The sequence below is a fragment of the Meleagris gallopavo genome, chromosome 8, assembly GCF_000146605.3.
Source record: "Meleagris gallopavo isolate NT-WF06-2002-E0010 breed Aviagen turkey brand Nicholas breeding stock chromosome 8, Turkey_5.1, whole genome shotgun sequence".
NCBI lineage: Eukaryota > Metazoa > Chordata > Aves > Galliformes > Phasianidae > Meleagris > Meleagris gallopavo.
In genome coordinates this window covers 32,567,885-32,634,154 of record NC_015018.2, presented here as the reverse complement: position 1 = coordinate 32,634,154, position 66,270 = coordinate 32,567,885, and the positions used below count along the sequence as shown (strand labels likewise).

At 41.9% G+C, this 66,270-nt stretch overlaps 1 long non-coding RNA gene across 1 annotated transcript; it reads right to left on the bottom strand.

Annotated features, from left to right (window-relative positions):
* Positions 1 to 17,541: 17,541 nt before the first annotated feature.
* LOC109368906 lies at positions 17,542 to 21,140 on the bottom strand. Its single transcript, XR_002117374.2, has 3 exons — positions 20,966 to 21,140; positions 20,727 to 20,828; positions 17,542 to 18,943 (listed from the first exon to the last, which is right to left on the bottom strand). It is a non-coding gene; the product is annotated as an uncharacterized LOC109368906 (long non-coding RNA).
* Between the last annotated feature and the right edge of the window lie 45,130 nt (positions 21,141 to 66,270).

The window sequence follows — 66,270 nt, the reverse complement described above, 5'->3', positions numbered from 1 at the left end:
TGCCAAGTGATGGGGTTTTTTATTGCTTTTCTCTTAAGAAAAGTTTCCAGATACTTATGGCAAAGCACAGTTATAGTGTGGTCTGGCAGAACCACTGAGCAGGCAGATCCTGGGGCTGTGCTCCCTATGGAACTGAACCCCAGGGCTACACCCCTGGCATGCAGCCTGTGCTTGAGGGGGAAGCTGGATGAACCTAAGAGAAGATCAAAGGAGTGAGTTGTGAGACATGGTGTAGCCTTAGGCAAGGTGTTTACAGCTCAGAACATGAAGTTTGCCTCCAAAAAGCCCTAGCCTTCAAATACTGCTGGTATAAGTCACTAAGTTTGGAAAGCAGGAAGAGTCCAGTCCTGACTGTTGTACATAAATTAGAGCATGGAAGTCTCAGGAGGCTCTCTGTCACCTGCTAGGGATAAGAGTGAGGAAATACCTTGTCAGAAATCTTGGTATTATTTTTTATTTTTTTTCCCCACACCGTCTGCTTTTCTTCCTCTTAAAGACTGAAGCTGCTTGAAAACACCCTGCATCATCTGCAATATTTCACTGTCACAGCTGGCATGCCAGGTTGGCCAAGTACCTTCTCTCTAGCCTTTGGTATCTATGAAATTTACTCTAACAACCAGCTCTACTTTGCCACCAGGAATTTTCCTATATCATTTTGCAATAATTTTGGACACTAGAAGCAATATTTACCAAATGTTTGTATAATCTCCAAAAGCCCAACGGCTATTGCACAGCCTCTCTGGGCAGCTGGAGCCTCAGTTCTTCCCCTGCCCTTCCAGCAACTCACAGTGTCTCCGGGTCAGCTAAAGGAGGTAAAGAAACCCGTACTCTTGTGCTCAGCGTCATGTGTGCCCGGAATTATCTGCTGGCAGAAATTTAATTTTGTTTCCAGTAATTTGAGGTTATAGATAGGATTACATCTCCCAGTCTGAGAGAGACATTAATCAAGAAATAGGCCTCTTAATCCTCCTTTCAATGTTAATGAAACACTGTAAAAATGCCTTTCACCAGGGGATGTCAAGTATCAGTTGTGCTTTGATTAACATGCTTTTGTGACAGGTTTACTGTTGTACTATGTAGCAAGTTATTCAGCAACCTAATTTAAGCTGTCTGTCAAGAGAAAACAAGTACAAAGAGAGCATTATTTTCTCATTGGAGTTGCAATAACAGGCTTGTGTATCTACAAACACTTTTTAACTGCTGGTTACTCTGCACCTGTTGTGACATTTTAACCTTCAGAGTAAATGGGGAAAGGCTAGACGTGAACACAACTCTGCTGTCTCGTGAATGGCAATTAGGAACGAGATAAGAAATCGGAAATGTTGTTGCAGCTGATGGAAGCTAAGCACTTGCCTTTTTCACAGTGAAGCAGAATTTGGGCCAACTCTGCTGTAGTGCAATGGATTTAAATCTGAGGCGGTAGAGAGAACCCTGGGTCTGTAATCCTCTCTTCTTTTCCTCTCCCTGAAATCAAAGCATGTTTTCAATGGAGGCTTTGTGGTTTGGGTTGCATGTGGCTTCTTATCTGTTCAGTTCTTTCTAATGTGGCTTGATTATATTAGATATGAACTTCCTTGTGGAGGAAAGCCAACACCAGGCAGACTGTTCCCTCTCTTGTTTGCCAAAACCCAATGGTGGGTGCCAAACGCTCCAGAGGAGCTGCGTTATTTGTAGAGAAGGATTTTTCTGCTGCTTTTTTAAAACTGACCTTTAAAAAAAAAATCTCTAAGTTACCTTAAAGCACAAAATAGCTGTAGCTTGGAGTCTCCCACGCAAAAGCAGCCTCTTCCAACCAATGTGGCACAAAACCACTAAGGCTGCCCTCACCAACCTGGCACCCACCAAGATTTAGTGGTGTGGTTTTGTACGTGACTGGGTATAATTACACTATCTTGCCATGTAATATGGATTAAAAGCTCCACATTGCGCTGTCTTTTGTGTTGGAATGGTCTTTTTCCCTTAGCCAGGTTTACAAATAATTCAGTTCTGTTTTGAACCGTGCCCAGGAGCTGGAGCACCACACTCCATGGCTTGCTGGAGAGACTGCTGTGGAAGCTGCAGCTTCTCAAGATGGGCTCTGTCAAAGTATCCAGTCCTCTTTGAACAAGGGTGTTTTTCCCTGTAGGGAAAGGCCAGCCTGCTGGTGGACACCTGGGTCTCCCTTCAGCATCCTCAGCCAGTGAGGATTTTGCAGGAAGGCTGTGGCGTATCCTTGCCTGTGGAACTTCCCATGGCACCTGGCCTGTGCAGGTCTCCAGCCTCCTCCTCCCTCTGCTAATCAGTTAAGAGGGTCCTGTATGTTGTGGTGATCTGAGAGGATGCTCAGGAGCCATTTCTAATATCTTAATGACCATATTAGCACCTATAATTGTAAGTGACAGGGTAATTAGTCTCAGTATAGCAACTCGAACAATTATGCTTGCCCTACTAAAGCAGCAGAATATTCATTACTGTAATAAGGAAAAAAAAAAATCATCTCCTTGGGATTTGTCCCTCTAGGAGAGGGTTGGCTATTTGCTTTCTGTGGAAGTTATTTTGATGTACTGCCATGTCTCTGCTTTCAATTTCTTTAAAAATAAAAGGTACAAGATTCTGTGCAGCTCTTGCCAGAAATGGTTAGCTGTCAAACCTATTTATTCCATGAAGTACACTTATGGCAAGTGTGCATCTATTCTGCCTCTGACATGATTCACAAGGAAGATCTCTAAGGGTGACGAAGTGACTCAATCAGTACTTTCTCACCAAGCTGAGGAGTCTTCAGGCTCTTTCACTGAGTCCCAAGATGAAGAACCTACTGAAGTAATCAATATACATGCATTCAAGGTCAGAAACTGGTCTGGAAATTGTGTGAGGTCTGAAAGCTTATCACTTTTGATGCTACAGTTATGCTTGTGGAAAAAAAAAATTAGCAGAGCTAATTTTCTGGAGGAGAGCCAGTCCTCACCAAGACTGCCAAAACCTAAGACAGCAGTGGTAATGACCAGAGACCTGAACCATTGATGTGGCACACTTCTGTATCTTTCCTTTGACTTTCACTGCTATAATGCAAGCAAAGGCACAGGAAGATTAATTTTGGCCTTAAGATCATTAGTCCTTTGAGTGGTGTTTGGGTTTTCCATCAGTCACTTGCAAGAACTGGGTTTGCAATCCTGAAGCAAGCTTTCTTTAGTGCATGGGTTCCATTACCTGCTCACTGTCTGCCTCATTCCTAGCTGACATGGGGTAAGAAGTAATTCTCCAGGTATGTGTCACCTGACATTTCTGAGATACATTTAAGAGACGTGGGACCATTCTGGAGCTGAGGGCTGCTCCGGAGATTGCAGTAGGACTGAGGGTGAAGGATGGTCCTAGAAGCAGTCTTGTTTGACAGCCACCTTTGTGGCTTCCAAACAAGGTGTGTGATGAAGGTAGGGATCTCTTTATACAAGCTTTCTTTTTTTACATTGTTAACCAATGAATATCCTGATACCCTGGATGTGTTGAGTTTGTTGCTGTTACAAAAATAGCTTTACTCATACAAGAAAGCTGTCATTGCAGATGTGTTTTAGCTCAGTGGAAACATCAGGACTGTGTTTGGGACTGCAGGATCATGACATCTTTTTAAGCACAGTGGGAGACAGATGGGTGAGCTGCCAACTTGATGCAAAAACAATAAGAGCAAATGAGCTTGTTTAAAAATAGAACAATTGCATTTGGAAGGAGGGGCTAGAGGGGGTGAAGTTTAAAGGGAAATAATTCTCCCATGATCCTAATCCTGATTTACTTTTTTTTATATTAAACAAAGCATGTTGTAACATTGCCTTCATTAGCAATGCTGTGACAAACTGGAGTGTTTCCAAAATGGCTGGCTCCAAACTGCTTTCATATTGACCTGAAATGTCAACTGCTATTATGTTCTGCTGACCACTGATTACTTCCAGAGTAACATTTTCTTCTGCAAAATGAAAGAAGTATCATTTCAGTGTCTCCTGGTGTTTGGGAAGTATGATACTCACGGGAAATGATAGTGCTTTTTATTTCAAACTTCTCCTTAGTTCAAGTGAAATGAATTGTTAGTCTTGATGTTTATTTATTTATTTATTTTTTAATGCTATGATGGTGTGTTTTGTGTAAGCATTGTTCTCACTTGGAAGATCCATACTTCACCTTCCTAAAGCCAGCAAATCCTACTAGTATGTATGTACCTCTAGTTTATTTCCCTGCCTTTGCATGTATGTATGCAGAGTTGGGCTTTGATATAATACCGCCATCAAACTCTGCAGTCAAACTGTACATCTTTTCTATGTAGCTGTGCTTTCATGCTACATACACAAATGTGGAGATGTAGTACTTCTGGCAGCACTAATCAGAAGTTCTGTAATCGAATCCCTAATGATCTGATGGAAAGAGGTTGGGTTTTTTATGCTCTGTACAAGACTGGAAAATATTCAAGTAAACTTTTATTTCATGTAACGTGAGTTTATATTACATGACAATCTCTGTCTTTTATCATCAGGAAAACGAACTGGGTGATCTGTAAAGTTCTTTCAATTTTGTTTTGAAAACCTGTGTAATTTAATCATATTTCTATACTATATTTTTCTGTAATTATGATTTGAAAGGGATTCTTCCAGGGAAAAGTGAAGGAAGTAAGTTTATCTTTGTAAAAAGATAAGCAGCCTTGTTACATGCTAAGAATCAGAATAAAACATACTGATCAAATAAGCCTACTGGATCTACTCATGTAAACAGCAACTAAAAGGTCTGTAAAATGTAGGAAACTGTATTATTATTTTTTCAGATACAGGTATTTTATCTGATGGGAAATCCCTGCTGTTAGGGAAGAATTTGATTGCTTTACTTAGTTTCTGTGATAATTGAGTTCCAGGAGGAAATGGGTTTGAAAGTGTTGGAAAGGTGCAACCTTAGGAAGGTATCGAACAAATGAGAAACCAGCCCTTACATCTTTTTTTAATCAGCATCCCTGTGTTTTTTTTTCCCATTTCTTTTCTGAAAACTTTTCTTCCAAGAGAGTGACCATGAGCTAAGTGCAGCCAAGTCAGTCTGCATGCTTTCCCAGTATCTTGGTGGCAGACAAATGGGCTCCAAGAACATGGCTTGCTTTGGGTCTATGCCAGCACCTAGTCATGTTCCATTTTAATTCTTCTCTGTCAAGTCCTATTCAACAAAGCTAGGAGGTAGAAACAGCAGCTTTCCTAAAAGGAGGAGGAAGAAAAGTGTAAAGGAGAATGGTCATATTTTTGTACAAGGCTTTGGATAAGCTCTATTTTGTATCTCTTAATTTGAACTAAAAAACAAAGCTGTACCACTCTATGATATTGTTCATTGAAGTCTAACAGCTTTGTCCATTGAGACCCATTCTCTTTTTCCCTGCTGCCTCACAATTTAAAGTAAACTCAACTTGTGGAAGGACCAACAGCTTTCATGGGCATTGGGCTGCTGTTTTATTATCATTATTATTATTTATTTTAGGGCCAGTTCCACTCTACTTAATCAGTTACCAAGAAGGGAGTAAAATCGCTTGTTTTCTGCAGTATTGCTATCAGCTTCTAGAAGAATGCTGAAATATCCCAAGGAAAGGAAAAAAAAAAAAAACAAACACCAAAATCTTTCTGGAGGAGTAGCTGAAGAGCTGAATAGCAGCAGAACAAGAAAAAGTGTAGATCTATACTTGCTCTGTGTGATATTCCTGAATGCTGGGTGGGGAGTAAGAAATTAGTTGAGGTGAATGCTTTGAAGATGAAATCCATAATATGAAGCACAAAAGCGAATCATCCTTTGATAGCACTGGTAGTGATCTGTATGGAGAAGTAATGCCTGAACCATGAGGAAGTTTCAGCAAAAAGGCTGAGAGGGTCTTATGATGGGGACACTCAAATGAGAATTTTAAGGAGTATTCTTTTTTTTTCTGGTTAACTTTCCTTTTACAATTACTTATGGGCATGCCTTTATTACTACTATAATATTTTGGCTCAGAAAGCAGCATTTGAGATATTTTTGCTATTTCGAATCCCTTTGGAACAAAATGGGTGCAACTTTATTTGTCTCTTGCCAAATTTGGATGGCAGGGAGGGCTCAGCTATTTATCACCACCATGTTGTGAAGAAATCTCTCTCAGGAGTAGCTGCTTTTATTATTGTCATAATGCATGGAGAGCGCAAGCAGTGCTGTGCTTGGGGCTGGTCCTTGTGTGCCGAGTTTCACAAGCGTTTTGCTGCATCTCCTAGGGTAGCAGCTGAAGCAGCCCTACAGAGATCCCATAGCATTGTGTGTTGGGGAGTAGCAAGGCATGATGCTTCCCAAGGGGAAGGGAGTCCTGATGGGTGAAGCCAGGACTGTTTGGAGGAGACGGGCTTCCAAGGGATCTCAGAACAGCTTTGTTTACAAAATGTGCAAGTAACTGAAATACTAACAACACAACTGAGTCATAGAGAGATGAAAGGGTTTTACAGCTGCTGTGATGATTCTTGTGAATCCACAGGAGTCTGCTTGCTGGGAATTTAATTTCTAACAGCAGAAGAAGCAACTCTGACTACAAGTTGCATTCTGCTAAATGTGAGCTGTAAGTAGAGCTGTGGTAGTTTTAGTACGTGGTGCAATGGCAGAAGTAGATCCCAGGGCAGAGCTCAGCCTGTGCTCTACCTTGGTCTGAGCACATGCAAGCTTGTGAGATGCTGTTTCCCTTTCAGTTGGATTCTGCAGGACTCCAAACAGCCATCTTAAACATATTCCCAAGAGAAGGTAGTTGCTCAGCTGTCTCTACTGATGCTCTCCTGATAGATCTGCCCTACAAAAAACACAGGAAGGGCACTAGGAAGAATCATGCCAAGGAGCAAGGAAGGCTTTGTAGGTGTTTTCTGCTCCCTATTCAGTTTAAGATAGAAGCCTTTTTGTTTAAATGCAATACAGGTGAATAGAGTCCCCAGGGTGACTGTCCTATTCTGGGTTTTACCACAGTCTGTAGATCTGGCAGCAATTTTGTTGGGTTCCCATGTTAAAATATTGGCTGTACTTCACTGAAAAGCCTAATGCTTCAAATTCTGCTTTGATGGCCTCCCACCCCCTGCGACTGTAGGGAGAAATATTCGGGCCAAATAAAGGATCTGTGAAAGGAAACTTTTTTTTATGACACTGTTAGCCCTAAAGACAGTTTTCTCTCTGTAAGTGCAGTGAAGTATGGAAATATTGCTGTGCTCCGTGGTGCAATTTTCTGACTGTGATTTTCGTTGATAAAAGCCTTTGGAGAGCGCATTTCCCTTCCCACTTATCTGCCATCAAAAGACAACAAGTATATGAAAAATTCAGCTGTCATTCTAAACAAAATATACAATTACTTTGGCTTGATGTTTTAAGCAGCCATAATTTCCACAGCAAAAAAGCTGGAGCTGTTTTCTAAATGCTGTGATGTTTATCTCTAGCTTATTGCATTATGCACGGATCACCTGCTTTAGATTTTTCAGTGCAAAGAGGAGATCTCGTGAGTTATAACCTAACACTTGTCAAATTAAATATTTGTTGAGCTGAGCCCGAAGTTCATTACTTGAATGCTATTTTGCATCGAAGAATGAAGGATTCTTTCTAACCTGCCAAAGGTAGTTATTTTAACAAGCTGATGAAGGCAGGTGTTATTCAATTGGTTGGATAAGAAATGGAAATAGTACATCCAAACTCTTCTGGTATAACCAGATAGATGAAAGAAGGTGGAAGTGATCCTGAAATGTGGTAATTTGTTTGGGCAAAACTAAGCAGAAGAAATAGGATGGAAACTTGATATTCCACTTTATCTTTCCCAAACAGAAATATGAGATTGGGATTCTTAGGTCCCATGTTACTGGGAATGAATTTCTCTTAGGGGTATTTCTGAATTCTGAAAACACCCAATATCTGGAACAGTGTTCCTGTGGTTTTGTTCTATTTTTTTTTAAATATGACTGACATTAGAGGTCAAGAGAATTATAACTTAAGTCTTTTCTCTGTTCTAAATACAGCTATATTAGTGGTTTTTTTGTTTTTTTTCAAGAGCTGAGCTGACAAAAAAAAGCAGGTCAAAAGCATGTCATATCTTGGCAAAACAAATCTTTTTCCTTTTGAATCAAACTGAAAGATCTGTTACCTTGTAAGTTGCCTTAGTCTTTCCTCTTTCCCTCTCCACCTTTTTAAAAAAAATATAACTTATCTTGCCAATCTGAAATGTCAATTCAAAGACAAACTTCAAATATATTTTAGCGTTCCTAAATTAGAATTGTCGAGTTTGGAAGGGAAATCTGAGATTTCAGTTGCTCAAAGAAAAACTGAAACTCTCACTTTGAAAACATTAAACAAACAAACTACTGGCAAGCTACTTTGTGTCTCACCCTCACAGAGTCCTCATGTTGGAAGGGACGTCTTGAGGTCATTTAACATATGGCTTAGGCAGGCTCAGCTGGAGAAGCTTGCCGGGAACTGTGTCCAGTTGGGTTCTGATTGTCTCCATGGACAGAGATGACCTTTCATTTTTTCCTGAAAGTATTATCTAGCTTTAATATTAATGCAGTAGTAGTTTGTTTTCTCCTATATAACATCTCTGCAAAAGAGGGGAAAAAAAACAAAACAACAAAACCCAACCTCTTAACTCACTGTGTTACTCATTTCCCAAAAGATACTGCTATTTGCACAAGCTTCATTTTTTATTTTTTTATTGTTGATGACGTATACAACATTCTCCTGAGAAGCCTCATAGCATCTTCTGGTTTCATACAAAGAAGTCTAACTTACTCTTGTAGATTGAAAGAAACAGCAAGTCCAGAATCCAGGTACATGACATTGAATTAAATGATTCTAATTCAGTTGAGAAAGTGAATATTCAGCATTCCACTGTGTATAAAGATATTCTTGTTTCATAGTGGCAGAGATTATTGACCTTCATATGCATGTGACATAGCTAGTTACTCTGCTCTGCTCTCTCATTGACAGTGCTGAGTTCTCACTGCTGGAAGGACCATGGGTTTCAGTTTCTCTTGAGCTTGGGTTGGAGGTGTTTATTGTGCTCGATCAACAAGCACATCAAGTTTGTAGGTGCCCATTCTGAAAGACAAGCTCCCTCTCATCTGTTGGATCTTGTTCCTCGCTTCCCTTTGGCCACTTGGGTTTCCAGACCATTTTCACCTCAATGTCTACATGGTTGTGGCAGTGTTGGTGTCTTAGTTGTATCACACATGGTAATGCAGCGAAGGAAATTTTATAAAGAAGAGTTAATCTTCTTTTCCTGGAGGGCAAGAGCGGGAGAAGCAGGGAAGACCATGATACCTCCAATGCCATTTCATTCCGGTCATCTCAATTGCAGGTTCATGAATGATCTATTATGTGGCCTCAGAAGGTTTTTCATGCTGGCTTAAGGCCTGAAGCTTGTTTCATGCTGCCTGGGTGGAGCTTTCCCATTAGTAGTAACATGGAAATATGCTGAAGCATGTGAAGTTTCGGGTACAGAAAGTTCCCTGCTAACTTCAGTGAGTTTGAGGAATTACCAGAAAGTAGACTTCATTAAGAGTTGCTTTTTAATGCGTATGACAGAGAGAAATTGCAGCCAGTCATGTCTTTGCTGAAAAGACTCCATTAGATTACCATTAGATGCTAATAATATATCATAATTATTTTTATAGGGTTAAGCTTGTCTCTTTTTTCATCCACCTGCCTTGCAGAGATAACCTCTAAGAATACCCTGAAGGACTGCCAGACTGCAATTCAAATGCTTTTTCCCTACCTAAATTTTCAAAACAATTCATTACCTATAAAAGACTGTTGAGAATGCAGAGATAGGGCTCTTTTCTCTCCAATTTACATTCTCATATAACTCCACTCAATGCTTAACCAGATTCTGGAATAATTTGATTTTTCTTTCGTTATTACTATGCAAAGATATTTTGCGTATTAGTGAAAACCCATTCATTCTTCCGAACACATCTCATTTGCTGTTAGCAACACAAACACTTGACTGTACTTAAAGAACTGCTATTCATGGTTGTGTCACATTTCATTTAAAATATCAATTTTATTTAGTGCATATGGCATGGGTTTCAAAAGTTTGAGCCTTAGTAGTGCATATTTTTACTAAAAATGAATACATAATCGTACTGCTAAGATGTATGTTTATGTAGGTGCATGCGTTGTTGGAAGTACTAAAGGCTGATGCTTTGTACTTTTCTCATAAGCTTTGCCTGGAAGTGAAGCCTATCAGTGAATCTGTCAGGTCTAGTGGCAGCAGCTGCTGCCTGACCTTTACTGCAAGTGTTAGATGATTTTAATTGTAGAGTTGAGCACCGCTGCTATATTAAATACGAACAGCGCTGTAGCTGACTTGACTAAGCCTCACCAAGTCTTGATTTATTTTTATTTCCCCTTTCCTTCAAATCCTGCCTCTGTAAGCTAAGTGCTCCCATGTAGTCCAGTTCTCTGATGAAGTGTTCTGCAATGCCAAAGGCAGATTCATGCCCAAGAATTTTATACAAACATCTAAAAAACCCCAACTGTTCATTAAAAAAAATTATCCACAATTTTCTTCATTTCTGGTGTTTATTTTTGATATGAAGCAAGCTGGCATAGCCTTATTGATGGTACGGGAACCTGCTGGATGGTTTTACTTCATAAAAGCACAAAAAGTGCTCAAGATAATTGTTTGCCTAAAGGGTCTTTGAAAGAGACATCCAGGCAGAGGGAAGAAACCCCATAAATACCCCCAATAAAATCAACCAGAAGGAAAAATCACTAGAAGAATAAAGTTGAGCAACTGACATCAGCAAACAAAGTACCTCATGTGTGCCAGTCTCATTCCACAGTCCATTGCCAATTGCTTAAAAATTCTTAGCTAACAGTTGGAGAACAGACAAAAAGGGGGAGAAAAGAACAAGGACAGTATTAGCAAATGCTAGGGTACATTATGTAGTCAATCAGTAATTGCTGCAATTGGAGCTCATTGTCTGCTTAGCACTTAATGTCTCGGCCTTTTCAGGGTGAGGTTTTATTAATACTACTGTTTATACCTTGTGTTTTAAGAGAACCTCAGCAGTTGTTATCTTTGTTGAATCTTGTGATGTCCCAAAGTGATGTTGTTCTTCTCTTGCTGTTGATTACTAGTTTGGACAGGAGGCAAAAGTGCAGACCATGGGTGGCCAACTTGATTGAAGCTGTAAATCCTATTCCAAACTCTTCATGTCACCAAGGGCTGTCAGATACTTATAACATGCCTCTGGGCTCCCCAAGAAGAAGCAGTGCCAAGAATAACTCTGAAGCTCAATTGCCTTGTGTCAGATTGGGCATGGGCTGAATGTTACATGAATTCCAAGCAATCCAGCTATGCTGGCCTCAATGCCTGCCGTGTCCCTGTTCTGGCTGTCCTGCAGGTTCTTCAACAACACAGACTTCTGCTGTATAGACAGGGGTGTGCTCAGGCTGAGAGCTGTGTGTGATTTGCATTGGATGTGACTAGACATAGAATGGCTGAGGCTGCGAAGCTCCTCTGGAGATCACCTAGCCAATAGGCAATTGCTCACAGTGATAAGATTTCCCTCAGCCTTTTCTTCTCTAGGCTGAAGAGCATCTATCTTCCTTGTACGATAGATGCACCAATTCCTTCATCTTCTTCATGGCTCTTGCACTGTAGGTCCATGTCCCTCTGATAATGAGGAACCTAGCGCCACAGACACCGTGCTACATGTGTCCCAGCAGTGATGAACAGAGGAGAAAAATCTTCTCTTCACCTGCTGGCAATGTGCTGCCTAATGCAGCTTAGGATGCTGTTGATCTTTGCCATGAGGGCATATTGCTATGCTTTTGGTGGCTGCATTCTGATGAACTGCTAACACGTTCCCTGATGCCACCAACATTGAACTGGAAAACTTGCTAGATAAAATGCCCCACTTGAAGGAGACTGAAAGTCTAAATGCTTTCAGCAGCCCCAATCTCACATGCATTAGCTCAAAGTTTCAGGATACGGAGCTGCTATTAGATCTGCTTGCAGGGGAGACTTGTTACAATCTATGGTCTCTCTGGTAGAGTTTTCATAGGTGTCGCTGAGAATGTCTCACTGATAAAGGATGACTTGTATCTAGACTGCATTAGAAAGTAGCGTTCTTTCTGCTGATGTTTTCCTTTTATTTCTATTCTATTTCTCTGTTTCCTTCCATCAGTTTCCCCAATTAAGAGCAACAAATTGAGCTGCACTGAGCCTTTGCAGTGGGAGCAATAATATTTGCAGTCCTGCAGAAAGAAATGTTTTCCCACATTTCCTTTAAAATCGCTAGGCAAAAATGATTTGTGTGCTCTAAAAGTAAGAATAGAGCAGAGACCTTGGAGTGATAATGCTACAAAGACCTTATTCTTTGTCTTTTTCAAAACATCGATTTCTTGAGGAAAGGAGATCGTCAGCAAAAGAAAACAAAAACCTCACATGCTGGGGTGGGCCCATTAGAGGAATGCAGGCTCATTAGTCCTGCTAAATATGATACTGCATGTAAAGTCAAAAAAGCAAAGTGAGGTCTGGCAAACTTGGCAGGGAATCAGCCAAGATCTGTTATATTATCTTTCACATGCCTTGTTAGCGATGACACTAATGGAAGGCTGGGCTGTCTTTTTTTTTTGCTGACTGTCTCAGAGAGGGCCATTTTAATTTCACTCGATTACGTTGTCTTATTGTGAGAAGCAAGATTTGTGGAAACTCTCATCAGTGAGCCCTTGGCTGCCTGAAAGTTCACTTAGCAGCTAGATAGTTTCTGTTAATAACTGGACTGACCCATTTTTCATTTCTAAGTAACCTAAATAAATGGGCTACTGTGCTGCTACACCTCAGTTATGGATGACCAAATTTCTTTATCTTATAAATCTCTGTTTACTGGGCGTGTTAAACTCATTTAAACATTAGAAGTGCTACAACTTCTACTGTCCCCTGAAAAAAAGTGATTAGAGCAAGCATGTCCACACTTGAGGTTTGCTGAAGAGTGGGAGAAAGTGAATTATGTGCTGAAGGGGCAAGATTGTACTATAGTAGACTTGTATGGGCAGAACACTTGGATAAGAAGAGTGATTTTTTTTTTTTTCATTGCTTTTATCAACATTATCTGTAATTTTCTTGCTCTATCTCTGTACTTCCCTTGGCAAACACTCAGCTGTACAATAAGGAACTGAGTTTTGGTTCCCAGATGGAAGTGGAAAGATCTGATGTTAGTTAGGGGACAAATGGTCCCGCTAAAGACCTTGCTAAAGAGAAAAAAAATCTCTCTCCAATTGTGAAACAAATTAACTATTAGAAACAGCCAGCTGGATGCACCTCTCTGGGGCTGATGACCAGAGAGACTTAAAAGTCCATTAAGCTAATGTTTAAATGCATTCTCTGCACGTAGTGTGCACAGAGGAACTGTCCTCACAAGCTGAGCTGTGGCAAGGTCCTCAGTTTCCATCAGAAAAGGGATTTACATCACCAAGAAAACATTTGGTGATTATGACTACCAACCATGTTAATCTTCAGCTTGAATTAAAAGTCACTGACAAGTTGCTTTGGGATTTGTGTGGCTATGCAAGGGAAAAGAGCCAGAATGAGAATTTCTGAGCTGAGTATGTGTGCCAGTGAGGGACTGTCCTTTTCCTCCCTTTCTGTCCCTTTCCCGTTGACTGCTGATGCATCATACAGAACTGGGTCTTTGCAAGAACAGTGCAGGCCCTTCGTGAAGCAAAATCTGCCCTTTTGTTTCATGAGAAGTGCAGTGTGGCTGAGAATCTGCTTTTGTGTGCTCAACAGAGAGAACGAGGCGGGTTGCTGCTGATTTGCCCACGTGGCATAGCAGGCAGTGCTGTCTGCAGGTGCAAGGGCCTCCACAGTTCTCATGGGAACGTGTTTGCAAATGACTGCTGCCTGTGGAGATGCCTCTTTCATCTAAAGGTCACTAGCTGACTTGCTCTGAGCCGGGTGCCTGCCTCCCCATCACTGCTGGGATACCCACCCCAACAGGACCAGGCTGGGTGCTGCCTTCTGCTGCCTGAATGTCTCCTCCATGGCCACAGCTGGCTGTGCTGTGCCCAGCACCATGCCCAGAGGTGTGCAGAAGCAGAGGCAGCCAGCTTCTCCCTTGAGCCATCTAGTGATGCTTTCCTTAGCTGTTGACTGTAATGTCTCACTGAAAAACAATTAACGGCTTCTGGGTAAACCAAAAAGAGTAATGAGTTATTAGTGCAGGAAGCATACAATGAAAATAAGGTGTTGCTTTGACAAGTTACCAAAGCAACAGAAATTCCTACCTGGAAATGGCAGACAACGTAGAAGTAAATGCCAACATAGGATGTTCAAAGCTAAGGAGATAAGTCTGCAGTGGTCTGTCTTCTGTTTTGTCCTGGTGTTTGCAGCACGTTATGGATATTGAATCAAGCTGGGATTTTAAAAGTAAAGTTGAACCTTCTAACCTGAAACCTCAAATCCTTTTCTGATGATTTTTGTAACTGAAAAGCAGAAATAGTCTTCAATAATTCAAAAAACATTTAATGATCAAAGCTGCAATTAAAAGCATGGTGAGTCATCTTGCAGTTGTCCATGTGTTAAAAAGTACAGGCTGTGCAAGGCGTGTCTTTGTCATTGTTGTGATCATGATGGCTGGTTTTGCTCAAAGAGGTTATGGGAGTTGCTATTACTTCCAGCTTTGTAAGGAGTCTGTGTCTGCAGAACTGTGTTTACAGAGCAGAAGAAAAGGCAATAGCAGCAGCTCCCCCATTTTTGTATCTTATTTAGTAGCTTTGTCTGCAGCATCTGAATTGATTATGGTGCTTTTTATTACTTTTTGTCTTCTTCCAAAGTCTCAGTAGGAGCCTTGATATCTTTTTTCCCCAGTTTCCACTAACAAATATAGAACTGAACTTCAGTAATAAATTTTTTTTTTTGCTTCCTGCAGCATGCACTAACAATGAAATATTTAACTAAACATCTCACAGTGTACACATTCTCCCAAATTAAAATTGCAAAAGACAAGGAAATGAAGATAAAAATATCTGACCATGCTATTTCACAGAAACTCTCAGCAGCAATCTGCTTTTCCCTTTAAAATCCTGTTGCTTTATACTGCTTGATTAAAAAAAAAAAAAAAAAAAGTGATAAATACAATTTGGTTTTGGTATAAGAGAAAACTCCTACGGAGAAATGTTCCTAAAAACGTTTAGCCTGTCATACAGAAAAACAGCTGAAAGAAAGCAAGAGAATTTGTAACTCTCTACCACAAAAATACAGTAAGTTTTGTTGTTCTGCTACAAGTCTTGCTGTCCTGGTTCCCCAGTTCTCTTCCTATTATTAGTGAGGTATCTTCACCCTTTATTTTCTGATTCTCATAACAGCTGCAGTCAGCATTGACACCGCAGCATAAAAAGAAATCATTGTTTTAATCCTCTCTTAAGGATTTATTGGTAAAACAAACTTTTTTTGGTTTGCTGTTTTTGACATCAAATGCTTTGAGTCATTGACAGGTAGTTGTAAATCAACACCAGCTTCTACAAGATTCCCAAAAATATAATCTAATGTAACATATTCCAAACAATTCAATTGGTACTTTTTTTCCAGCTTTATGTCAGGAGACCTGCTCTGTATTCAGGGAGACAAATCACATTACCTGACCTACCAAGCCTTGCAAACAAGCAAATTCAGGTATCTTATGAGTCAAATCCACTGCAGTCACTTAATCCATTTAGTTCACACAATGCACCTATGGAAAATGCTCTTAAATTCTTCCAGTTCTCTTCTACAAAAAGGAGAGTAAAGCAATTGACCGATGTTAAAGGAGTTCATGAGGAGTTCTGAGAATTCTTAATGTGCCTTTGTTTTTTCCGTGAATCTCTGCCATGCTCTGTGTTGTTGGTCTCTTCTCTAAATTTAGCTACCTCAGACATTCCAAAACCTCTTCACAAATTTCCTGTGATAGCTGTGTCTGAGCCACTCATCCATGCAAGTGGAGGTGGCTTCATTACTAGATATCATTTTCAGAGGATAACTTCAGTGTTGATGAACTGAATATGTGACAATGAGGAGGAGGAGGACCATTCAAGCCTCAAATGCCAAAAGCTGTGGCTAAAAATTGGCTCCATTGTATTTGCTTTTTATGTGCATTCAAAAGAGAAAGAACATATCCTTTAATATCAAATCGAGCAATCTAAGTTGAGAGGGAAGTAATTATACATGAAAGAAATATAGTCTTTTGTAATAATGTTTTTAAAGTATCAGTTTCATTCTACCATAATATTCTTATGGTTAGATTTACCTTTTAATATTTTAATGAGTTTAGTATGAAGTAAGGAAGTTCTTTGTAGCTTATCTTATAAGCCTGTCTAGGACATTGCACCTAATGAGGTTTATAATTCAGTTTATAATTCAGTATATCCACATCTGCATCTTTAATAACGCCTAACATTCAATCTTTATTGTGCCACTTGAATAAAAAGTACTAAAATTAAACCTGCTGCAGCTTAATCTAATAATAAACAGACATGACATTTTGTACAAAAGGTATGCCTGATCAGCACAGTACACTCTTACAGTGGTATCAGATGTAGCAAAACAGAATTTATTCAGCCAAAGGTAGATGGTGACATTCACATACCAGTGATACACTTTGAAGAGCCACAGAGATCATTCCCCTGGAAGAAAGAAGTGGCAAGCTCAGGTCCAGATCCTTGCAGTCAGAGCAGCATGTACACAGACCTTTACTGGTGTGGGGTAGTCCAGACCCTCTTACTTCAGAAAAGTAATTTTGGTGCCTTCTATGGGAGCATCAGCAGCCAGAATAAGGGGGCTGCTCCTGCAGAGCCCTTTGTAAATTCAGAGTTTTGCTTCTTATCTATGGATTACTGGTGGTTCATTTCAAAGGTAGAAATAATGTTTTGTAATTAGGTGCGATGCTTTCTGGGCTATGACAGTTCTGTCGTGAAATCAAGATTTCTCTATGATGAAAGTGAGATAAAGCAGGGAAGAGGATATAACATGCAGAGATAATGTTTTGGAGAAGACTCAGTTTTAAAAAGTCATTAACTCATTTGGGTGAAATGATGGTTTTATGAAAACTGCACAGTTATTTAATAATAATCTTAATCTGACAATTTATCCTCGGGCCAGCTACGCTCAAAATTATTGTTTTGATTTCTTACAGGTGCAGAAATTAGCAACAAAGCAAAAAACTGGAGCCTATGCTAGACCTTGATTCAAGATGTACGACAACCTCCCTGCATTTAAAGGACTCTGGTTCTGGTCCTTACTTGCAGAGTGGCTAAGGTCTGTTTCCTTTTAAATGCATTTTGAAGCTGATATGGCAAGCAATAGTGCATCATGTCCATGTGAGATGCCTTTGTGATATTCACAGGAAGTCCCACTCACAAGTAAAAAGACTGTTCTTCACTAGGATCAAATTAGAATTATTTGACATCAGCTGGGTCAGGATGGGGAGCTTTGATCGGAGGAGATGAAAGACGGGTGAAAACTCTGCTGGGCCATAGAGTCGCCTGCTGAAACTGAAACTTCATGCTACAACTGGGCCTCATCTGACTTTAATTAAATAAGGGAAGATCAAAGCCTACAAATCTCCCTGATCTATATCAGCACAGCAAATTAAAGGTAAAATTTCTCTGTATCTTTCTATTCCTTTGAAGTCAATAGTGAACTTCGTGCTAAGCACGAGAACACAATGAGTGCTGTTCGGGTAGCTGCAGATTTACAATAATTTTGATGTCATGTTTGTGCAAGAGGAGAAAGGAAAGCCACTTCTTGAAATGGTGCCCTCACAGCTGTTGGGCCCCACTCCTCCCCCAGGTTGATTTTATCTTTGGGATTTGCTTTGCCTTACAATGATGCTAGGGGCACAATTACATCTAATAAGTCAGGATAACTATGGTCTTTCTTTTCCTTCAGCTATAAATCACAAAATATTCCACTTTTGTATGATTGCTTCCCCTCCTGCCTCCCTTGCATACTGGTGATATGAGCTGGAGACTTGGTTGATAAAAACATCCTGACCTGAAGCAGCTGGAAATAGCAGTATAATCATGCAAGCCCACTGTCAGCCCTCATCTATTTTTGTTTGATTGGTATCTGATTGTGATTGAAAAGCTCACTCCCCTGGTTAGCTACCTTGAGGCCAACCTTGAAAATGTGTCACATTTGGATACTTGATAGCATCTCAAGCGGAAGGTTAGATCCAGAGTGCACACAGGGCAAAAAATAGAAAGCTGGCATCTTGCTACATTGCACAGCAAAGGAAAAGCAACATGGAAGGAATCTGACAGACATGCAAAGAAATGGTAGTGCTGCAAGGCAGAGATAGGAGTCAGTGCACATGCATTAGCGGCTCTGGGCAGGACAAAAGAGCAACTTCCCAGGGTTTCAGGCTGGTTCCATGTCTAGCTGTTGTTGCAAGTTACAACATCCCTTGTCTGCAGTACGATGTGCGTAAGGATGGTTTAGGAGGGCAGAAATCAGAGTAATTCCTGGAGTTATCAGGATTTTATTTGCTGGGATTATTGTAAGGTTATGGAGGGGCTGGAGAGCATGTTTGCGATGCAGCCATAACATGGCTACACAGGATTCTTATATAAGATAGGAGAAATAAAATAACTAGTGATTAAGTTGAATAAAAGTCAAAAGAAGTGAGTGACAGTGATGGGTCTGGGAAGGGGGAGAGCATTGGTTATATAGATTTCCGTTTCTGTTATCTAACTGACAGCTACAAATAACAACTTTGAGGCCAAAAGATGTAGATCTCCAAGTCCTACCTCCCTGAAATGAAGGGAGGGGTACCTACAGAGGTTGAGTAGCTGAGGTAAATAGCAACAAACTGTGGCGATGCCTCTAGAAGACAGAGATAGGGAAGGCAACATGCCTGCTGAACAAAGCGATGCTCCAGTATGGAGAATGGCAATGGAAAATTGGTGAGAGAGCAGTCTTCTTTCATCCACACTGAAAATACAGATAAGAAATAGATTGTGTCATCGAAGGAATAAGAGATACTATTGGTACTACACAAATTGTTTTTTGACTTTGAGTCAATGTGCAGTATTTGATGCTGGCTTGCCTGTTAGTTGCCCTCAAAATAGAATGATAAAGAATATAACGTATTGAGGAGATTGTGAGGAGATAATCACAAAGGCTTAAGTACAGCTCTCACAACAGATAAAAAAATTAGTAAAACAGAAATTGATATTTAAATTGCTTGCTTTTTCAAAAAAAATTTAACGTAATTCATCTATCAGCTCCTTCTCTGGGTTTATTCCAGCACAGCTCCCCTTGGACACTTGGGGAGACCCTGGTACTGCACACATTCTTTCTGGCTGACTATGCACATGGTCTGAGTTTTGCAGCAAAGGACCAATTTTTACCAGTGGATACACTGGAATCATTGCACTGAGTGAGCAGGTGGAGCTGGAGGAAGGAGATCTGTGTTAAATACATAGGAGAGATCAGGTTCTGGAAGGCAGGTGGGACTTGCCATTCATTTGTCTCTGGAGCATCTATCAGCTCAAATGTGACCTTTCTTCTTGGTGGTACAGGCAGCCAGCAAAGTGATGGGAAAGAGGAACCTGGATCGAAACTGAAATGTATTTTTTCTATGACTATAAATGGTTAAAGTCAATACAAAGGCACTCTGTGCAAAACAGGAGCAAGGTTGTTGGAAGCACTCAGTGCGTGCGTAGTTTGAGTGGCAGAACAAGGCCACTTCAGATTGCTCTGAGAACCATACCAATTCTTCAGGATACTATGGAAGCAAAGTTCATTACTTGCTCAAACTATTTGAGTACGTTCTGGGTAAAGTAGTACCTACAGCCCAGAGCAGTTCCCTATCTGCCCACAAGAAGTGTCCCAGGCTGCTGCGGTCCCACCCCACAAAGCACTGGCTGTTCATTTTTAGTGGTCGTTTTTAGCTAATAGGTGCAGAAAAAGGAACAATGAACTAAAGGTTCCAAATGGCTGTCAGTAAATTTATTTTGCAGTTAACAGCCTTTGTAATGCACGGACTAACTTTATCTCATTTCTCTGTGGGTGTGCTGGGATAATTGCTCGAGTACTTTGTTAAAAAGAAAAGCTCTCCACATTTCCATTAACTCCCTACATGGTGTCTGTTTCACTTGACTGCACTAGGTACCATTTACAGTTCAATTTCACAGTCATGATGGACTGAAACGTATCAACCTGCTTTCTCTCCACTCCGCTAATCACATGCATTAATAAACAGGGAGATTCATAAGATCTGTTACTCTCGCTTTTCTTTCCTAAGTCCATTTTTGTGAATTAAATCATGGGCACTTTTTCCTACAAAGTCCAAACTGCCAGAGGAATAAATAAGCACTATCTTATTCAGTAGGGTGCAATAAGTTACTATTTTAGGGAAGCAAGCCAGGCGTACAGAAGTTACTGCATATTAGAAGACAAAAAAATCCGTCAACAAAGAAAAGCATTGTGTGATGTCAATCTACAGTATGCATGTGTTTATATAATCACATTGGAATTTTCTTTGAACTTTAGCCTGGAAAATTTACTTACAGGGGGAGGGGGAAGGGGAAAGGATTTGAGTGTCTAAGCACCAAAATAGCTAGGACAAAGTAGTGAAACTGTGGTTGGTTGTACGGCAGAACCACATGAAAATGCAAAGAATCCCTTTTGTAACGGGTAGAGACAAGTAAGCCACTTGGTCATTACAGTACGAAATAAGTACACAAGCCACAGGAAATGCTGTGTTACTCACATTCCTCTCTCGTTGTTTTTCCAGGGTGGTTAATTTTTGCCTTTTAAAGGAATTTCTTTTGGATGTGACTTGTTCTTGCTCTGGTTTAATCAGACCAGTTCTCTGTAGGAAAAAGAAAGGGCAGTGCTAAGTACTGTTACGTGAGATAAAACACGGGTAAGAGATTAGAACACCAAAGACTGTCTTTTTTCCTCTGGCTTCTTTGGTGAAGTAGAAAGAATAAAGCCCACGTATCTGACCTGTTGCAGAATTTGCTAGCTCTCATTCATGCTGGCTGAGTCCCAACTTCTGTGCTGCTCCCCACTTAACTCATGCTCTCATGCCTAACAGCATTTTTAAATGTTCTCTGTTCTCAGCAATGTTTTTGGGGTTAACTTGGCTAGAATAACAAAAGGTCTTAACACTCTGGTCACTGAACTGCGTATTTAGAAAATCATGCTTTTTTTTTTTTTTTGTTCTGATGACCTGAAAGTGGATCGCTCTTCAAAATCTCACCCAGAAATATTTGATGAAGTTGAATGCCTAGTTTTGCATCATACCTATCCATCTTAGGACATGTTAGATGACAGTGGCCATATCTTTGATCATATATGATGTATTCTTCAGTCTTTCAGCTCTAGAAAAATCTTTCTATAAACAACAAAGGGTCTGCCTTTAAAAGATATCTGTGATGGACTGCTGAGTTTTTCATCTCTTTTTGTAAAGCAAAACATACTTTAACCTTCAGGATTTAATCACTGGTGTCAGACAGCTTTGCAGCCTCTCTTTCTCTTCCTTTTAAGTGTTGACTTCCCAGTGTATTTTTTTTTAGAACAGATAATAGTTGGGGTTATATCTTCTGCTTAGATAAACATTACAAAATTATTTTTTTCTCTTAGTAACCACCTTGTCCTAAAAGGCAATTGGGTTATTTCTCTTATGAACCACCTGCAGTGTGGAACGGCAGTGTGATTCATCTTCCGTCTTAGCTACTGCAATAATAAAACCTTTTCCAGTCAGTCACTAAGGTAGTTTAATTACAGTATTTGAGCTGAAAATCACGAGGATGTAGAAACATCCTCTGTAAGTGACTCACGTAGTTTGGAAATTCACAATAGCAGTGGGCCTTTGCTGTAAAGTTTACTCTTCTCTTCCTCCATGATTTATCTGTTTTTTTTATCAAGTGTTGTTAGAAAGGAGATTGCAGCAAGGAGGTGTTGGTCTCTTTACTATGGTGACAAGAGATAGGACACAAAGAAATGTTCTCAAGTTGTGGCAGGGGAGGTTTAGACTGGACATGAGGAAGAATTTCTTCATGGTAAGGAATTGGAGTGAGCAGCTCAGGGCAGTAACGGAGTTGCCATCCCTAGAGGTATGTAAGAGATGTGCGTATGTGGCTCTAAGGGACATGCTTAAGTGACAGGACTTGGTAGGTCAGGCTGGTGGCTGGACTTGATGATCTTGAAGATTTTTTCCCACCTAGATTATTCTTTCTTCCTTTGTGATATGAAGATCAAAGAGAAAGATACAGCAGGAAGGCATTAGGTCACTCCTGTCTATGAGGCCTGCAAAATGCGTGATGGGATGAAGTGGCTGAGAGAAACATGCTGTCTACTGATTGTTTCCCTAGCAAGAAGATCTCCTGTCTGTCTGTGAATGCTCTCTGTCAACACTGCAAAGACACACTGAGAATAGGAAGCTGATCGTTGAAAAACTGTATCCACATTTCTAGCAGCTGCAGAGGTCTATATTGAATGCCTCAGTCTCTTGCTGTCAGGAGAATTTACTGAAATTCTCTTGACCCACTACATAAGGTGATCAAATATAAGATGGGAAATGATGAAAAGACTGTGTAAATGCACAGTGGCTGTTTTCCTTCTGGGCGATAGTCTGAATCCATGAATGATTAATGTATTCAGCTCTCTCAGAACAGCAGATTCTCTGTGCTCCTCTTTGGAGCCTGGGTTTTGCAGAGACCTGCAGGAGTGAGCTGAGCCTTCCTGGCCCCAGGGTGCACTGGCTCAAGTCCATGGCTCCGTGACACTGCATTTTATTTTATACACTGGCAAGCTCAGGGCAGATGCTGCTGAGCTGGTTTGTGTACCTCTACTCCACAGATTTGGATATGAAGCGTGTCTGTTAACACAATAGCAACAACAGAAATGAAGTAAGGCATCTGCGTTATCAGCCCTTTTTATTCCATACGATACACTATCATTTAGTTGAAGACATTTCTGCAGTCTGACTTTTCTTTACTTGCTTCTCTCATAATTCCAACCTGCTGAGTTTCTTCAATTATAATTTTTAATAGATCTAACCTGAAATATTTCTGATTCACCTGCAGGCGGTAGCAATGGCTATAATCCTTCTCTTTCCTTCATAATTCCCACTCTTGACCTGGAGTCCTCAGAGCCTGCAGGGTTTTGGGATACCTGCACCTACAGCTTTTATTGACCTCTAAAAATTCCCAGATTGAGTTTCATGTTCTCCTTATCTCCTTTTTCAGTTGCTTCTACAATCCATGCTATGTCGTCAATTTTACTTATCTATCAACGCAACTCATACAGCTCATTTATTCTTTTATCTTCCTTCCAAACTACAGCCTTTATTAGGCTAAAGCCAAGCAGTTCCAGGGAAAAGGAGAAATAAATCTGGGCATAGCATGTCTCCTTGTCTGATTTCAGTAGTCATCCTTAACCACTTCATCATCACCTTGCTTGCTGTCGCCACGTGCACTGACTTGCTGTAGATGTTTTCTGTCAGTCTGATCGAAGCAGGTGTTTCATTCATTTTTCCCCAGTACCTGTCTTAACTTCTCATTCTTAACTCTGCTTTTATTTACATTTATTGATGGATTACTTCGTACAGCACCTTTGCTGCAGATTCCTTACTAGCAGCATATCTTTCCACTGCCATTTTATCCACCTGTTTCTCTTTCAAACTTTCTTCTAAGACTTTTAGGCTTTGACTTCTTTGTCTGGAGAGAAAGGAAAAACCAACACAACAAGGAACATAACAAACAAAGCCCAAAGAACTTTGCACCTGTTCTGGTATTTGTGCCAGGAGGCTTCTCCAGGGCTCTTTCATCTGCTGTGCTCTGGGTTTTTGAGATACTCCTTCCAATGTCTTTTTTTGCTTGCTCACCTTGTGCTGTTACAAAAAGCCTTTTCATCTCAAGCCTCCTGTTCATCTGCATAAACTCATCTTGCTGGGAAGTTCCTTGAATACTGGCCTAGCCTAGCGACTGGTCAAAAACTATGTTGGAACAAATAAAAATTATTATTTAAAATTTAATGTTGATATGAGAAAGAATTGGCCATGGACACAAAGGAATTCTTTAGTGTATTCTTCTGCTGATAGTGCCTCTTAAAGTGCTCTAGGAAGAGAACTGCTGACTATCCAAAGATTTTTTTTTAATCTGGGTTTCACTGGCTTCCGCCTTTCTGCTAATAAAGATGACTTTTGTCAGGAAACAATAGGGTCTGTGTGTAACCACCTCTGTTTCTGGTCCGGATTCCTTGCCAAAATAGCTGCACTTAGCACTTGCACAGCTCTTTTCATCTTCAAAGCCTTTCACAGATCTGATGTAAACAGCCGGAGTTCCACTGATTTTGGTGGCAAAGAGCTTAGTAGCCTTCAGAACAGGATTATGTGTTTGCATGGAAAATAGCAATATCATCTGCCACTTTGCTTGCTAGAATTTTATGAAGATGCCAGGCCTCAAGCTAGAGAGCAATCAGCTGCATGGGGCTAAGAACCTCTCCTCTTATTCAACATACATCTTTCTGGCTGTGACTTCATGCTATGAATTGTTAAGCAATTGAGATTGATTACTGAATCAGTTCTTAAAAGTGTGCACAAGAAATGTAAATAGCTGAGACAAACAGTATTTTTGAGTGTAATTGGTTCTGATGTTTGCTCAAGCTATGCATTTGCTCCAAACCAGTGCTAGCCTCCTTGCATTTGATGTGTTTTATTTTGCATGTGAAAAAAGAAGCACAGGTGAGCTGACTTGTGTTTGCTGCTCTGGAAAAAGCGTTCAGCAGTGCTGGAATTTGAGAACACCACAGCAAAATTAGGAGCTAAATCATCTCTGGAATGAGAAGGATTGTGTATCAAACCAAGCACCCATCACTCCTATGGAGTCACTCACTTTTTACTTTCAGAGTAGAACAGTTTTGTCCTCCCTCTTTGATGAAGAAGTTCAGAATAATTGCCTTTTAATTTGTCATGGTGTACTCTGCCATCTCCCTAATCAAATCTTTTCCTCAGAGACCAGCCCCAGAGTCAGCAGTACAAGTGCTGCTTGCAGGGGAGTGTAGTTATGGCTTCTGCTGCACAGTATGAAGAGCAGACTTGTGAGAGAGCGATAGGAATGCCTTCGGCTGGCTCCACAGGCTGGCATTCCTGCTGCTTCTGATGGGAGGTGAGCTGCCGGTATCAAAGGGAGATTTTCTGACAACTATCACTGAGAACACAAGCCTGTTGGTGTCATGCATGTAAGCCACATTGTTTACAGCCAAGTATTTGATTGCTACCTTAAAATCACAGATTACAGGCAGTTTCAACAATCCTGTCCCCTCTGCAGCACAGATGCATGCCTTCAACTCCATGTCTGCTTCTAAAAGAGCTTCTGAAGACTTTTTTCCTTTTCCATCTATCAGGGATCTCCTTCAGTCTATTATTCCCATTCTTAATCATTTGACAGTGGCTTCCCCTGGGCTTGCTCTTTTTGCCTTCAGAGCTCCTTTCATAACACCAGATTCCTGTCTCTCCATCCTTCAGTGAGGTTTTAGAATATATCTTTTCCCTCGTGCCTCTCTTCCCGTCCTTTCTTTATTCGCTTTCTGATGTCTGTTCTCTGTGCAGGTCAATGGTTCGTCCCTGAATCCTTAGAAAGCTTTGTGAATAACATTTTTCTTCCTTTTCATTCAAATGTATTTTTCTCCTGAATAGCTTCAGACTGTCACAACAACTATTTCCTGGTAAGAATGAAAAAGATGCTTGAAAGTATTTTCAAATTACTGCATTCATCATTCCTAGCTTTCCATATTATGGCCCTTCTCTTATTATCCCAGGCAGGCAGCAAGATGAATAAAGGCTGTGAATAACCCTGCCTTCTGCCCCTGAGCTATTCTCTCTGGAGTAGAATTCTCCCTCTTCTCTCAGCTTTAATTTTCACAAGCTGCACTTGCTGCTACACTTCACTCTAGGACACTGCCAGAACTACTTCTAACTCCATTTTACTGTAGATATTCTGATGAGTGGATTTGTTTCTTGTATCCTAATGCAACAAGCAGTGCTGACAATCTTGGTGTCCCCTCTGATGTTAGGCTGGGCCAGATCCTTTGTGCCATCCCTGCTGGGATGTGCAGGGCTGTGTCCCATGGGGCAGGGAGTCCTGCAGGCAGCTCTTGCTGCCTATTGCATTACCATGGCCAGCAGATCATGCCCATCCTCTGCGATTGCCTTTTGTCTCTCCAGCTGCTATAGACCTTTCCTCTGGTTGCCACTAAATCTGTCCTAGCAACAGCGAAGTTGCTACCGTGGAAAAGCTAATCAGAGAGATGAGAATAAAATATGTTAATGACACTTAAACCTGTGGTACTTGTACCTAAGAAGTGTCTAGCTTTGCTTGTTCTGAAAAGCCCTACCTTTTTAGCATGGGGAAACCTGGTGTGAACCAATCCCGTAATCTGCAGTTAATGCTTATCTATGAAATGCAAACCTGATAAAAATAGCAGCCCTTCAGACTCTGCTTGATGTATAAAGAAATGCTCTGTGGTATGTTTAGGATTAAAACCTTTAATATCAGTAATTCTTCTATTATAGCACAAAGCATTTTATTTTATATCGGAACACATCCAAAAAGACTGTTTAGTAGATTTGATTAAAGACTTGCATAATAGTTTAAATATTTAGATTATCTTTCAGAATCCCAGATCCAAGCTTGGAAATGAACAAAGGAAAATACATTTTCTTTCCCAGATCCAGAAGAATAAACTACTGAATGTAGAAATTCATCTGCATGAAAACAATACAATGTACCAGAAATCAGTCAGATGCTGTCAACTGGGTAATTTTAACCACTTTTTTGAAAAACACATCTGCTTTGATGCAAATGTTACAGCCCAATCTAAGCCTGAAATGAAAATATCTTCACGCCTTCTGGTAGTAATATCTAAATACTGTAGGGTTTTGTTTTTTTTTTAGCATATTATCTGTCATTCTGTCTGTAGCAGAATTATTTTGTGAATCTGTCAATGATAGTGATGTGCTAGGAGAAAGGGTGAGCATAATCATCTTGTTATGAGATACTGAATAAAATAGATGATCTTTTAGCAGATTCATAGTATTTAAGTTCAGGAGGGGTGGTTGCGTTTAGCCTGACCTCCTTTATATCACATCTTTACATCACATCAGCTGTCTCTACTGCACTAATCATTTTTTTGAGGTCCATGTTGCATTGCAAGACTGACAATTATCGGTCTTCTGGATAAATACCAGCTACTGGGATCCTTCCAGCTATGCCTTTTCCTGAAGAGGCTTCTGTATAATTGAAGGGGACTGATGATGCTCTTTTTGAAATAAAATTGGGTTTTAGGAGCCAGGGATGTGAAAGCTTCAGCTCCAGGGAGAATGAAGGTTTATGGCACAGCTCTGAAGGTAGTGAAGGCGAGTGTTGAGCTAAAGAATTCCCCATCTGGCAGCCAATTTCTTACATTTTCTAAGGGAAGAATAAAAGGGAGAACAAATAGCAGTGCTCCAGAGCAGGCACTTCTCCCTCAGTTTGCAGCAGCTGGTACTGTCCAAAAGTGAGGATGATGCATGAAAAGAAGAAACATTTGTCCCTGTGACAATAAAAGGATGTACATTGCTTTTTTTTCCCATTTGCGTGTTGTCTCAATAATGAGCAGATTGCCCATAACCACAGCAATCAGTGATGATGTGACAGGTTTCTAATGGCTAATCACAAAGGGGATTTCACTGGTTACAAATGTCCTGCAGTGAGACTCCTGCACTGGGGCTCCTACCTACTTATGCCAATGATTGTTCATTGCACCAGGGCACTACAGGGAGTGTGTGTGCGTGCAGAGAGGGGACGTGGTTTGCAGCTTCCATAAGCAACCACGTTTTGGTTCTGTTCGGATATTGGTTTTACTAGGAGCTGTATGTACTTGGCAGATCATACAGCTCTCTAAATGCTTGTGACAGGGCTTTACTGACACCCACCTCCACAAATAGAGTTATGCTAACATACCCCTAGCAGACCATTAGGCACTAGCAATCAATGTTGGTTGCAGTTGCAGTTTCAAGAGTGGGATGGAAGCAGGACGCTTGCAAAATGAGCCTTTTCACTCTGTATGTAGCATGAGCTGTGTTGAGGATCAGGCTGTGGCTGACTCGTTTTTGAATGCTCTGTTTTTCTAGAAAAATGAGCACAAAGTGACCTTTATCTTGTGCTCTTCATACATGCCTTGTCTTTCAGAGACTGTAACAAGCTTTCTTAAGGAGATTACCTCCATCTCACTTTCTTTTGTGAGTGACAAGATGTGTGCCAGCTGGGAGCCCCAGGTGTGGAGCTAGGATGTGGCTGCCCTGAGCTCCTTCAAGATAGAGACTGAGAGCTCTGCTGATTTGCCTCTTCTGGTCTATTTTGTGTTGTTGTTGTTTTTTTAATAGATGTGGCCTTTGTTCAAGGCTCTTATTTGGTGAAATGATTTCAGCCTCATATTGAGGCTCTATCTGAGTAAAAAAGATACTTTTGAGAAAAATATCTTCCCTCTAATTTGGTGTAGCCTTCTATACAGCCTGAATGGATGGAAAGCTATTTGTGGAGCACACACAGTAATTGCTTGCTTAATATTTCATCAGCTGAATTAACAGTACTGTCACAAAAATCAGGTATAGAATTAAAAGGATCTTTTTTTGATTAAAAGAAGCTTTATAATTTCTTATGTATTATACTAGCAGCAGTATGTATTACTGTAGATGTTGCTATTTCCAACATTTCCAAATTTAATAAGTCAATACATGCATACACACATGAATTTACACTGAAATTTTGGACAAAGCATATGTTTTGTATGTGGCAGCTATCTTTACACCAAGATTAGATTAATATGATGTATGTTGCTTCAGCTTGAGCCACGCTTCTTTCACAGCCACGAGAATGCAGTATTTTAGGATTGTACAAAACCTCATGCTTTAGTTACTCTCCTATAGTAGCAGCTGCAGAAAACAGTGGTTAGAACGACTGATTCTAGCAGCCTTACTTTAGCCTTTTGCAGTACAATGTCATACAATGTTTGGACATGAGGCAGAGGTGTTTATTTTGACATTTTGCTTCAACTCGCTTACGTTCTAATGCATCGTGGTAGTAACTGAAAATAAAGACCTCCTGCCAAATCTCAGTGGAGCTTAAAGCCTGTAAGCATAGCTAACAGTAAATAAAATAAGGGATTTATTGGCTATGTCTTAGTAATAAATCTCTTGCCCTTCACTTTTGACCAAGAAATTAGGAAAAAACTTTACAAGGAGGTCTTGGATTAAATGATGGTGAGGGATCCTTCAACAGCCATTGTCAGATGGCTTCTTCAGAAATGTACTTGTTCATTATTTCCTGTTGTTATTGACCTCATGTTAAATTTCAGTGATGTTTCCATTGCATTTTTGAGCTAGAGATATTGGTTGCTGTTGTTCTTTTTTCTAGTTCGTTCCTTCCTTCCTTCCTTCCTCCCTCCCTTTCTTCCTTCCTTCCTTCCTTCCTTCCTCCCTCCCTCCCTCCTTCCCTCCCTTCTTTCCTTCCTTTCTTCCTTCCTCTCATGCCTATGTTTCATTGATTTAAAATCAATGTAAAATAGTAAAATAATAGTAAAATCATTCTCTTTTCAAGTTATATTCATCAAAACAGATTTCACTGGTGTCCTCTCCCAGTTTAAAGGTGTGCACATTGTGAAGTAAACATCTTGAATCTGGCAAAGAGAACTCAACTCTGGAGAGCAGAAATGCATTGTTTTGCACTGTTCTAACTTTAAATAGCATATATACATATTCTCATATATATATATATAAAAATACATAGCTCTTCTACGGTTAGGATTGGAGAAATCATTGCTCATTGCTGCACTGGTAATATACTGCATTCAGATGTGCATACTGAGCATGGCAAACCATTGCTCATTTTCTACCTGAATCAACCACACCGATGTGTCCCACTGTACATCTGCTCTAAGTTTTATAGGTGAGAAAAGTAATGCACATGAGTAAAACATAACTCAGTTTCAGTGTTTACTTATGATTCAAACTGTAATTAGCCATTTTATAAACATAATCCTTAGCATAACAGCAGTAGATTGAGAAATACATCATTGGTAATTCTGGTTATGTTCCTTTCTATTCTGTTGGGATGACAGTAAATATATGTCAAGTTTCTTTCTGATGCTTTTCTTCATGCTGCTTGTGGGAAAGTAATTTCAGTGGGCTGCATGCACACAGCACAAGGGGTAAGGCAGTAGCTACTTCTCATATTCTTGTTGGCTGACAGTTACATCATGGGCATAGCACTGCCTTAAATCCTTAAATCTGCCTTCTGCTTCCATGTGGGAATAAAAGCTCCTCCCTATCACCCACTGTATTTGCTCATATTCAGTTAGTTTACGACTGTAGTGGAAGGTTTTACATTTTCTGCCTGTGAAAGCTAGCTCTTGTGTAGTCTACTAATCCTTCTGTCCCTAGGAGCTCATAAGCCTTCTGTGAGCTTTGTTATTGTAAACATAAAGGTGAAGGTTGCTGCCATGTGCACACTGTATTCTGTGCAATTAGTTTTCTGTTATAATGCTTTGTATCATTTTTATGTGGTTGTTGGATAAATGAATGAAGTATTCAGTAGCTGGAAATGGAGGTCAGTAGCTGGAGCAACACATACTGTCTGCTTGCTCTTGCATCTTTCTTTTTGCTAGTCCAAAGGATCACTTCCTACCAGTGCACTAAACCACTCAGTTAGCAGCTCCATCCTGTAACATTGATTCACAGGAATACATGCAAGGAGGTTGGGTCCACGTGCCCTGTGCTGCCATAATCATTGAATGCTTTAAATTGCATTTCAATGCTTTTGTGTTATGCATGAACATGAGCAGTTGAAAGCTCCATTCCTCTGGCAAAGTTCATTTAGGTGTACGTATACAGCTGAAGAGTTTGGTACATCTTTATTTCATATATAATTTCAATTGCGTCCCTATTTTTCATCATCCCAGGCTACTCTGAGCTCTGAGGTGGCAGTATGTCATGTTGGGAAGCATTCTGCATCCTTCTTCTGAGGGACTTTGCAAAGTTTTCCCAGTGGGTGAGCAGTGCCTAAAGGCTCACAGCCACTTGTAGCAGCTTTCCTCTAAAAAATGTTGGGAATTCATGTGGGAAGGGATTTTCAAATGATCCAGTACAAGCCTAATCTGTTAATAAATTTTTATTCAGTCTCCGGCTTTCCTTTTGGAACTGTAAGACGTCTCCTTCCTTAGAGTGAATGTAATTTGTCAGTAACCTATTCCTTTTCAGGATGGCAGAACTGTCATTTTATTTTCTCCACGTTGGTACTGAACAAAACATCTTGAGGTTTTCTTGTTTCTCGGTTATTTGATAACTCCATATTTTTTCATGACCACCTGCTGTCACAGTACTTAAATATAATACGCTTATTCTGAAATGGAAGTTAGGTCTTATGATGTTTGCATTATAACTGTTGAGGACTGAGGGCAGTCAGAATACTTTAATTGAAAGGAGCAGTTACGAAGAGACGAACAGTCCTGGATACTTCTATCCTTGTAGAACATTTACTTAATGAAGGAGCTCTTAAAGGAATGCTGGCTTTTGATTCAATATCAAATCTGCTTGTTTTGAAGTCAGAACATCATAATATTAACTGAGGTGGTTATTTAACTCTGTCTAATGCTGTCTTTACATTGTTACATGGAGGTTAGTTCTTGGTTCTCTGACAGTTTAATGAACACAAATCAATTGCTGTTATTGCTCATCTGGAGATGGCAACTAAACAACTGGTAGCTAAGAGGTTGAAATGCTTACCTTCAGAAAAGCAATCTCCATCTAATCATCACCCTGTTACCACTGATTTTAATGCCTAGATTTAAAAGAACAAATAAATAATAAGAATCCTCAATAATTAATATTACTACTTTTTCCCGTGGTAAGCTTCATCCTAGTCTTCTCTGCTGGAATTTCAGCAAATGCTCCATTTAATGAGGGGTTAAGTTTTGCCTAAATGCTGTGAAGAATTTAGCCTCGTTGCCTTCCAGTTCTGTGAGTTTTCCAAGCTGTAATCTGTTGATTGTCCTTCCAGGCACTGCCTGAGGTACTGGCTCCTCAAACCTAATTACAGCTTCTTGTGACAGAACTGATGGTTGTATGCATTTAAGTAGTTTGCATTTGCTCTGCAGATCTAGTGTATTGTTCCATGTCTGATTTGGCAAAGAAATTCTGAAAAGTGGACTTAGAGGATCTAGGATGGATTCTGGTACTTCCTTCCTTTGAATTCACTGCTTTCTGGGAAGTTTTAGAAATGGATGTGCCAGTGCTTTACTTGCTTTTCTTCCCTTTTCAGAAAAGATTTTTTTCATCTGATTTCATTAGTGCCTCATTTTTTATTTTTTTTTTCCTTCTCGTAGTGTATTAACTTCTCCTTTAATATTTCCTAGAGTTCGTTTGGCTTCCTGAATTTGTGATCTTCTCATCTCTGCAAAGATCTTTGTTTGGCTGTGCTGTGCAAATTTCCTTGTTATGGTATATTTGGAGTAACATTGCTTGTTCCGCTCCTACTTTCAATCACCTCTTCGGGTTTATTTTTTCTGTGAATGTAGTGAAGCTCTGTAACATGGCTCAGTAAAACTCAGCAAACTGGAGAGTCTGTAGAGATGCTCTTGTTGAGTGCTTGTGTGCTTTGCCACAGAGGATTAGGCTAAATCACAGCCTCAGCTGTGATGTGAATGTGGCAAGAGGGACATATCAGGGATTCTCAGAAAAGAACCTGATCAGGAAAAAGGATGACCCAAATCCTTTGCAGTGGCAGTTAGAGGTTAGAGAAGAGTCATCACTGAGCACTGGGTGCAAGAACTCACTGAAACAAGCAGGAGATGAATGTATGGCAGGTGAAAGGAATTGTTGTTTCTCATGGCAGGCAGAGTTCTGGGATATGTTGCCAAAGGAAGCTGTGGAGCCTCATGTTATCATCAGGTTCAAATAGAGCACACTTGTCAACAGCACATCCAAAATGAATATGAAGAGCACAGACAGAGTGGTGCTCCGTGCCCCTTGCAGTGACTGCAGGTGCTGGGGGAGTGCAGCATTGAGACTGTAATGATCAGCCTCCCGCACTCACTCCCAGCGCCATGCTCAGAGGTAGGACGTTCCTGGACTAGATGGAATATGGCTTCAGCCCTGAGAGCACTTCTTCACACAGGCTATGCTGTTCCCATCACTCTGGCTAGCTGTACTTTAAGCATAAATGTGAAAGCTTGCTGCACCTGACACTGCCTTGTAAGCCCTTATCCCCTGGCTGCTGCTTGCTAATTGAAAATGAAACTCCCCTTTTTATATTTTTGTTATATCTCATACAACAAACCTATGTTTTTGCTTAAGTCCTTAGGTGCCACTGTGATTTATACTAGGAAGGGTATTTACGGTCTACACAAATAACTCAAGCTACATTAATAACTCAATATACTTAACACATATTAGTGCACTGCTGTTATGTTGTCATTGAAATATCTGGGCACAGGTGACTAATTTGAGGCAAGATGATGAAATTACAGTGTTTCAATTATTACAAGGAAAAAAAACCTACAACCTAGCACCATAAGTGTCTTTCTACTTACTTATGTCAGCCCACTTCCCTCTTGGCATTTTTCTGTCACACTGTCATTAATATTTTCAGCCCCCCTGTATTCTTAATGATCTACTTGGTTGACCTACATCATTTAAAATATTTTTTCATTATAGTGATTTTCTCATTTAGGTCCCCAGGAGATCGCGATGTGTAATCAGTTTTCTTTAACAAATGACCTCCTTTAACTTCATTAGTCCAGAATTAATTTACTAGCATCCAAGATATTGAATGCATCTGATTAGTAAAATACAGTAAAAAAAAAATTAAAGATCTGTTTCATTTACGGTCAAGGCAAGCATTAATTAAAACCCATATTTCTTTGCTAATTTTATTCACAGTTGAATTTAATGAAGAGGAAACACTTGATGGGACGTCACTAGGCATTAAGTGAGAATGAGGCTGGGATCACAGGCTTTCTGTGCATGAAAGATATTTAAGTGGCTGCATTTTTGCAGAGTGCATCATTTCTCTTGCAGCTTCCTTCACCTTTTAGGGAAATTTTTAAGTGAATGAGCCAAGAAGATCTGGTGACCTCTGTCAGCCATCGAGGAAGAGCAATGGGCTTTGGGAGGACATGCTTTCTGCTGCCTGGCACTTCTCAGCCATGCACCCTGCTGCTTGTGCACGTCAACCTCAGCTGCCTGGTTATTTGACTTATCATGGTATCTTTCTGGAGAGATGGGCCTCCCTTCGGAGGTGTGCAAGTTATTTGCAGAACTAGCCGTGCTGCCAGCCCTTACCCTGTAAGACTTTGAAGATTTCCATTTTGCAAATCTGCCACAACAGGCACTGGCCTGGTGATAGCATTTTTCTTCCTGTCACTTGACAGTAAGCATGCTTGCACTTTGCACTGCACGTGGGATGACTGATGAAGCTGAAAGGAATGCGTGCTATGAATGGCAATTGAGCTTTGCTGAAGGAATGACCACTATTCCTGGAAAAATTCAAACATGTTGGTGTGGGTACCTCCTTGAGTTCATAAAATCATAGAATCCTTAGAGTTGGAAGGGACCTTTAAAGGCCATCTAGTCCAGCTCCCCTGTAATGAACAGGGACACCACAGTTACATAGGTTGCCCAGGGCCTGATCCAGCCTGGCCTTGAAAGACTCCAGGGACAGGGCATCAACCACATATCTGGGCAACCTGTTCCAGTGCCTCACCACCCTGACTGTAAAAGACGTTTTCCTTATCTCTAAATGAAATCTACTATATTAGATTGAAACTATTCCCCTTTTTCCATCAGAACAGACTCTGCTAAAATATCTGCCCCCTTCTTGTAGCTCCCCTTTAGATATTAGAAGGCTGCTATCAGGTCACCTCAGAGCCTTCTCTTCTCCAGACTGAGCAGCCCTAGCTTTCTCAGCCTGTCCTAACAGGAGAGGAGATCCACTCCTTAGATCATTTTGCTGGCCTTCCCCTGGCCGCACTCCAGCAGGTCTGTGTCTCTCCTGCACTGAGGACTCCACATCTGGATGCATTACTTCAGGCAAGGTCTCACCAGTGCAGAGTATAGGGACAGGATCACCTCCCTTGACCTGATGGCCATGTTTCTTTTGATGTAGCCCAGGATATGGTTGGCCTTCTGGGCTGCGAGGGCACATTGCTGGCTCACGTCTGGCTTGGCATCACCCAATACCCTCAGGTCTTTTTCAGCAGGGTTGTGCTCAATCCTTTCATCCCCTAGCTTATTTTGGTATTGGATGTTGCCTTGACCCAGGTGCAAGACTTTGCACTTGGATTTGTTGAACTTTATGAAGTTCACCTGGGCCCATTGCTCAAGACTGTCTAGGTCCCTCTGGATGGCATTCCTTCCCACTGGTGTGTCAGCCAGACAACACAGCTCGGTGTCATCAGCAAACTTACTGAGGGTGCACTCGACCCCACTGTCCATGTCACCGATGAAAATATTAACAAGTGTCAGTCCTAGCAGTGACCCCTGGAGCTACTACTCATCACTGATCTCCATCCAAACATTGAACCAATGACCACCACTCTCTGGACTTCATCCTGCAGCCAGTTCTTCATCCACTGAACAGCCCATCCATCAAATTGAACAGTCCATCCATCAAATCCATTTCTTTCCAATTTGCAGAGAAGGATGTTGTGGGGTACCGTGTCAAATACCTTACTGAAGTCCAGATAGATGTTATCAGTGGCTCTTCCTTCATCTATTGATGCAGTGACACTATCATAAAAGGCCACTAAATTGGCCAAGCAGGATTTCCCCTTGCTGAAGCCGTGCTGCTTCTCCCATATCACCTCCCTGTCTTCCGTGTGCCTTAGCATAGCTTCCAGGAGGATCTGTTCCATGATCTTCCCTGGCACAGAGGTGAGGCTAACAGGTCGATAGTTCCCAGGATCATCCTTTTTACTCTTTTTAAAGATGAGTGTGATATTGCCTCTTTTTCCAGTAACCAGGGACTTCACCTGACTGCCACAACTTTTCAAATATCAAATATTGAGAATGACTTGGTGACTACATCAGCTAATTTTCTTAGGACTCTGGGATGCATCTCGTTGGGACCCATAGATTTGAGGATGTTCATGTTCCTCAGGTGGTCACTGTGGAGTCAACTTGCAGTCTCTTTAGACACAGCTTGTTGACCTGACTACAGGTTTGCTCCTTGTATTGTGTGCAGGGAAGGCTGGGGTGGCTGACAAACCACGCGTTGTGTCAGTGTGCCACAGGAAGTGTCACCAGTGATACTGCATGTGATGCTGTTGCTTACAGTGAACGCAGCAAACACCCAGGAGTGTGGGAGCCATGAGCCTGTCAGCCAGCCCAGCCTGCAGCTTTCACTCCGAGTCGGGCTGTACCTCCACGCACAGAGCACAGCCAGCCCTGTCCCCCAGCCTGGGAAGGAGACCTGAGGCTAAAGGGCAGTTCTGTGGGCAAATGGCCTTGTGAATTGTTTTTCCTTTATTCATAAGAGTAAAGTTTGTGGAAGGATTCAGGCAATCAATTTAAATCTCGTGAAGGAAAAGAAATTGAAAACTCTAAAGCAATTTATTACCTTTTAAATTTGAGGATGAGAGGGAATGTAACTTGTGCTTAAATTTAACTACCTGCAAAAGCAAATAAAGAAAACTAATATTTCACAGAGCCTCAATCCACAATACTATATGTGCATTTTCAACTTCATTGTGGAGAATATAAGTTACTAGTGCTCTCTGCCTAAGAATGTGCCTATCGAGCAACATCCGAGTGCTGGATTCAATAACATTTTCAGTGATTTTTTTATTTTTCTTTCTTACAATCTGCATCAAACACATAGGATTTTTTCTCCCTCTTTCATATTGCAGTATGCTAAGTTTTCTGCACAAGTGTTCTGCCTGCAAGGCCTATAGCTAATATTAGTTCATTTTGAATGTCTTTTTTCATTTAAATATTAGTCTAGAAAACCAAAGAGATTGTAATCAAATGAGTATGCTCAATATATAGCTTGTATGACTACAGGGTGACTTTCTCAGTCTAATTCAAATGCTCTTTGAAAACAGGAGATAGATGATTCAGGAGCTGTTGTAAGGCGAATCTTGCTTCTGGCAATATTTACTCTTAGGTAGATAGGAAAAAAATAAGAGATGACAACTGAGAAAAAGATGAAAAACAAAATAGGCTGATATCTGTTCATTCCATGAGAGTAAAGACATGGACACCAATGCTGCAGAAAGGTAAGTTTGTCCCTCTGCCAGTGATGGTGTTTTAGAAGAGCCCTTGAGAAGTTCCTGTCACAAAGAGGACATTGGTGCTACAACCTGAGCTTCAGCCAGGTCACAGACCCTTACTGTTCCTTCTTCATTCCAGGAAAAGGCATTCTCATGCTGCAAGACAAACCATCAGTGCTGTGTTTGTGTGAACAAATGGACTGCCTGAGTTACTCTGGAGCAGTTATGGGTGTTCTGGAATATTTGTTGTGTTCAGATGGGTTATTCTGATATAGAGCTATGTGCTTTCTGGCATAATCCTTAGATTATTTCTGTGTTAGAGCAGGTTCTCCGAGACAATTATCTATGTAGGCTTTGCTGAGAGTCTGAGTTTGCTTTCCTCCTTCCAAGACTGCCTGAAGTGTACCAAAATTTTCCTGCTGGTCTTCACCCTGCAGGCAGACTACACAGCACTGAACCATCCTGTGGTTTCAGCATAGCTAAGTGAGATAGTTTTTGTAGCACCTCACATTTATTTAAGAAGCTTCATGTCTTTTCGCTCTAGGTTCATATGCTTACAATTTTATTAATTTTACTAGCTATGTTTATACACCTAAAAAAGTTATCCAGATAAGATTGGTTACTATGTCTCTTAAGATATCGTGCTTTTACAGATCATTTCTTCTGAATCTATTGAGTCTTAGCACAGAAGGGAATCAGGTAACTTTTCCCTCTAGAAATGTTAGAGCTGCTTTCTGCAACTGTTAATCAATTTTTTAGGTGGGATATTACACTGACCCTATCATATCTGCAGAGATTTTGAATGCACGTCTATGCTATGGTTCTGTGCATTGGTTTTTTAGCTTCAGGGCTTTAAGAATGATCGTTTGGAGAGGATGGGTTTTTTCTCTTGGATGAATTCACTTGTATTCACTTCAAAGGCAGAAATGAGCTTTGAATGAGGACATGCTCAATGCAGGCTGTCTTCATAGGGATGAGTTTCACCCACCGTGACAGCACATACTGCAGTATGTACAGATCCATGCTCAGATGATAACAGAAAATGACTACGTGAAGGACCTTGTTTCTCCAGAGACGGACTAAATGCCTGCTGCTCCAAGGACATGGGAATCCTTTTAGCCCATTGCAGGATAAAGTCTTCAATATTTAAGACCCACTCTGGTGCTGCAAACTCTTAAATATAATGGTCTCTGCTGCTGTAAAATGTTGTGACTCCACTGACATCAAAGCTTTCTCTGGGGCTGCAGCCCAGCAGGTTGAAATGAGACTGTGCTGATTTGCATGAGGATCTGGCTGCATAGATGTACAAACCTGCATTTTGTGGTCACTTATAAGCATGCTTAGTTAGGATACAGCTAAACCTGAAACCAAACCAACACTTAGAAAAACTGCAGCTACAATCCTCAGTCATCACTGTTGTGATTAGGATTTCATCTGTTCTGCTTTGCTGTGAGGCCCTTAGAGCATTAGGGATGACTAGCGATATAAAAAACAGATTTATTGTTATTAACTCTAAACCTTGTAGCACAACAGAAAAAAGCTCACCAAAATGTTAATCTGTGCCATGGTATAAAACAGGCAAAGAAGTCATGACAATAGCAATGACTTGTCATTTTGTGCTATATTTCATTTCAAAATGGTCCATCTGTTGGGTTAAGTACTACTAGCACATGTACTGTGGTTGTTCCGGGGCAGACACTGCCTTCTGCTCTGAGCAGCATCACCTCCTCCTCTCCTCCCAGCCAGGGCTGCAGGCATGAACAAACCTCCTGCTTGTGCACAGTTCTGGCAAAGGTGAGGCCTCAGTTAAAGCCTTGTATCAGGAGATGTTTCTGCTGTCAATTTAGCCTCACATTTTCACTAGTCCCCTCTTCTTAATGGGAGATGTGATTCCTGAGTTACAGAGTTTGCCTCAGCTTTGAAAGAAAGTCCAACCTGAACAGTGGTTTGCTCTGGTTTTTGAAAACTTCATTAGCTGAGCCTGAAATCAACCTAGATTTCTGGCACTGATGAAGGTCTGTACGGTTTGAAAGGCTTCCTGTAGACTAGAAATCTGTCTAGCCTGTGGGCTTGGCTTATACACAGCCCTACTCCAGCCTTGGAAGGCTAAATACAACCTGGCAGCCTCACAGAAGCTTGATTATCCCAGAATATTTAGTCCAGCTAAAGGCCTTCCCCTTCAGAAACACTGTTTCAGCCAGGAAAAGGCCAGTATAATCTGGGGGGAGCACAGGATGGATTCCTTTTTTAATTTGAAAGTCTTAACATCAGTAATCTGTGAATCTGTTAAATTAACCCAATTTCTATGGATTCAAAAATCTTTTCTTTTCTTTTTTTTTTAATGCCCAATATCTCTTCTTTTTCTCTTTGCTATCTCTGTCTGCAGCAGTGTTGTAGTACTTTTGTTAAAGGCCCTAATACCAATGATGAAGTGGGATGCGATACCCTGCCAACACACTGTAGCTGCCTGTGCTGGGCTCTCCCAGTCATCCCCTTGGTCTGGCCTCCAACCCCAAACTGGTGGATGTAGGATCACTGCATGACTGGGCTTGAGGACGGCTTCAAAATAGAGGGACCTCTCTTTTGGGGGAGGTGACTGGCACAGGGAAATCCCAGGACTCTTGCTGAGATTGGGGAAATTTAGAAGGCAGAATGGACAGCATCTTCCGGGCTGGAAGGGTTAACAGCATTGCTGTTAACATGTTTCTCCTCCTGTGTCTTTACTGTTATCTTGATTTATATGTTCGAAAGTAGGGATGATTAATAACCCACAAACCTTAATCCTGGAAGGAGAGCTAAGGCACTTAACATACCAGAGCGTACTACGACGCAACAAATAAGAAATGATTAACAGGAACATTTCTGCTCCTTTCCAAGGACTCCTGCACTCCCTGGCCCCCAGTCGTGGGGTGAAGACTACCAAATGGGTTCTGCAACAAAAGGCCACTGTTAATTCTTTCTGCTGCAGGTACCATGGTGATGAGTCTGGCACAAGTGCCTGGAAATATAAATTTAGTTAGCATGCTGTTCCTGGAGCTGGATATGCTGTTCTTGGAGCTGGATATAAATGTCTTCATTCCATGAGTGCACTGTTACTCCACAGATAAGAAAAAAGTGGCCTATAAAGTCTTCTTGACCTAAGAAGTCAATTAAAGTACAAAAAGAGCAGCTGAGTACAGCAGGGGAATTCATCTGCTGTTTATCAGCTTGGACCTCGATGCTCACCCACTCAGCACTGGCATAAGTATAGAGAAAGGACAATACAGCCACAGAGGAGAGAAACAAAACCAGGAAAGTAAAATGCAGGGAATTCATCTCTGGGGGAATTGCACAGTGAATGCTGAGTTACATCGGTTTCCAATATCTTTTCAGTTCATAAAGACTGATCACTACCAGCTTTGTTCTGCGGCCTCTGGTGAAAAATAAAGGATCCACTTCATCCAGAAAATACTTTGGAGGTCAGAAAGTGTTTTTCTTTCCCCCAGAGTTTTCAGTGCTGGCAGGAGGGACAGATATGGTTTCTCAAATATAAAGAGGAGAGCTAACAATGTCCTGTCTCTGAGCTGGTAGGCAAAGAAGAGGGTGAAGTCCTAGTGACCCAGCAGAAACACAGAATAAATTCAAATGGAGATGTGAGCAGCTCAGCCAACATTTTGCATGCAGTGGAATTAAACATGAAAAGGTAATTTACATGATCTTTATGTGAGAAAAGAATAGTGTTACTTTTTCGTGCAAATGGGTAGTAGGAAACTGGCAAGGGTTATCTTTGACCTACTTCTTTCGTAATGTTAAAAACAGTCCTTTTAAACAAGACACGTGCAATGGCAAAGCAGGGGCCTCGTAGGAGATTCTACATTCCCTTCCTTACTACCAGGGTAAATAGAAGCTGAAAATCTTCAGCATCTTGCCAGCTATCACTATACCTTTCACAGAGACTGTTCATGCCACCAGCATATTCCTTGCCTTGGGGGTTTAATGACAGTAACGTGCATGTACAATGCATGTGGTTGCTACATGACAAGTGCGTGTGGCATATCTTTTCATCATCCTTAAGGAAGGGTGTGGGATTTAATTTTTTAAGGGAGACTTCTTAGGGACAAAGGAGAATTGCCATTAAGCTTGTTTCAGCAGACCCCACAATTTGCAGAGCTGTTCTCCTTTCCTGGCAGCATCTCATCCCCAAACACGGCCCCTACCATGTGTGCTCCAGCACACTCCACTGTAAGCATTAAGAAACATTATAGATTTGGCTGAAAAAACCCCTAAAACTGTTTGTTAACAGTGAACTGGATTGCAGATAGATTGAATTTTCTGAGAAAACTCTGCTTTGTGCTTTACTTCCTCCCTTCACCTTCTTAAGTTGGATAACAGAAAAACACGTCTTATTTAGAAATACTGAAAGGATATCTTATGGGAATTTTATTTCCCAGATGGACTCCCTGTTCCCTCATACACAACAAACAGCTGCCTCCTCTCCTCCTCCCCCTGGAGAATAGTTTGGAGCGTGTGATGGGGATGTAATATGACAAGGTACATGGCTTCTGGAGAAACCTTAAGTGTTGAAACATTACTCTTAGGAGGTTCCATGTTAGCATTTTGGTAGAAATCTTTAAGTTTTTGTTTCCCCTTTTTTTTTTTTCTTCTAGTGTTTCGAGATTCTTTTCATTATAGTATAATTGTATGTTGAACGTATTTGCTGCTGACATAACAGCAAAGCTGAGCAGTGGGGAAGGGATTTTGTGCTGTACAACCAGTGAACTACACTCAGTTTTAGAGAAGACTCTACAGTGTGGGTTGAAATATACCAGCACCAGCTGTTTGAACACATCCAGACTGCTTGCTAAAAGCCTTGGCCCTTGCATGGGTAAAGAAATGCATGCTTAGAAAAAGGAGAGATCTAGGGTAAATTTTTGGCTCAGGTTGCTGGTGTAAATCTTAAGTAACCCCAGTGTCACCTGGTGCAAAAGCGAGCAGCGTTTGGCCAGCAAATCAGTAAAAAGGAAATATTTTCCTTTCTCTTATTTGCCTTCTTCTCTTTGTTCTCTACCATCCCATCTCAGCCTTGATCGCTTTCATTATAAGGTTGAAGGGCAGTGCTGAGTGAGTCCATTAATCTCATGCATTTTCATGAATATCAATTACCACTTGGGTTCCAGCAGATTTTTCTTTCCTTCAGCAGAGTTGAGACCGAATTCTTTACCCAGACCCTGTGTCAGGTAAGACCTGGAGGTGTTTTCCTAAAGCCAACTTGTCAGCTTTTCCCACTCTTTCCCACCACACTGATGGCTCTTTGCTTTTTTCCTTTTCTATCTGTATATACAGTGGTTATCAGGAAGAGACATTCCCCTCTCTGCTCTTGAAAAGCGATATCCACACAAGCTGTTGGGCAGAATTTGGAGTGCAGAATCTGCTGTTTGATTACCATGGAGTTTAACTCTCTCATGCGTGACTAGATATTGTACATTTTTTCCCCGGCAAGATTGAAGTTTAAAAGGACAGAAGAATTTCCATTGCTTGAGATGGAGGAAAATGTCTGGTGTTGAAACTTGCAGCATTTATGGACTGCTGGGAAATAGAGCTATTTCTGAGGTAATAAATGTTTCTCTTGTTTTGCACTTCTTGCACTCTGCTGATTACGAGGTTTGGATTATTATGGCCACAGAAAGGCCAAAAGCATATGAGAAACTTCACGTCTGTTCTTTTCTGCACATGAAACTATCTTTTTCCTTCCATACAGTCCATTTTACCTATGGTAAAATAATCTCTGACTGCACAGCAGCAGAAGGAAGGGCAGAGCAAGCTGCTGATATGTCTAAGGTGTTCTTTATTTGAATCGCAAAAATGCTGGTGAACTTTACTTATGGGTTAACATTCACTTTGCTGAATGCTCTGCAGAAATCAAGGAAAAAGGCAAACACGCCCCAAAGGGATTTCGGTGCAAGCCAGAGGTTCTCACACATGGTTTGCTCAGGTACCACTGCCAAAGGCAGCAGACCTTCAGTGGTGCCCCTTGGGAGGGATGCTCCCTGCTCTCAGTGGGAATACAGGCAGCCAGCACTGCTGTGTCCCTACTGCCAGGCTGTGGGCATGCAGAGAAGAAGACTGAGGGCTCAAGTCTCCAGCAAATTAATGGTACTGGCACATTTCCTGCAGGGAGAGCTGGCTGGTGAAACCTCAGTGGTGGCTATGGCTGCACCTCCCATAGATAGGGCAATCTCATGATCTCATCCTTCTCAGAATCTTTCAGACGCTCCTAAAATGGCTGAGAGCTGGAGAGTGTTACATGCAGACTGGCTAGGCAACTGAAGCGAGGGGAAATATGTGATCTAAGATACATCTATTAATTTTGGGTCAAGATGTGACAGCCTACCACGAAGTTTTATGGCTATAGATAGTAACAGGAACAGTGACCTTTAATTATAGCAAGATAATGGGCACCGCTGTAATATAGAAACAGCTAAAAATAAGAGCCAGTATAAAAATACGAAGTATCTCTGAATGTGATCACATTTTCCACTAATGGAAAACATAGCTCAACCCTCTGCCTTCCTGAAAAATGTTTTCTTCTAGAGATACTGAGGTTAGAGTTACGTGCAGGGTTGGTTGGGTTAATTCAATGTATACCCTATTAGAAGAGTACATTCAGAGAAACACTTTGGTTTAAGCTGGAGTTGGCTTTTAGCTGTGGCTGGTTTTATTTGATCTGAGTTTGAAGGAAATGAAACCCTCAGTGTAAAATTAAGTTTACCTCAGGTAAATTAAAATAAGATTCTTTGATGCATTCCTATTAGCAGGTAATTCAGAGCCATAAGTGTGGAGGCTGAAATTGCATCAAAGCCCCAGTGTCCGTACTGTACAGGTTGTTGGGGTGTTATTGCAATGATCTGGTGGTTTAATTTCATCCGAGAGGAGCCCAGTGTGTGCTCCTAGACTGCTCTGTGGCATGGCAACCAGTGACCTGAGAGGGGAAAAGGATTGCTCAGAGCTCAGAACATCTCAAAATAAAACAAACTGTGAAAGCACATGTGGCTCACCTTTGAAATGTATTTTTAAAGAAATCTGGGTACCTAGGTTTATGCTATCTGTTGAAGGCAAGGAAAAATTGCCACTTTCTGGGTTTTGCTGGCAATCTTTGTGCACCTTTCAGATAAAGTAATCTGTGAATTGTCTTGAAACGCACCAACAATTGCAAACTGTGAATAGCAGCTCTATTAACATGCTGGTCAGGGTTACTGCTATGGCACAAATTACAGACTGAGCCAAAGAAAGTTTGAGAGCAGACTTCTGAGCATTTAGAAGCAATCAGCCCACACCCTGCCCCGGCACACATCCTTGCACAATAGGATCTTTCTGATATCTGTTGACAAACTTTGGCCAATGTTTCTGCTTGCTAAAAGGTTTTCTGCCAATACAGCAACATATTGCAGATAAAACCTAATGAGCTGAGTTTAACAAAAAAATGCCATGTGGCTTCCTTACAGTGATGCCCATCTGTCGGCTTAGTGAAGCAGCAGTGTGCTGCAGCTGTACTGCTTTGCTTTTTATCAAATCAAAATAAAGCTGTGCACCCCAGAGTCAGGTATGATAAACAGGCCAGCAAATTGCCTTACATGGGTATCATACAGCTCCTTATCTGTCTCACTTTTCAGAGCAGCATAACCAGATGGCTTCTAACGGTGGGTGAAATTTTCTCTGTTATGTTTTTGGCATTGAGCTAGAGGGACGGAGTCCAGAAGTCCACCACCAAAACAACAGATATTTAAATTGGACTGGGACTGAGATTACAGCCTGCAAACAGAACTTTTGAAATTGAAGCAGATTTCATTAATAGCAAAGGAAATGCCTATTTAGAGTGGGTCTGGTGGAACAAAAAAGACACAAAACAATGAAAAAAAGAGTCTTTGTGAGCAGCCCCGCAGAACAATGAGGAGGTTGGCCTTCCTCCAGCCTCCTGGCTGGCTGTGCAAAGCAACTGGCCTTCCCACACCTCCCTTATTTATCATGGGGTGCTGGAAATGGGATGGTGGCTGCTGGCATTTCCCGCTGGGCCAATCTGCAGCCCAGGGTGCAGAGAAGCAATGTTTCTGCTGGGGTTGGAAGCACGGCCATTAACAGGGCTTGGGGATAGGGAGCATCTGTCCGTGACAGGAATTCCTGCTGGGAGCACGATGTCACAGCCTAAAGGCTTCAATTTCTCCTTGCTCATCTTTTTCCTGGTTCATTTGGCAGACCAACCTGAAGTGTAAAATGCGAAAGGAATTTGCTCTTCCTTTAACTGGCCAGTAAGCAAATAAATTGGTGCTTTTGTCTAATCTGCGGCTTTGGCATCGGTTCCAGAATTGGGGAACAGTCCAAAGGGATCTGGAGTCAGGAAAAAGCAGTTCTTGTTTGGTACACTGAGAGGAGAAACTTTACTAATGTGCGTGCCGTGCCTGTGTGGGTGGGTTTTAAGTTCATTTGGTTCGAGGTGTCAAAGCCAAATGTGAAATTCATCCTTTGCTGCCAATGTGTACACTAACTTCTATTGCTGGGAACATGAAGCAGATTTGCATGAGTTTTTGCTGTCACCAAGAGCAGATGGAAGTTGTTTAAAAATTGTCACTGCTGATGAACTTTTTCAGCACATTACACTTTTGCAAATGTAGACATGGGAACATTTGTGTTGTAGCATGTGTGTGTGCAGGTGTCTGCTCTGTGGGATGTCACTCACGCTAACACTTTGAAGGCTAAAACCTGGAGCTTCTCAATTGTGAGTGCTCGGGCTAAACAGAAAATCAAAGTATCATGTTTAGAAAAACTGAAGAGAGGCAGAATTGGCAAATTTTGTCCTCAGGTCATTAAAAATTATTTCTATCCACCATCCTCCTGAAGATTATGCTATTTGCATTCGTGTGCCTTCGTATGTGCCTCATTTCAGGCACAGGTATCTGACAAAAGCTGTCCTCTTTCCCCCACTGCAAGATGAAAAAGCAGTAATAAATAAACTGAAGAAACACTGAAGATGAGTCAGGACAACTGTACAATCAGCATTAAAACAAGGCAGCCCCAATTCACTTTCTTCTTCTTCTTCACTGTGTTGTGGCTGCATCCTATGGATATAAAAAATGAGTCTCTTGAAAAGGCTGTCAGAATTAACAAGAAGAGCACTGAGTTATATCGAGTAGTGAAATCTAAATATACACAGTTTGAATGTCCTTACTTTGGAAGTGGTGACAAATGCCACGTTGAACTTGTTTTGCTTGAGTACACTGTTGGTCAATGTTTGCTGGGCAACGTTCTGAGCCACACATCCCCTGGGAGTCACATCAGCCTCTTGCAAGTGCTGTCACTTGCTTTGCAAGCCCTCAGCATAGTATGGGAGGCAGAGGGAGGCCCTATGACCACAGCAGGTCTGACTGTTGTTTCAAATTTTGTCCCACTTATGATTGAATCTTTTTAACTCTTTTGCATTTCACCCCTGAGCAGTAAGCTGTATGGATATCCTTCTTAAGTAGAATAAAGAACATTGCAGTTCTTTTTCAAGATGCTGCAACTTGCCTAAAAGCACGTTGAATATTTTGACTTTCTTCTTGGTGTTTTATTCATGACTGCAGTTCCTTCCTTTTAGCCAAGCTGTAGCTGAGATGAAGAATGAATAAGATGGCTGAGTTAAATATAGCACTGGGGCTGGAGCGTAACACCCTGTCCAGGGCTCTAGTCATAAAAGAAGAAAGAAATTACTTCAGAGAGGATTAAGCACTCTCCTGCTACAGAAGTTGTATGTGATGTCAAAGAGTGCAGAGTGCTGAACAGTATGTTAGGAAAAGGAAAATCCTAGGATGCTGACCCAGAAAATTAACACGCCGTTCCATGGTTAGCTCAAAATGGAAGAGGAGTTTCACGACTCTTTTTCCTAAACCAGGGACAGCTGTGACATAGCTGTGTGATGGAGTTACAGCTGCAGCTCCATTCTGTGGGTAAGGAAAGCTCTGTTGTCCTACCGTTGCAGTGAGGCCCTACTGGCAAGTCCAGAGATAAAACAGAAGGAGGGAGAGCTGGGTCTGAGCACTGCTGAGGAGGCAAAGGGGCTGGGACTGTTGCTGTTGCATCTTCATCCTCTGAGTATCTCCATCCCCTGAGCATTTGCTTACTTCCCATTGTGGTTGGCACATGGGGGACCTGCTTACACTGCTGTCTTTCTCCCTGCGTGAAGGTAAATGCCCTCTCTGTGACAAGTGAAAGAAAATTGTACTTTGAGAGCAGAGACATTCATCTGCTATCTTTCTATGGATTAAAGTAACCTGAAAATAGGAGTGATTAACAAACTGTTTAATCAACATGTGTCCATTACTTTTCTCTGTACAGAAAACACTACAGTAAAATGCTATTTGCTCTGAATGGGCAGCATAATCATCACAAAACCTATTAAATCCACACATGGACTGGCTTCTTGGAAATCATTCCCTCTCAATAACCATCTTTTGTGGGGAAAAAAGGCCTGCTGGATGCTAGTTTAATTTCAATTTTAGTGTCTCCAGATCTACACTAAAGACATTTGCCCACTGAGTTTCATGCCTTTTATTAAGAATGACTTACTGTAAAAGAATGTGTTTCACATTTAGTGACCCTGCACATTAGAAAGGGGTGAAAAATTGATTTTTTTGGTCTGCTGACTGAACTAGAATGTATGAGGGAAATGCTTGTGGGTTGATTCCAGCCCCTCCAACTTTTTTTCATCTTCCCATAGAAGTGTGAGATAAAAAAGGCAAAAAAAGATTGTGTTGTCCAAAACATTTCTTTGACATGGAACAAAATATGTCGTTCTGAAAACATGAAAGTGAATGGCCTGGCAAGTTTTTACCAGGAAAAAAAAACAACAAAAAACCAAGAAACCAACAAACCCAACAAAAACACACTATGTTTTCCAGTGTAAATACTGGAATCTATGAACTAGCTCTGTTGACCAAGTCTGCACTGCGCTTTGGTACAAATATTCTCTGCTTCTTTTGCTCCCCCCCAAGAAATGTAGTCAATTCTGCTATGTCTCCTGGACCTCCAGGCTCTGATTTCCCCATTCAGTAGGTCACCCAGTAGCATCAGCACATCATGGAAGTGGGACAGCTGTGCAGAACCAGTGCCAGGCTCACAGAGGGTGGGCACCGCCTGTCCTCAAGTGAAGGAAGCTGTCACTGTGGCCACGTCCCTGTTCACTTTGATCCTGAGCATCTTCTGTTGGTGCCAACCAGCAGTAACTTCAAACACAAGAGATGAGTGTCTATTGCAATGAGGTGCCCCCTAATTGCTTGTGCTTTTCTCCAGTGATTCACCTGATCTTTACAAACGAGCAGTAGTCTCAGCAAAAACAAATCTTTGCCAGAACTTTTGGTGTGACAAAAATGGAAACTGCACCCCAACTGACATTTTTATACATTGTTTCTAAGTTTGTATTGGAGAAAGGATGTGGAAAAGAATACTTTCTGTCATCTAAAATGTAAGATCTTGCAATTTTAAAGTAAAAAAATCAATTTTTTATGTTTTTTTTTTTCTAGTGCAGCTTCAAAAATTCTTAGACATTTTTAAACATAGAAAGGCAAATGGTTGAACTTGTTCACAAGAATTTATTGGAAATTGTATTAGAGATCTGTAGATATTTAAATGCCCCAATGTCAGAGTTCCTACCACCTGGTACAGACTCATAGAACTTATCACTGCATTTTTATTTGCTTTTAGCTTAGAAAGGGTGGTGCAACTGTTTATGAGGCTTTTGTGCTTGCTCTCGGATGAGCTGGAATATTTTATAACATTTAATGGTCTATTTTCTTGTCCTGTATCAATTAATTAAAATCTAATGTTAGCAGCAGAAAGCTTAGTCCTGAAATGATTCTCTGTTAAGTTACTTCTATGTTTGTTGACTGAGAAGATGTTTTCCACTGCCTCAGTTCAATTTGTTCTCTCTTAAAGGCCATTATGTAATATATTTCCATAAAAGACTTCAGAAACTTTAATTCTTGGTTACTGAAGGAGGAGATGTTACAAATGAGTGTGCTGAAAGCTAAGAAAGCCAGCCCTGATTCTTCATGCGAATTAAACTTCTCTATTTTGAGAGCTTTATCTCTATTTTACTTGCTTTTATACTGTCCAGTCTGATAATCTTTGGAAGGAGGGTGCTATTAATTGGAGAGGGAGAAGCAGGAGTGGAAATTGACCTTCCAATAGGCAAGAGCAAATCAATGAAATGAAGCAGCATTCTTTGTTGCTGCTTGCTGTCTTCTATGCCCCAGGATGTTTCTGACTGGCTCCAACCCACGGATCACCCAGCACCTGAATCTTGGTCTGCCTTCTCAAAGATCCATAGTGACAAACCCTAAAGCAGCTCTGCTTTCTTAGAGACAAGACATAAACTTTTCATGTTCACCTTCCCCCTGCACAGCAGAGGAAACATAACTTTGCCCATTATTTACAAGGACAGTCTGGTGAGTTCCAAGATTCCAAGAACTACAGATGTGCCCTCTTGGCCCTTTCCAGCAATTATATATCTTTTCCTCAAGTCTTCCTTCTCCAAAGACAACTCCCTGATTTTATTTTCCAAACCCCAGCACTTCAGTACTGATCTATCACAGAAATGGCCATTCTATGAGGTTAGCAATGCTATTCTGTTTGTGTGCAGCATGGAGAATCGTGTCTCATTTCAACCTGATAGGACTCTTTTTTTACTGCCTCTTTAGTTATTCATTATGTAGAAAACTGCAAGATTCAGCTGTAAACTATTACTTACATTTACCTCAGAATTGTTTAGAATTGTTTATTGTACATATCCCCTCAGAATTGTTTAGAGTTCTGTGATTCTTCCCACTGCTCTGAGTGTGTTCTACAGTGTTTGCACTTCCTTTTATTAGCGTTGGAACATGAAGGAATACAATGAAACACTAAATAAAATGAGGTCAAGGAGTCAGTCAATGGGATTGATAGGAGGTAAACAGAGCAAATGAGTATGAACCAGCTGCAAAATGAGCAGAAGCTGGAAACTGGCAGAGCTTTTAGGCACTAGAGAAGAATGGCCTTGCAACAGATGTCACAGACTTAATTCATTTAAGGATAGAGTTTGATCAATTTATGAGCAATTTTACACAAAAGAGCTATTTCTGATAGCTGGAGTGAGTCCTAGCAACATAGAAGGTCTCTTCCAGCACTGATGTGTTGCTCTCAGAGGCAGAGGCACATGCAGTAGATGCTGCCATGTACACTGGCTCTTGTACAGGATATTTGTCACTTATTTGTGTTCATCAGATTAGGTATCTGTCTTCTTAATGCATTAAAGCAGCTCAAAAACATGGGGGAAGAATGTGAGAGCCACCACTGGAGAATGGATAGGAGCACAGAGAGCTGGAGGGTGGAGAGATGGTGAAGGATGCCTGTTTCTGAACTGGGAGGTGAGTTGCTGATGTTTCTGCAGCAGCCATCCCATGTGTCAGCTTGGCCAGTCCTGTGGCTCCATTCCTGCTGTTCCTAGAGCTAGAAGCACTTCATCTCAAGAAGAACTATAAACCAGGGAGACATAGATATAATCCAGTGTGAAAGAAAAACCCAGAGAAAACGTCACATCACATGCTCTGGCAGAGACTTCAGGTTGGCCTCATTTAATCAAATATTCATGCTGTGGTTTTCCCTCCTCCTCCTGTGATGGCAGCCGACATTGATCACTGAAAGCCTTTGACAGAGAGATTGCCCTTGCTTCTATTTCAATATCCCCCTCCACAGTATCTTTTCACACCTTTGTAGATCTGCACTTCCATTACCTCGGCTAAGGAGCCTTCAGCTCTGGCTTTGGGCATCTGGTAGTCGAGCTGCATGCACACGTTGATTTGTACAGCACACATCCGGTGTGCAGCCTGCTTTGACAGTTCTGATGTGCCAGGTTTTAACATGGCATGGTGCTTTTTAAGAGCTAGAAAAGGCCTTCGTGAAATACTGCATCATATTATTGGCTATCTTGATTGTATTGTTCTTTCTCATTATGCAGAATCAAATTGTGTGCCTGCAGAATTTGATAAACTATAGCACTTCACACATCTGCAACTGCCTAACTTGATTACAGTAGTTTAATTCTGTTTGATATCAATCGGCTCTGTATGCAGTAAGATTAATTAATGCTGTCACTTTGTGAGCACCGTGATAAGAAAACATAGATTCTGAATGGCAGATGCAAATTTGTTGGGAGCAAGGAGAGTGAATTTGCCTCTCTTGCTCGCCAGAGATGGAGAAAACCTGCAAGAGGTGAGCTGGCCTGGAAAGCGCTGTGCAGGCTGAAGACAAGAGATGCACCTGCTACATCTTCCTGCTGCAGATGGGTACCTGTTAGTGGAAACCGGTCCCTCTGCTCTGTCAGTGCTCCAGAGCATCGCAATTACATTACCCAGTCAGATTGAATTTATTTGTACGTATGCAACAGTGAGCATGAAAATTAGCTGGTCCCAAACATTTGTCTTAAGGAGACTGTTTGTGCTGTATATTTGGCTCTCCTACAACGCACCTCTTTATAGTGATTTACACTGACTCAGAGCGGGTGTAAAGCATTGCCAGATCTGAATGGCACAGGCACAGATTTCCACCTGCTCTGTGCTGCTATAAATGACTACACGGGGAACTTGGACTGAAAAGCTGCCTGCTGTTGCAGAGGTGACAGACATAGCTGTTATTTTTGCCTTGTTGTCCTGCACTGGCACTGTGTAAAAGCCACGTGGAGCTGTAGATTAGAGTTTAATTCTCTTGGATACCTGGTATGAGGTCTTGCTGCAGGGGAGCAAGTGAGAGCATCCCCAGCTGCCCCAACCACAGTGCAGACTGCACAAGGCTCTGCAATGGGGAGCAGCAGCAAACTCTTCTATCTTCCAGCTTCATCCCTGTGAGAAAGAATGGGGTAGAGCTTGGAGGGGGAAAAGGTGTATGCTTTGGTGGATGGCAGTTAAGGAGTGAGTTGTGATGTTTTCAGGACTAAATCATAGAATCAGAATATCTTAGACTGGAAGGAACCTTAAAGATCATCCAGTTCCAACCCACACCATGGGCTGGATGCTGACCACCAGATCAGCTGCCCAGGGCCCACCCAACCTGGCCTTGAACACCTCCAGGGATGGGGCATCCACAGCTTCCCTGGGCAGCCTGTGCCAGCACCAAAAAGTAAGCACCAAAAATAGAAGGTCACAGGTATTGCTGGTTTCTTCCTGAATAGCTGATGAGTGTGTGGGTTCATCTGTAAACAAAGCAGCCCCTGGAGATCTGAACTTTGCTTGTATGCAAATGAATGCATTTATCTTGCCTGTGGGAGGATGCCCAGGTGCCTTTCCACCCTGTAGCCCAGGCAGGCTGGGCATTTCTTGGGAGCTGGCTCAGCTTTGCCTCAGAAGCACACAAACTCTGGCAGGGCTTCCAGGCTGGCTTGGGCAAAGGGAGTGTGACTTAGATCCATTCTTTTTCCTCTTCTGCTGAAAGCCCTCTAGACCTTCAGCTGGAGAACTGACAAAATCACAGCTAGAGCGTTTATCATCAAATATTAGTCCAGAAAGGATGGAGAGGGATTTGAGCTGTTTCTAAGTTTTGAAGACTTCCTCATGGAGACTGTATCACCTTCCCCCAAGACAAGGTGACAGTGGAGAGGACAGTCCCTAAGCTGAGAACAAACACAGACACTTGCCAGGCATGTCCTTCAGGTGTCCCCTTCATCCTGCATGAAGGCTGCGCAGTTCTCAGCTGTGTCTGCATGAAGTTGGTGATGAGATAGAGCTATCAGGCTGTCCTCAGGCAAAATACTCATCAGTCTGCAGGAAGCCCTGCCTGAATATGCCTTCAGCACCTGCACCTTGCTCATGTGGGTTCCTTTGAGCTTAGTAATGCTCTTCCCAGGTATGGCTCTGGAAATCAGCTGGGGTGGTTAGTTTGAGAAGTACCTGAAGGCACCTGTGGCTGAGATAGTGAGATGGGGTTTGCTAATAAGAGAAGGAGCTGAGGAAGAGAAAGGCAGTCATAAGCCTTTCCACAGGATATGGTATGGGTCTGACCATGTGCTTGGAGGGATGCTCAGCTTCCATGTCCTCCGGCACTGACTGTGCCTGTACTCTGGAGCCAACACTCTTTGTGCAGAGCGAGCTGGGTTAGGGGTTCCCACTGCCATCACTGGCTGATGAGCTGGGTGTTATTGTCTCATTTCTGTACAAACAGCAAACCAGGACACTATAAAGTATCATGAAAAGAGATGCAGTTTAAATGCTTCTGTGGGAAGTTCTGTTGCTTTTTTTTGCAGAGAGAACTAATATTTAGAGTTACATAAGAGTTTTCAGCTGATATATTTTTGTACACAGGAGAGTGCTTACAAGCTAGTTTTCTTAGGTATCCAACTTATTTCTCTGTTGGCAGTGTAAGGAGCTGAAATGCTGTGAGCAGTCCCCTGGAGAAGCTGAAGTTTCCTTTGCTGCCTCTGAGATGAGCCCTGAGCTCCAGCCTGGCTGCCCTCTTAGAGCCCTCTCACACTTGTAATTTGTAGGAAGAGTTTCCATGAAAAGCAATCTATATGCCCACAACTGAAATCTGTGACTAAAAACTCGCTACTAAATCATCCTGTGGATGGCTAAGAAGTGGGGATACACAAGCTTGGCTTTTCTCTTTCACTTCTCCATGGTGCGGGCTTGAGTATCTGTTTTTTCCCTATATAATAAACCTTTTCTTCACCAATTAAACCAACGTTCACACCAACAAAGCCCTAAAATGACCATTCATTAACAGAAAAAACATTTGCACATCTTTTCTGTGCTTACATTGTTAGGTGGCACAAATGCACTCATGGAAGTGAAGTTGATTCCAAAAATGAGCAGAACAATTTTTGTTTAACAAATGTTTTGAATGAATTAACCACACCTACAACCTTGTACTGTCCTTTGCTAGTACTGATAGTAATTGATTCTGTGATGGGGCTGTCTATCACACAAAGCTGGTTGGGTGACCTTTCATTTTCTCTTCAAAGCTACAGATAACTAATTTTCATGTTTAGTTTAGGGTGGACTTGAATCAGTGACCTGTCTGAATGGGAAGGACTTCCCCAGTTTCTCCCATTGCTTTCTTTATTGTGGTTTTGATCTTCTTTCCTTGGATGAATTTCTACTGCCATTCTTTTGTTAATGACAATTATTCACCATTTTTCTTAAATACCTTGCCTTTACCGAGAAGCACCTTGGTATGTATCAACCACTATTGTATTAGGGAATTGTGCAAAGCAGGAGCTGATGCAGGTGGTCAAAATGGCTAATGCTCAAAACCTAAATCACCGAAAAGTATAGGTCTCTCGGCTTCTCTCCTCATTTCTCCTTGCTCAGAAAATCACACAAAGTGTATTTTCAATAGCCAAGAATACAGGAAGGGGAGGAGGTGGTTATCACAGCAGTTTGAGTGCTGGAAAGGGACCATTTGAAAAGGACAGAGGATAGAAAGCCATGAATCAATATTTCTATGTGCCTTCTGCTGCTGTTTATTTGAATCCATTTGTTTTGCTGACATATTTCCCATGCGGCTGGAAATGTTATTTCCTTTGATAACATCAGCAATTGATGTGCTGCATTTGCTGTACAGCAAGGTGTATCCCAGCCAAAGGGATGTCTCTGGCTCTGTAAGTGTTCGGAGCTTTAAAAACAAATGCAAGTTCACTTTTATCACTCCTATCTCCCAGCTGTGCTCCCCTGCATGATGTGAGCTGTGCTGTGCTGCTGGGTGATGCCTTTCTCACAGGGAGTGAACCGACAGCGAACAAATTGCTGCTGACCGAGGGCATACCATTGCTTTAGCTGCATGAGAGCTCTGGGATTTCACCGGATGCAAAGTCTGCTGGAATTAATGCCCTGGGGGTCTAGCAGGTCTGCTGCTGATGGATGCTAGACAGTGGTGGGGAGAGCATGCTATCAGCAGGGAGTACTACTAGAAGTCCTCAGAGCTGGAAAGGACCACTGTGTTGGGAACCAGAATGCATCACCCACTGATCAACTGAGAGAGGATCCTTGTAACAGAGTCCACTGCTCCCTGCGCTGGCCACAGCCCCTGATTACAACAAACCTTTGTTGTTGAGCAATATCCTTCCAACCAAACCTTCTATTCTATTGTTGATTGCAGTGGGGCAGCAATATAGCCAAGTATTTTTAAAATCTACGCCCTCAAAGTGTGAAGAGTTATAAACAATCACATATTTCAGAAGGAACCGATATTGTCACAGCTGGGCAAACAGACAATACATTTTCATTAATACAGATGTAGCCTATACATAGAAATAAATTAACATTATGATATATACATATATGTACATACAAGCTGTAATTCAACAAAACTGCAGCTCCTATGAGAAAACAGAAGGCAGATTTTGTTAAACTGCAAAGCCGTGTTTGCCATGATGTGCAGAAGTACGAGGAGACAATTTCTGTTTATCTGCCTTCCTTTCAGTATGTGCTCTGAGAAGATGTCACTTACACTACAAACTCCCCGGCTGCACGCAGGAGTAATTTCAATGAATGGCATATTGCCTTTTTTGTAAAAATGCTTTTACATTTATGTAAAAAATGTATCTTGGTCTCTCTCATCATCATTGGTATATGGAAAAAGCAATTACATTCTCTTTCTGTATTCAACAAGGAAGGAGAAGCTTTCAATGAATCACGGCATAAAACGATTCATGCTCTGGGGGGAGTAGGGAGGGGAGGGGAATGAAACAGAAAACATTTCCTGTGTGTTGCCTGCTTTCAGTGACCTAGAAAAAAAAACAATTTTTTAGACTCTCCATAGTTACCAGAATATCCATTTTTTCTTTTTACATGCTGTTTTGTTCTCGGAGCCTGGCACCTGCAGGAGGTGAATTCTGTGCTCTTTGAGTATGTGATCAGTAAGTGGAGAAGAGCATATTCTTCCTTTGTAAAGACGTTCAGCAGTCTCCTATAGTTTTTCCTATTCAGGAGCTGCTCAAAGGAACATACCTTTCAAATGTGATTCCTGCTATTCAGGAGGTGGTGCTGAACAAAGCTGAGGCTGAATACGTACCTCTTCAAGGGAATTCTCCCCTTTTCAACATGAAGCTGGTTGAATTCCAGTTCAGACTGGCTGCTCTTTCTACTTTTTAAAGATGAAGATGCAGATATGACATAAAGGGACACAAACCACCATATGCAGTTGCCATTGACTCGAATCTCAGTGCACGCATTCATAAAGGAAGCAAGAATCTGCTGCTTCAGTACGGTGAGGGTGTGGAAATAGATAAATAACATGAGAGCCCTCCAGTCACGTGGATTGTTCTTTTTGTCCTGCCCAGCAGCTGCTCAGGACATGGGCCAGAGCAGAGTTTGTTGCTAGATCACTGCTTTCTTGAGAGCCTGGCTCAGCGGGGCCCTGGTCCTGGGTTTCCTGATAGAGAAGATAACAAATGGTAAAGATGGGGTGGTCCCTTCCAGCACTGCCATTCTGCTTCCACCAGGCTAAGCTTCATCTGGGCAGCGGAAAAAGCCAGACAGATAGTGCACAGCAGCCCTGGTGCCCTGGGATCTTGTCAAAAGCTGTTATAAAAGGAAGGGTGCTACCTCCACGCAGCATGAGCTGTGGCACAATCCTGCTCCTGCTTGCCCGGAGCAGGCACCTGTCCCAAATGCTTCTCTTTTGACTCGCATGCCAGGTTTTGTTCCTGTGAGAGCAGAGCACCAACATTGAGGTGGGAAGGGACAGAGGTTGTTCCTGAGCCTCACTGCCAATGTGGAGGGGATTCACACTGCACAGGGCCTGGGATGGCTCTGGGCACACCTTCGAGGTAAGTTTCCCAGGGAGGTTGCAGTACTCAGCGTTTGGAAAAAGAGCACAGAGGTTTCAACTTTTCTTTTTTCTTTTTGGCAGAAATCTGGTATGTTTGGGTCCATGGGAACAGTTTATTTGAAATTAAAATCTTATCAACCAAGTACTTTCTGATATCCAACTCATAAATACAGATTAGCAGCACTGGTTTGTTGCAATGTGTTCCATAAGCTTTTCATGACTGCTCATGAACACACTGAATTATAAGCACAGAACAGCCCTGTGGATTAGATGCAGCATTTCTTAGCATTGTCTGAAGCCTGTTCTCTTAAACAACATTTGACAGGTGAATGCAGCAGAGAAAACATGGTCCTGGTGTGTGCATTGAAAGCAGATGCAGCAATCTGAGCTCAATGGCTCAGAGGGGGTAGCTGCTGCAAAGCTGTGACACAGAGGGTAAATAACGAGGGGCTATTTCTGCCCTGGTAGGGAAAAAAAATAGTGTGGGATGGGAGATGGACTTGAAAACAATCACTTCAAATGATTTTGGAACTGTATGAGCTGGAGATGTGCTGCATTTATACTGAAGGATGAGCCCAGAAGCTGACCTAGTTCCCCTTATTTTTGCCTCATGGGCTTTTCTTCACCACTTTCACTTAAAAAAGAAATCTTTAAGGGGAGCTCACAGTCATTTCCTGCCTGTGATGCCGTCCAACTTGAGAGGCTTCTTGCTGTCTTTTTTCCCTTTAAGTAACAGCCTACTGACTACAGAATTGTATTTGTATAATCCAGCCAGTTCCTCCATAGAGATTTATTTATTTGTTTTTGCATAGAAGTTAACTTCTTTAGTAAAGCAGCACATAAAAGCTCACTTACAGTATGCTCATTCTCATAATACCTCAGCAAAGAAGTGTGAATGAAAGCTGTATGAAAGACAGTGAGGCTCAGCTGACATTCCTTGCTGCAATAGAAAGCAATCCTTGCACTTTTCTTAATTATGTAGCAGCAAGTTCTGTAGTAACATTTTCACATGCCTGGAGCCACAGTAATGAATACGCATAAGAAGATATTTGTTTGTTATTTTCCTATGCCCTATTATTCACTGTAAATAAAGTTTATTTTGTTTATGTTTGCTCCTGCATTGCTTTCCATTCACTTTGTTGTTCAGTAGTATCTTCCTTTTGACTTTGATCCTGAGTAACATCTTTATCTGGTATATATCAAAGAAATAGCACCAATGAATTAAGCTGTTTAGAAGTGAAGCCCCTTATTCTAGGCCTGGGCGTATGTAAAACCTGTAGAGTTGCCATGTAAAGCATCAGGAGTGCTATGGTAGCTCTGCTGTCACTATTGTTCTACCAGCAAATGCTGCTCTGAAAAAGAAATATGACTTAGAAGTTGTTGTCTAACAGAAATCCACTTTTTCTTTTAGTGCATTAATAGGAGAGAGTATTGCCTCTTAATATTGGTTTGAGTTCAAGGTGCTGGTGTTTTAGGAACTGTATAAAGGCCTGAAAAGGTCTATCAGAGGTTAGAGACAAATACTTGACAGAGGTAAAGGTCAGAATTAAAAATACTTTACATATCATATATCCCAGGAAGGCTTTTCCATGTTTTTGTCACTGCTCTCTTTATGTGCCATCAGAATTTCATGTTCATTCTGACATGAAATCAGAATTAGTCTTCAGTAAAGTTTTTGCTGGTTTATTGGGCCAACCACGTTTTCCATTAGGATGAATTGTGAAGCACAGTTTGATGAAATAAGACCATGGATCAATTTATTCCCTCAGTGCTGTAACACAGCCCTGGATCAAGACCCAACAGTGATAGGGGTTGTGAAAGAGAAAGACAATGTCTGTCCTCCACATCCTGAGCTCTTGCTATCAAATAGGAGCTAGTGAATGGACAGAGGCAGACAGAGAGGCAAAGAATCATTAAGCACTGCATGTCACATGGTGCCAGCATGCTCACGACCCAGCACTTAAGGATTTTATAGACATAACATCAAAGGAGAATTTTGAGAATAACGAGGGTAGATTTGCAGATATAGCTGCACGGGAGAAAGCATAGAGGTGCGTGCCTGAATGTTTTAAGAAGGAGATAAGGGCTTTTATCATGAGCGGAATGAAGGACAGAGTTGCTTTCTTGATACTTAATGAAAAATGAGGATGAGATCCTAAAGGACCTTGACAGTGAAACATCTGTTTGATCTGCTGGAGAAGGGGATCCAGCAAGAAAGTCAAGCGGAGTTGACGTGGTTTAATAACATGGTCAGCTAGGTGGATAAGAGGGGAACATGAGTGCATTTGTAGAGAGTGTGAAGAAAAGATGTCACTGCAATGAGGAAAGAGGGAAGAATCTGTCAGGAGAGCTGCATCTCCAGGTGGCTGAGAGAGGCTGTGCCAAAGTGTTCCTCCATCCCCAAGAATGCCAGGATGTGGGATGTGGAGCCTAAGCAGGGCAGTACCTAGGAGGAGCTGCGGGTCTATACCCAAAAAACAGGCAAATTATGGAGGCAAGTTGGTGAGCTGGGAGTGAAATTAAAAGGTCTCTTTGAAGTTAAATAATGTGTTAAGATTGTACTGCCAGAAGGAAGGCAGGAGGAGAGAAAGTTGAGCCTGGGACTAAGACAGAACCTGGGTTCTGCACTGGTAATTTCCCTTCTGAAAAAGAGAAAGTGAAACCCAAGACACAAACAGAACAGAGTTGAGGAGGAGAAATAAGAGAAGTGGGAAGAAAAAATACCAGGCAGGACAAGATTTTCAGTGGTGAATGATGCCAAAGCCCTGGACTGATTTGGGAGGATGAAGCTGGAGCACTGACTGTGAAGTCTGATTAAGATAGGACCACTTGCTGCTCTGGTAATTACAGTAATCACGAGGGTGAGGGGCTGGTACCTTTGTTCCTTGGCTAATAGCACTGCAATCTCTCACGTTTCTTATTTCTAAGTTTGTCTGTAAAACCTCCTGCATTCGTATTATCCCTTTCACCCTATACTAATTCTCAGTTTGAGATTTTGGAAGCAATCAGAGCAACTGCTAACTTTTGAACCTGATCAGTGCAGAACGGAAAGTGGGAAGTGGCAGCAGATCCCACAGAATTTGGGGAGAGCCTCCTTTTAGTACTGAATTAAAAGCTGACAAGAAACCAGGCAATCACTATGATAACCATAGACTGCCACAAGAACCTTCTCCAGCTCACCATCCTATTGAAAGAAAATTTTTAAATGGACCAGCATTTCCTGTCTTCTTACAGTTACAGAAAGCGACCCAGTTTAAAAGACACAGTGAACACGTGCATTATTATCCAGCAGGGGGAACCATGGATACTGTTTTACTGTTTCCAGAGAAAATAACAGGAACAGAGAAGTTAATAGCCACTATCTAACATGAAATAGAGATAGGCGCCAGTCCTGCTGCTGCAGCATCCTGGTGCTCTGCCAGCTGGATAGGAGGTGCCCAGATTGTTTTTTCAGAAAGTCTTAGGTGTGAAAGAAGTGAACGATGCAGACAGCTTTCCTACTACCTGATCAAAAAATCCTAAACACCTGTTTTTGAAACAGCAAGAGAAGAGATGCCTAAAGCTCAAAAGCATTTTGCAGGACTAACTAGGAGAGTACTATATGGAGGACATTAGCCTGTAAAGGAGCTGGTCCTCCTCTTCCTCTTCATATGTTGGTTTTGTTTGTGCAAGGATTCTTCCTCCCCCCTCTCCAGTCCCAGGCTTCTTCCCAAAAATTTTCCTGTGGCTTTTGCACAGGTATCAAACAGCCATTATTCAAGCAAATATCTGACTGAAATGCTTTCACTTTTCCTGCTTTATTGCTCAGAAAATGTCACTCCTCTGTGTATGAGCCCTGCAGATATCTGGCTCCACCTCTAGGCGAATGACAGTTCGCTTTACAAGACGAGCTGCCCATCACACCTTATACTGCTGTTTGTTTGTTTTTTAATTATTATTTTGGGAAAAAAAGTCAAACCAGAGCATGTTGTGACACTGGTGGTCCTTGGTAGCAGCACACACCTGGGGACAGTCCATGGGGAAGGAGTTTTCACTCTATAGAGTGCAAAATAACCTGGATCAAAGATTTAAAGGAACACAACCAAATCAGAGCAAACAACCATTGTTAGATTCTCAGGAAATATTACCTGCTGCATTCTGTTATTGATGTATATTTCGCTGGAACAGCAATTTTCAGAGACTCCTGCATATTCCCTGAATACGTTGTGAGAAAGAAATGAACTACTTAATGACACAACGAACAAAACTGCTATGAGGAGGCTTGAGTTTCCCTTTGCTTGCAAGTCCAGCAGCACTTGTGTGTTAATGCTGTGCTTTCAGAGAGCTCACAATGGGCTGCACACACATGGGGAGATGTAGGATGGCGGAAGATTAGAGGGAGATAATGGAGCAAGTCAAATGGGAAAATGTGATGAAACAGCAGAAAATGCACATGCTGCTTTGTTTCTTCCTCCTTGTACTAATAAAACCAAGGATGTTGTGTTATTGCCAAATGATAGCCTGTAAGTGTGTGTGGGTAATGACCTGCACAGCCCCACCAGCCCCTGGGGAGTATGCTGACATTAATACCTCAGTGAACCGACCTGCAGCCTTATGCTGCGTTGCACCACACCGTGTTGCAGTCTAAGCCCATTCCTGGGAGAACGATGCGTGGTGCTGTCCTAGGAGCTCCCAGTGGAATGGCCCAGAGCCCCTGGCTGAGGGGTTTTAATTTGGTGCCGTCATGAAACATCTGAACAAGCCTGAACTGCCAGCATGCTATTAGCTGCAATGGATACTTCACTTCACATACTGCCAAAGGCTTATTTTCTGTCTAATTACACACACGGTGCAAGCTGCAACTCTGAGCAGGGCATTAGCAAAGGGTTTCACTACTCCCTGCCCTTAAGCTGTCAGCCAATAGCCATGTCCAGTTCCCTCCTTGTGCCCTGGGCTGCGCCAGGACCTCTGACGTGCTTGAAGCCTTCCCTGGCGGCAGGAATTGTCTCTACATTCTCTGTACACTATGTCCATTGTGTAGCTCACATCTGGGTTTGCCACTGTGCATAAGATGTGGTCAGTTGGTTTTGTAGAGGGCTGAAGAGTGTCCCTTCTATTGCTTGTAATGTGGTCCAGACACATGGCACTGACTGATTAGAGCTTCACAAAATAACCAAATGAATAAATGTTATTTTGGTATTGCTTTATGGAATAGTCTGGCCATGCCCATAGTTAGAAGGATTAGCTCATATCACGTGCCACAAAAATGCTTTCAGTGTGATTATGCCAAAAGATTCGTGCCTCGTATCAGTGCTGTAACATGTGCCATAAAATTACAGGATACACTTGCTATCCATCCTTCTATCTTCCTTCAGTCTCTATTCTGCCTGTGTTCCAGGACAATTCTGGAGTCACACTCACATCCAGGATCTGAGTGATGCAGATTGAGAAATAATTGTAAGAGGTTTTGAGGAAAAGAGCAAGTAACACGCAAGGAGCTGGCAGTGAGAGGTAATGTCACACACAGCACACAGCACATGCAAAGGGCTAAAGCACAAACCCCAAGGTGCAATGGGGCTCCTGGGAAGAAGGGTTGGGAGACCCTTAGTGCATGCCATCAAGCACAGATCATGCAGGGAAGGTGACCACTAGTGGAGAAGCTGGAAAAAATCTCTGCAGTTAGAATGCTGTGGTCACTGTACTCCTGAAGAGTTGCTGATACTGGTGGGTGGGCAGAGAAAAGGGAGCTGGCTGGAAAGCACATCTGCTTTACAAAGAGCTTTGTGAGATTCTGGGTCCTGTACTCATTGCATAGTTGAAGAAGAGGAGCACAGATTTACTTGCTAAAGGACAGAGGCAGGTATGTACATAAGTCTAATGCAAAACTCCCATTCACCCTCGTGCACATCATCCTGAGGTTTTGCATATGCACCCAGGGTAACAGCGAGCAGAACACTGTGACACCTATGGCTTTGACAGAGTTTCCTGGTGATATTTTCTCAACCTGTCACAACACAGAGATGAAGCCAGATGAAGCCGTGCATCTCTCCCCGTTTGTCCCCGACGATCTGAAATTTCATTTTAATTTCTGTTCAGTGGGCACCTTCCATGAATAATGTGAGGTGTGAATGTGTTCCTCTCTGTATTTCCACTTGGCTCTGTGCAGAAGGAACTTGTCTGTATGTCTGGCACATCACGGCTGTGCCTGGCTTTGCAAAGCAGCTCACACTGTGCTGCTCTCTGGCTGCACCCACGGATGGCACAGTGCATAGGGAACACACAGCAGCAATTGCCTTGTGTGCCAAATACACATAAGATTCCTTTGCATTCTTCTGCCTGTGGAAGATGGCAGGGATGATGTCTCTTCATGCAGCTAACTTCAGTTTGTGCTGTGCTTCCTTCTGAACTCTCAGAAATCAATGCTGCTGATAAAACATGTCTGTAGCCTTTAGTTCCCAAGGACTTATCACATAAGCTATTTCTTTTTCTTGCCAGTGGCCAACTAAGAGATTGCAATATAATGAGACAGATCACATTTGCAGAGTGTATACAGCCAAAGAAATGTGCTCTCACCGCAGTCAGTATTGCAGTAATGGACACATTTACTTCTCAGAAGTATTTTCTCTTTTCATATGGTGTTTATAACCAGAGCCATAAATCTGGGAGACACTTAACATGCTGCGTTAGGACTTCACTGAAATTCCATTTAACTCATTGAAAGCTTTCTTATTCACCCCAGTGGGCTGGGTGCTTGTGAAATAAGGAAAAGCCAGTCTGTTTTAAAATAAGAATTCATGTCATCATAGTTAGCAGGAAATACAACAACCTGCATATTGTTCACCAACAAGTTTCATATACCACTTACCTGCTGCCTCCATGCACCCAGCTCTCACATGGAGTGCAGCAACAGCTGCTCAGAGATTCCTACTCATCCCAGTGGTGTTTAGAAACACAGGTATAAGAGAAAGAAGAAAATACCCATACCTGAGTGATGTGGCTATTCGTATAAAATGGAAATTACACAAAAGTTAAACAGTCAACAGAAGTAAGCATCACAGCCTGCTTCTGAAAGCCTTGATGGAGAAGCTCCCTTGTAGCCTTATTTCTACAAAATTCTGTGTAAAAAATACTGCTTTTTTAATGAACCACACTTTCTGTGGATAATGTTAGGAAACCTTGATCTTCCTTTTTGTAGTGCAATACAGCCTGTGGCTGTGACCTGATTATCAAAAGCACTCAGCCAAAAAATAATAAAAAAAATGTTATGAAGATTTAACAATTACACTTGTCTAGATAATTAAATATGATTCAGGAGACTGAAACTAATGTGCTGCTGCTGGTCTGCCATCTGCATGTTACTCTGTGGGCTAAAGCATTAGTGTGTACCGATGAGCTCATTGCAAGCCTTCAGACTCCAGGGATTTTATGGAGATGTGAGGACACTCAAGAAGCTCTTGTCAGAACCCTGCATGGCAGTGCCAATTAATACTGAAAATAATTACAGCTGTGCTACTGCAAAATATTATTTTTCAAAGACTGTATTTAAACATAATTCAGATTTCCACATGCTGACGAGGAAAAGAGGAAACAGCGCGGACGGGTCTGTGAAGTTCATGCAGAAACAAGTGCTTCATTAATGACAAAATATTTGATAGCGCCTTTATCAGCATGCAATCATGTGTTTAAATAGTGTGAGCCACAGATGACTGTTTCAGCTTCTCATCTGCCTTATGGGAGGCAAGAAAGGGCTCCTTGTTTGATTTGTAAGATGAGACAGCTTGTTGCACAAGGCAGCGGAGGAGACTGTACAGAAAACGCTGCAGCCAAGCATTCCCTGAGCTGCTTTGGACTCCTGCCATGAGGAAGTGCAGTGGGTGCAGCCACCATGCAGGGAACGTTGTGAAAGGGATTAGAAAGGAAACGTACCTCTACAGAGCACAGCAAAGAAAATGAATGACCCCACCTGGTCAGTAAACAACAGAGGTAGTAACTACAGATGTGTGCAATACAGGGCTATGAAACAGAAATGAAATCCTAGGATTTAAAAAAAAAAAGATGGGTTTCTCTTACTTCTTTTTTGCTGCTCTTAGATTTTAACGTAAGAGTTTCTGAAATGAACCAAGCACAGATAAATCCCTACTGATAAGTTCCTGATTTCTTCTCAGGTCACGGTGTTCCCAAATGCTGGCAAACAATCTGAGAGCTGCTCCAGGCTCACTTGAAGCAGTGAGTGGGAGGCGCAGGGGAGCTGCTCTGCAGGTGGAAAGCACAAACGTGTCTTTCTGGAAGCCAAGAGATCCAAACCTTATTTATGTTTCTTTATGATTATCAGAAAATCGCCAACACCCAGCCAAACCCAAACCCTGTGTCTGAACGGGCCGTGCTCACTGCCCTGGGCAGCTCTTCTGTGCCCACCGTCCTCTGGTGCAGACACTACTCCCCAATCCCCACCCACCCCTCCCCTCACACAGCTCCATGCCGTTCCCTCCGGCTCCGTCGTTGTCATAGAGCAGAGCTCAGCGCAGCCCCTCTGCTCCCTTTGAGGAGCCGTGGGCTGCCACGGCTGCTGCCCTCAGCCTGCTCTGCTCCGGGCCCAACAGACCCATGGAGCTCAGCGCTCCTCACACACCTCTTGCCCTCCAGACCCTTCACCATCTTTGCAACCCTCTTTTGGATGCTCTCGAGCAGTTTTATGTCCTTTTGTACTGTGGCACCCAAACTGCACAGAGCACTCGAGTCCACAGCAGCGCAGTGCAGAGCAGGACAACCCCCTCCCTCGACCAGCCTTCCGAGTGACAGATGGCAGCAGAGGGGCAGTCTGACAGAACGGCGTCAGACATGGAAATGCATTTGAAGCAAAAGCGTGTCGCTGAATTCCTCCATGCGGAAAAAAAAAAATGGCACTCGTTGATGTCCATTGACGCTTGCTGAATATTTATGGAAACAGCGGACGTCAGCACAGCGAGGCAGCGGGCAGTCACACTTAAAGGGAAGGAGACATTACTCGTTTTGCTGCCCAAGAAGCGGAGCCCCGATTCCCCCCCAGACGCCCCTCGCAGCCCGGCCACGTGCCGCGCGCCACGTGAGCACAGCCCCGCCCACTTCCGCTCCGTGCTCCAATCACCGCACGGCCCCTCCGGACTACGCTTCCCAGCGTGCCCCGCGGCGCGGCTTCTCCTTCCGCCTTCCGCCTGCCGCAAAGTGTCGCGCCGCGGCTCGCG